Source organism: Nicotiana tomentosiformis, chromosome 2 (genome assembly GCF_000390325.3).
Source record: "Nicotiana tomentosiformis chromosome 2, ASM39032v3, whole genome shotgun sequence".
NCBI classification, from domain to species: domain Eukaryota; kingdom Viridiplantae; phylum Streptophyta; class Magnoliopsida; order Solanales; family Solanaceae; genus Nicotiana; species Nicotiana tomentosiformis.
Genome location: NC_090813.1, coordinates 140246339 through 140318427, shown reverse-complemented (window position 1 = coordinate 140318427; position 72089 = coordinate 140246339). Strand labels below are relative to the sequence as shown.

General features: G+C 38.0%; 3 protein-coding genes and 1 long non-coding RNA gene across 4 annotated transcripts in view; all 4 read right to left on the bottom strand.

The window, feature by feature from the left end:
• Positions 1-2101, bottom strand: part of LOC138905723 (uncharacterized) — a 3153-nt gene extending 1052 nt beyond the window's left edge. Inside the window, exon 1 of the mRNA XM_070194247.1 lies at positions 1930-2101. Coding sequence (XP_070050348.1) covers positions 1930-2101 — 172 coding nt within the window. The remainder of the gene's footprint in view (positions 1-1929) is intronic.
• A 25411-nt stretch (positions 2102-27512) lies between these two features.
• Positions 27513-28232, bottom strand: LOC138905722 (uncharacterized). Its single transcript, XM_070194246.1, has 2 exons — positions 28122-28232; positions 27513-27974 (listed from the first exon to the last, which is right to left on the bottom strand). The coding sequence occupies exons 1-2, from the start codon at positions 28230-28232 to the stop codon at positions 27513-27515; spliced, it is 573 nt and encodes a 190-aa protein (XP_070050347.1).
• A 4084-nt stretch (positions 28233-32316) lies between these two features.
• On the bottom strand, positions 32317-37220 carry LOC117280836 (uncharacterized). The gene is made up of 2 exons (XR_004511430.2): positions 34944-37220; positions 32317-34502 (listed from the first exon to the last, which is right to left on the bottom strand). It is a non-coding gene; the product is annotated as an uncharacterized lncRNA (long non-coding RNA).
• Positions 37221-39228: 2008 nt separating this feature from the next.
• LOC104113419 (small nuclear ribonucleoprotein SmD3b-like) lies at positions 39229-47471 on the bottom strand. The gene is made up of 5 exons (XM_009623574.4): positions 47083-47471; positions 40678-40730; positions 40537-40603; positions 40394-40450; positions 39229-39787 (listed from the first exon to the last, which is right to left on the bottom strand). Exons 1-5 carry the CDS (start codon positions 47239-47241, stop codon positions 39725-39727), a joined length of 399 nt encoding a protein of 132 aa, XP_009621869.1. The 5' UTR covers positions 47242-47471; the 3' UTR covers positions 39229-39724.
• Positions 47472-72089: the final 24618 nt, after the last annotated feature.

Genomic DNA, 72089 nt, shown 5'->3' with positions numbered 1-72089 from the left:
AGAAACTCTGAATCTCTATGCTAAAGTAGACTTAGGCCAGTTCTGAACTACCTCAATCTTCTTAGGATCCACTTGAATGCCCTTGGAAAATACAATATGGCCCAAAAAGGTAACTGAGTCTAACCAGAACTCACACTTTGAAAACTTGGCATATAATTGATGATCTCTCAGAGTCTGAAGTACAGTCCGAAGATACTGCTCATGCTCTTCTTGACTGTGGGAGTATACCAAATCGAGATAGGGCTTAGTCAAACCAAATCTAGGTAGACCTAGTGAAGCGGATTTGATGGATTTGGTTTGACTAATGCTCCTCTAGTCTGAAAACTTGAACACCTGTTTCATCAAATCTATAAAGGTTGTTGGGGTATTAGTAAAACCAAATAACATCACTAAGAACTCATAGTGACCGTACCGAGTCCGAAAAGCTATATTAGGGACATCCGATGCCCTAATCATAAACTGATGGTAGCCCGATCTCAAATCAATTTTCAAAAAATACCTTGGCACCATAAAGCTGATCAAATAAGTCATAAATCCTCTGCAATGGATACTTGTTATTGATAGTGACCTTGTTCAATTGCCGATAATCTACACATACCCTCATCGTTCCATCCTTCTTCTTAACAAACAACACTAATGCACGCCAAGGCGAGACACTAGGTCTAATGAATCCCTTATCGAGAAAATCCTATAACTTCTCCTTCAATTTCTTCAATTCAACTGGGACCATACAGTACGGTGCGGTAGAAATGGGCTGAGTGCCCAAAACCAAATCAATTCAGAAATCAATATCTTTCCCGGGTGGTATCCCTAGCAAATCTGTAGGAAATACCTCTGGGAACTCGCGCACAACTAGTACCGAATCCAAGGAACGAACCTCTATACTAGGATCTCGGATATAGACAAAATATGACAGACAACCATTCTGGACCATACGTCGAGCCTTCACATAAGAAATAACCCTGCTAGTAGAATGGCCAGGAGTCCCTCTCTACTCTAACCGAGGCAACTCCGGCATGTCTAATGTCACAGTCTTCGTGTGACACTCCAAAATAATGTGATAAGGCAACAGCTAATCCATGCCCAAGATAACATCAAAGTCCACCATATAAAGAAGTAGAAGGTCTACCTTAGTCTCATAGCTCCATATATAAACCACAGCCGAGCGATAAACATGATCTACCACAGTCGAATCTCCCACAGGCATCGACACATAAACAGGAGCACTCAAAGAATCACGAGGCATAACCAGATATGAAGCAAAATAAGATGACACATATGAATAAGTGGAGCCCGAATCAAATGAAACTGAGGCATCTCTATGGAAAACTGGAACAATACTTGTGATGACCGCATCAGATGACTCTGCCTCAGGTCTAGTTGGAAATGCATAGAAACGGGGTTGAGCTCCACCACTCTGACCCCCGCCTCTCGGATGGCCTCTCCATGGCTGACCTCTACCTATAATGGCCTGACCACCACCTCGGGCTGCCTAACTCCCGCCTCTAGCTGGCTGAGCGGACGGTGGGGCAACCAGTGATAGAATCATAGCACGAGAACTCTACTGTGGCATGCTACCCTTTGGCCTAGGGCAAAACCTCGCGACGTGACTCGGATCTCCACAAGTATAACAAGTCCTCGGCTGTTATGGCTGCTGACCCTGGAACCGTCCCTATCGACCTGAATAGCCACCTTGATAACTTTGAATCAGAGATACACTGACCCGAGCTGAAGGTGCGTTGTAGGCTAGCTACATAGGATAGGACGCATAAGAACAACAACTACCCAAAGCACCTTGGGATGCCTATTCTGACTGAATTGTCCTAGGAGGATGGCCTCTACCAAATGAACACCTACCTCCAAACGAGGCACCATTGAAACCACTAAAATGACAAGGCCTCTTTTCATATAGTGCCTTCCTACCCTAACCACGAATCATCTCGATCCGTCTAGCAATCTCAACTTCCCGCTGGAAAGAAAAATCATCCCCAGTCTCCTTGGACATCTGTAGCCTGATACCAAAATTAAGACCATCAATGAATCTCCTCACTCTCTCCCTCTCAATAGGAAGCAAGATAACTGCAAGGCGAGCAAAATCCATGAATCTGGTCTCATACTGGGTAACTGTCATGCTACCTTGCTGAAGGCACTCAAACTGCTTGTGGTACTCCTCTCTCAGAGTAAAAGGAAGGAACTTCTCCAAAAATAGCTATGAGAACTGATCCCAAGTGAGTGGAGGCGATCCTGCTAGTTTGGCTCGATCATAGTCTTGCCACCACCTCTTGGCGGAGCCATGCATCTGAAAAATCGTAAAGTCAGCTCCATTGGACTCCACTATACCCATGTTGAGCAACACTTCATGGCAACGGTCAATGAAATCATGTGGGTCCTCAGAAGGTGTACCACCAAAGCAAATAGGAAATAACTTTGTGAACTTGTCCAATCTTATCAACCCCTCAGAAGACATCACGAGCCTCTCCCCAGTCTGTGTAGCAACAATAGGCTGAACCACTACAACTGGCGGAACTATCGGAGTCTGATATCCATGAGCCATCTACTCTGGTGTATGAGTAGCGGGAGTCTAGGCTCCTCCCTCAGTCTGAGAGACAACTGGTGCCACAAAAAATTCAGCGGTCTGGGCCACGCTCTCCATAAGGCCCACTAAGCGGACTAGAGCGTCCTGAAGTGTCGGGTAGCAATAAACCCCTCCGAGACCTGAGTTGGTCCAACTGGTAAGGACTGAACAGGAACCTCCACCACCATCTGGATCTGAGGATCCTCAAAAGGTATTGTTGCACATGCTCTAGGCTGAGCTCTGCCTCTGCCTCTGGATCGACCTCGGCCCCGGCCTCTACCTGTAGTAGTGCAGAAACCTGGGGCTCCGGCTCCTGAACTGCCGTTGATGTTGTGTGTGTCCTCGCCATCTGCAAGAGAATAAAAATGGAATAATTCAAACTTCAGTGATTGAATAAAATCACACGATAGAGAAAGAAAGAATTGAAATTTCCCTAAAGTCCTATAGCATCTAGAAGATAAGTACAGACGTCTCCGTACCGATCCTCCAGACTCTACTAAGCTTTCTCATGACTCATGAGACCTAAAATATCTAGTGCTCTCATACCAACTTGTCATGACACGGATTCCTAACCTCGGGGTCGTGATGGTGCCTAACCTCTACTTGCTAACCAAGCCAATATTAGGTAAAAAATTACCTTGTTTAATAATTTAAAATTGAGTGATAACAATACTTATCGACTAATAAAGCGGTAATACATAAATAAAACCATAGCATAGCATGGTCTAATATAATCCCAGAAATCTGGAGTCACCAGTACACGAGCAACTAGAATACTACTAGTATGGTTAGAACGAAATACAGTTGTTTGGAATGAAATAAACAGTAAAGACATAAATAGAAGAGGACTACGAACGCCACCAGCTCTACCTCAAGTCTCTGTTGTATATATAATCCGAGCAGAAGAACCACTAGACTTCGCTGGGACTAACACCAGTATCTGCACAAGAAGTGCAGAAGTATAGCATGAGTACAACCAAACCAATGTACTCTGTATGTATCGAGCCAAACCTCGATGAGGTAGTGACGAGGCTATGACAAGGTACCTACTAAGATCCCATGCAGATATGTACATAAAGCAACAAAAATAACAAATAGTGCATTTATCATAATAATGGAGAGGGAACATGTAGAAAGGAAAGCACGGTAAAAATGGCAAGTACAATATCACCTAGAACACTCCTTCCAAAATAAACGACAATGCAACCGAATAAATCACAAAATTCGGAAATCAAATAAAGCAATAGAACCAATAATGGTACGACATCACCCTTCATGCTTTTACTCTTATCCTCATCATATATTAATAGTATGATAAATGAAATGGTACAACATCACTCTTCTTTCTTTTACTCTCTTTCTCAAATGGCATGATAAATTATAATAAGAAATCCAGTATACGGCATTACCCTTCGTGCTTTAATCCTCACAATGTCTCAAATCGATGATAGTTTATGAAAATGAGACACGGCAACAGCCTTCATGCTTTTCACTCTTCCTCACCGAGCAACAATAATAAACCAAGGTATTACTGCAAGGTGGAAAATAAATTCCACTTCAATCATAGCATTATGATGAACAAACTCAACTTTCAATATCCCATAACTTCAAAATAAACAATAAATACGAAGGAAGACAATTAGAGAAATAATATTCTAACTAAGGCATAGAAAGCATAGTCAATGCAAAAACATAATACAATAAAATAATTTCCACCTTCATGCTTTAACCCAATGACAATACATATATACTCGTCACCTAACATATATGACATCCCCACACATAATTCACGTAGCAAATAGACCAACAAGTCCTAATTTCCTCAAGTCAAAGTTAACCACGACACTTACCTCATTCCGCAACCAAATCAAGGCTCAACCACGGATTATACTTTGGAATTAGCCTCTAAACCAAGCAAATCTAGCCAAATATTATTCAGATAATTCACAATAAACTCTAGAAACTACTCACGAGTGAAAAAAATTCAATCTTTAATGAGTTTGGAAAAAGCTAACAAAAGTCAACCCCGTCTCGCTTGGTCAAAACTCGAGATTCGAACCAAAACCCGTTTACCCATTCACCCATGAGCCCGTTTATTTTGAAATTCGACCTCAATTTGAGGTCTAAATCTCAATTTTACAAAATCTCTAAATTCTACCCAAATTTCTAATTTCTACCATAAAAATCCTAGATTAAAGGTTAAAATTAATGGGTGATCATGAAAATATATCAAAACTAGTTAAACATTACTAACCAATGAAATTGGGATGAAACACCTCTTCAAAATCGCCTATAGGTCGAGCTCGAGCTTTCAAAAATGGTGAAAAGTGACCAAATCTTGATTTTCAACTTTTAAATAGTTGTGCGTCAGGTGTTGTTCGCGTTTGCGAAGCACATGACACGTTCGCGAAGGGTACTGGCACAAGGCCTACGCATTCGCGAGGCTACCACCGCATTCTCAAAGGCTTGTTCCCAGCCAAGCCTTCGCGACCCAAGGTTCGCATTCGCAATGAGGAGACACCTAACATCCCCCCCGAATTCCACAAAGCATCACGTTTGCGAGATGCCTGTCACATTGGAGAAGGTTAAGACCCCCAACACTTTGTGTTCGCGACCGTCCCTCGCGTTCGCGAAGAACATCCAGCTAAGGTTGTTCAAAACCGAACCTTAATCGTTAACCGAAGCGATCCGATGGCTTATTGGCTTATTGGTATCGTATTATCAGGGTGATGGTTGGTGAACGGATTGAGATTTTATAATTAACGGCTTAACGGTTTGGGGGAGGATTACTCAATTTTCTTATCGGATAAATCGTTAACCCGTTAAGAATTTTTATATTTATACTTTTTTCCCTATATTAGTGAAATCATTGAAATTCCTTTTTTTTCATTTTCTCCTTTGTCGAGTAGATTGATTTTTAAAAAGAAAAAAAAACTAAAATCATGTAACCTGGTATTATGCGATGTTATGTAAACATGAAAGCATGGTGCATTCTTGTCATATTTTAAAGTACCTAAATAATTCAAAATAATTTAGAGATAAAGTTCGAGTCTTTTCTAGTTATTTAGGAGCTTTGTTATGTATCATAATAGCCTTAAATTATAGGTGGAAATACTTCTTTTTTGACTCATTCGACAATCGAGTACAAATTACAAAGTATTAACATAGTCTATCATGTAGCAACACACTAGGATTGTTCAAAATTATTTTATTTTATTTTTTCGATAAACCGCCCGATAACCGCCCAATAATTATTAATCTGATACCAATCTGCCCATTGTCTTATTGGATGGCTAGCGGATTATTACATTTATAATCCGATAACCGAAAAGCCGAACCATTAAGCGTAAGTATCCGCTCGATCAGCCAGATAAGCACCCCTACATCCAGCCCTCAACCCAAACTTCCCCTTCGCGATCGCGAGAGAAGCTTCGCGATCATGAAGCACAAGGCACCAGTCACCAGAAACAACAATCTCCCAAGTTCAAAAATGGTCTGAAGCCTATCCGAAAATCATCCGAGCCCTCGGGACTCCAAACCAAACATCCACATAAGTCTAAAAATATCATACGAACACGCACGCGTGATCAAAACTCCAAAATAACATCTAAACCATGAATCAGACATCAAAACGTATGAAATTCAAAAGAAAACTCAAGAACCTCTAGAATCACAACCAAGCGTCTAAATCCTATCTAATCAACTTCGAATTACATAAAAATTTTCATACAAGTTTCAAATAGCAAAACAGACCTAATCCAAGTCCTAAAACTAAAATCTGAACCCGATAACCAAAAAGTCAACATATGGTCAAACCTAAGGAATTTCCTAAAATTTAAATTGTTAGCTTCGGCAAAATAAGTTAAATCAATCTAGGGACCTTTGAATTCAATTTCGGGCATACTCCCATGTCCAAAATCTTAATACGAACCTACCGGAATCATTGAAATACCAATCCGGAGTCGTTTACCCAAAATATTGATCGTGGTCAACTTTAGCATTATTTTTAAGCAAAATTTCACATAAAAGCTTTTTGAAATAAGACACGGACCATGCACGCAAATTAAGAAACATCAAATGAAGCTACGGGAGGTCTCGGATCATTAAAATTAGGGCTAGTACTCAAAACGACCTATCGGATCGTCACAACTTAAGACTTATAACTGGCTATTTCATATAGAGATAAAATATTTACATGAAAATTGTCACCACTCAAAATCTCAACAATGGTCGTGATGTCACCTAACCCTAACCCGTTAGGTAAGAAAACAATCAAAACCAACCAAAATAAAATAAATAAAGGATAATCCGTTATCAAGATATAGATAAAACATAGATAAGTCTCAAATTCAATAATGCCACATGCGAAAGTACATCAACCAACTCCCAAAATCCCGTAGTATGAAATCATAAACTACTAAGATAAAATACCATTAAGTCTCACAAAATTCAAGAATATTGTCTGAAATAAGATAAACATTATGATAATGAGAAGAAGGTAACTTCTAGGGTCTGTAGTCGATCAAGCAGCACTACCTCGAATCTCCTGAATCAGCTACTGGGAACTCTCATATGATCCACTAGTGCCAATGTCAGAATCAGCGCAAAATATGCAAAAGTATAGTATAAGTACAAAAACAACATGTACTTAGTAAGCATCAAACCTAATTCGAAGAAGTAGTGGCCAAATTTGACAAAATATGATACTCTCCTTCTCAATCTCAACAATCCATAATAGCATGAAATTATAGAAAATAACCAAGGACAACAAGTTTAATAATGAGGTGCAAAATCAGAAATAGGATAAGCATGGTTCTCAAACAAAATAACCAGAACACAATTTATTTGCTAAGTCTGCATATAAAGAGGATATGCACCAAGTAACACCTATATGAGTACTTTTACATGAGTCTCGGATGTTCATGCATGTTCAAGACTCAATCATAGCCAATATACATCACATCACATATTCTCTAATATGATCCAGCACATCCCACATGCTCAACACTATACGCGTATGACATGCTCTCACAGGGCCTAATATAATATGGGTAATTACCTAAATCCGGAGGGACGGATCTATATCCAAGCGCCTCATGGAAATTCATCGTGCCATAATATATTAATATCACACTAACCACGTGGTATAAATAATCATGCCATAATAATATCAATCCGCTCAAATGTCTAAATAAGCCATAATCATATCAATATGTACCAACTCTTCATCTTTAAGGATGTGTGCATATGTTCAAGAAATAACCAGTAAAATGCACAAGGACATAATAAATAAAGATGTAGATGTGTTCTCAAGATATAAAGTATGACTACAGCTAAGTCAAGTATATCAACAAATCTCAAGTATAGACTATCATGCCCAAATAATATGTCATAAATTAAAATATAATTTCTAGCATGAATAAATAAGCTCACGTAGTTATACAATCAAATAGAGCATAAGTCAAGAAGAACAAACAACCAAACAAGGCATAAAGAAGCCTAAAACTATCTCAAATATGGTATAGCCTTAGTTTATGTATATACGCTCGTCACCTCGATATATGTCACATTCAAATCATGTAGCATGTAACACATGAGTCCAATTTGTAGAAAATTTTCTCTTAACAAGGTTAGACAAAATATTTACCTCTCCTAAAATCGCTTTAACCCTCAAATGCCGTTTTTCCTCTTAAATTCTCCTCCTAATAACCCAAATCTAACCAAATAATATTTAATTGGGTCAAATAAAATCATAGAAATTAATTCCAAATAATAAAGCTTCAATCTTTAATCAAATCTCAAAAGTCAACATACGCCCACATGGTCAAAATTCGAGTCCAAAGTCAAATTTTGTTGACCCATAACCCCACGAGTCTAAATATATAATTATTTTATAAATGAGTCCACATCGATGTTCAAAATCTCAAAATACACTCTCTTAAGTTTTATATTTTAGGTGTAGAAATTCATGAGAAATCAAGATACGTAATTAAAACCAAGTAAAAATTACTTACCCTCAAGATTGGAGTGAAACCCCTCTTCAAAATCTCCTCTTCTCGTTCTTCAAAACTCAAAAATGGTGAAAATAAGCTACATCCTGAAACCTAGACATTAAATACCCTTGGGCCGAAATCCTTAATCGCGATTGTGACATGCCCCGCGCGACCGTGAAGGCCACTTGCTTATCTCTCTATGCGATCGCAAACTCTCTCACGCAACCGTGATGCACTATTTGTCCAATCTACGCGATCGCAAACCCCATCACGCGATCGCGCGGCAAAAAACCTCTATTGCCCAATCTACTCCTACGTGATCGTAACTGACCTCACACGATTGCAATGCATTGCCTGCCATCCCTGCGCAATCGAGAAACCCTCCACGCCATCGTGAAGCACAAACTCCCAGGCTGTTAATGCCTTATACACAATTATGAGACATCTAAAATGCTCCGAAATCATCTCAAAATTTACTAGAGCCCCCCGGAATCCCGTCCAATTATCCTAACAAGTTCGTATACCCTATAAAAACTTATCCAAAGACTCAAAATATCAAAAACAACATCAAAATCAAGAATAAAGCATCAAACCAAATATCTCAAACTTTCTTAAGTTTAAAATTTCAACTTTCGACTAGATAAGCTGAACAATCTTGGGCCACCGCAGAACCAAACTAAACATACATACATACAAGTCCAAAATCATGATACAAATATATTGGAACCTTCAAACGTAGATACATGGTCGTTTACTCATAATGTTGACTTTGATCAACTCCTCCAACCTTAAGCCTCAACTTAAGAACTAAGTATTTTAAATCACTCCTGAACCTCTTGAAAACCAAAACCACCTGTCCCACAGGTCATAAATAATTAAACCAACCTACGGAAGTCTCAAATAAGGGAATGAGGTTCTAGAACTCAAAAAACTTGGTTGGGTCGTTACATTCTCCACTTCTTAAAAAAATATCCATCCTAGAACGGGTTTAGAAATGTACTTGAATTGCTAAAAATGTGTGGATATCTACGCAAGGTTTCTGACTTAGTCTCCCAAGTAGCTTTCTCACTTAGTTGTCCTTTCTAAAGCACCTTCATCAAAGCATTCTCCTTTGACCTCAATTTCTAAACATGCATGTCCAAAATAGTTACCGGTTATTCTTCATAGGTTAAATTCTCATTGTGATGTATTGTTGTCATGACCCAAAATCCCAATCACGAGGTCGTGATGACTCCTAACATCTACTTTCTAGGAAAGCCAATATTAGACACACAATTATTTATTTTAACAATTTTAAAAGCAGATTAATGAGAAGATAGAGTTGTAGAGCTTTAAAATACATAACGAAATCGATACACAGTGTCTATTCTAAACCCAGCATTTGGTGTCACGAGTACATGAGCTACTAAAAGTACTAATAAAATCTGAAATGAAAATATAACTGTCTGAATGAAATAAACAGTATGAAAGATAAGATGGGGACTTCAGGGTCTACGAACGTCGAGCAGCTCTACCTCAAGTCCCCGGATATAGACAGTCCAAGCAAGCCTCTACTGAACGCCACTTAGACCAATACCAGAATCTGCACAAAAAGTGCAAAAGTGTAGTACGAGTACAACCGACCTCATGTACTCCATAAGTGTCGAGCCTAACCTCGATGAAGTAGTGACGAGGCTATAACAAGACACTTACTATAAATATGTAAAAGTATAAGTAAAAACAACAGCATAATAGAGGAACAAGGATTAGCATGTAAACCGGAACAGAAGGTATATAACAAAGGTTCCCAGAATATCATCTACGCTTAAATTCACAATACAACATGAATACGGGACCAACAGTCAAGAACATTCATAATATATCTTCTCTGTTGTGGCGCGCAACCAGATCCACACACACACACACACACACACACACACACACATATATATATATATATATATATATATATATATATATATATATATATATATCAACACCGTTACAGTGTGCAACCCGATCCCAAATAACATACCAGTATTTGTTGTGACGTGCAATTCGATCCCAAATACAACATCAATAGCGTTGCAGCGTGCAACCCGATTCCAAACAACATATCAATATCTACTGCGGCGTGCAACCCGATCCCAAATACAACATCAATATCGTTGCGGCGAGCAACCCGATCCCAAATATATAACATGAATGTACAAATCTACAACCAATTATGGCGTATCTCACAATGAAATGCAATATGGATATTAAACAAATAAAGATATAAGATGGATAAAAATGACTATTTAGCAACATACAAAAACATAAGGCAAGTAAAGGCAATCAATAAAGAAAGAAGTGGATACATAGAGACATATAGAAAATTAAGGCATGTAACGAATGAAAGCATGAATTTTACAAGTAAATGCAAGTAACAATTAAAGCATATAACATGTAGTAACATGGAATAAATGAAGGCATGAAGTAATTAAAGACAAACTACTAAATATCCTGCCCCAAATGCTTAATCCATGACAATCGTATATAGCATATACACCATCACCACACATAAGTCCAGTAGCAAATAGACCAATCAGGTCCTAATTCCCTCAAATCAAGGTTAACCATGGCACTTACCTCTTTTCACAACCAACTCAATAATCAACCACGGCTTTCTTTCGAAATAGCCTCCAAACCAATAGAATCTAGCCAATTATCGTTCGAACAATTCAAAAAAAGCATTAGAAACTACCCACGAATGAAAAATGTTCAATTTTGATCATTTCTGAAAAAGTCAACTCAAGGCTCGCTTTGTCGAAATCTAACATTCTAACTAAATTCCGATTACCCATTCACCCCTGAGACCATTTATTTTATTTTATTTGAAATCCGACCTCAATTTGAGGTCTAAATCTCAATTTTACAAAATTCTTATATTTTTTACCTAAAATCCCTAATTTCTACCTTGGAATTCATGGATCTCATGATAAAATTGATGGAAAAATAATTGAAATTGATTAAAAATTAGTTAAAGTTGCTTACCAATAAATTTGGGAAGAAAATCATCTTTAAAAATCACTTCTAGAGTTATTAAAGTTGAAAAATATTGTAAAATAAGCTAAGTCCCGACCTTCCCATCTTTTACCTAGTTGCAGACATCACAATAGCGAACTCGTGTTCGCAATTGTGAGTGACTGGTTGCAAATATGATTAGTGCCACACACATGCAAGAGGCGCAAATGCAACATAACCTTCGCATTTGTGAAGGACACCCCCTCGCAAATGCGAGCCAAACTTCGAAAATACGAAGGTGCTCCACCTAGCACAGTATCGCAAATGCGACATTAGATCCGCAAAAGCGATCCCAGACCAGATTGCAAAAGCACACCGTTGTTGGCAAATGCGAACCCTATCCCCCAGTTCTTACTTTGCATTTGCTAGCCTAACATAGAAAATGTGAGGCTCGCAATTGCGATTACTTTCTCGCAAATGCGAGACCTGCAACTCGACACCATTAATAGGTGATACACAGTTATTCCAAATCAGTCCGCCATGCATTCGAAACTCACCCGATCCCCTCGGGCTCCAAACCCAACATGCACACAAGTGTAATAATATTATAGAAATGCTCTCGCTACCTCCAGTAATCAAAATAATATCAACTAACAAGAATCGATCATCAAAACTCAAAATTTCAACTTAAAACTTAATTTCTATCAACTTTCACATAATGCGTTGAAATGACTTTGGGTCACTCGGGACCCAAACCAAACATGAGTACAAGTCCAAAAATATCATACGAACCTACCAGAATCATCAAAACACCGACCCAAAGTCGTTTACCAAAAATATTGACCGTAGTCAACTCTAGCCTTATTTTCAGTTAAAATCACTTTTTCTTTATTTCATATGAAAACATTTTGAAAGGTGATACGGACCACGCACACAAGTTAATAAATATCAAACAAACCTATGAGAGGTCTCGAAACACAGAAATAAAGGCTAGTGCTCAAAATGACCTATCGGGTCGTCACATTCTCTACCTCTAAAAGAAATATTCATCCTCGAACAGACATAGAAAAGTAATTAGACTGGTAAAAAGGTGGGGGTATATACTCTGCATATTAGACTCAGACTCCCACGTAGCCTCCTCAATCGGTTGACCTCTTCATTGCACTCTTACAGAAGGAAAACTCTTCAACCTCAACTTTCGAGCATGTCGGTGTATAATAGCCACCGGCTCTTCCTCATAGGTCAAGTTCTCATTAATTATTAATGTGCTGAAATCTAAAACATGTGACCTATCCTATGGTACTTCTGAAGCATGGAAACGAGAAATACCGGATGTTCCCCTACTAGGCTAAGAGGCAATACGATCCTATAAGCAACCTCTCCCAACTCTCTCCAAGATCACAAACGGGCCAATAAACCCCGGGCTCAATTTTCCCTTCTTCCTAAATCGCACAACGCCCTTCATAAGTGACACTCGAAGAAAAACCTTCTCACCCGCCATGTAAGACATATCTCGAACCTTCCTTTCTGCATAACTATTTTTCCTAGACTGAGTTATACGAAGTCGCTCCTGAATCACCTTAACATTATCCAAAGCATCACGGACCAAATCTATTCCCAACAATCTAGCCTCACCAGGCTCAAACCAACTAACCGACGAATGACATTGCCTCCCATATAAGGCCTCGTACGGAGCCATCTGGATACACGACTGATAGCTATTGTTGCAATAGAACTCCGGTAGAGGTAAAAACTGGTCCCACTGACCCTCGAAATCCATAGAGCATACCCGCAACATGTCCTCCAATATATAAATAGTACACTCGGACTGTCCATCCATTTGAGGATGAAACACGGTCAGCTTGACTCGCATGCCAACTCACACTGCATGGCTCTCCAAAACTTCGATATGAACTATGTACCCAGCTCAGAAATGATAGGAACGGGCACACCATGCAGGCGGATAATCTCCCGGATGTAAATCTGAGTCAACCGCTCTGAAGAATAGCAAGTCATTACTGGAATGAAGTGTGCGAGCTTAGTCAACCGGTCCATAATAACCCAAGCTGCATCATACTTCTTCAAGGTCTATGGTAAGCCTACCACAAAATCCATAATGATGTGCTCCCACTTCCACTCCAGTATATCCAATATCTGAGTCTACCCGCCCGGTTTCTGATGCTCATAGTTCGCCTATTGACAATTCAAACACTTAGAGACACGAATGACAATATCTTTCTTCATTCCCCGCCACTAATATTACTGGTTCAAATCTCGGTACATTTTTGTAACACCTAGGTGAATGGAATAGCGCAAACTTTAAGCCTCCCCAAGGATCAAATCTCTTAACCCATCAACATTCGGAACAAAAATCCATCCTTGAAGCCACATAACACCATCATCTCCAATCACAATCTCCTTGGCACCACCTCGTTGCATCGTGTCTTTCAATACCAACAAGTGAGGATCATCAAACTGGTGAGCCTTGATACGCTCAAACAATGATGATTGTGCCACAACACAAGCAAGAACCCAGCTAGGGTTCGAAACATCCAATCTCACTTACCAATTGGCCAAACCCTGAACATGTATGGCTAGTGGCCTCTCTACTGCCGGTAAATATGCTAAACTGCCCATGCTCTCAACCTTCCTACCCAAAGCATTGGCCATTATATTGGCCTTCCCTGGATGATTTAATATGGTGATATCATAGTCTTTCAGCAACTCTAACCATCTCTACTGTCACAAGTTAAGGTCCTTCTATTTGAACAGGTGCTGGAGACTTTGATGGTCTGTATAGACCTCACATGGAACACCGTATAGATAGTGCCTCCAAATTTGCAGCGCGTGAACAATGGCTGCCAACTCCAAATCATGCACGAGATAATTCTTCTCATTAACCTTCAACTGACGAGACGCGTAGGCAACCACCCGAACGTTATGCATCAATACCGCTCCAAGCCCAATACGTAATGCATCACAATACATAGTGTAAGATCACGAAGGAATCCAGATAAGGCAGTAACACCTTGTTCATCAAATCTATAAAGTTTGTTGGGGCATTAGTCAAGCCAAATGGCATCACCAAGAACTCGCAGTGACCATACCGATTTTGAAAAGCTATCTAAGGGACATTTGATGCCCCAATCTTTACCTGATGATAGCCAGATCTTAAATCAATCTTAGAAAACACCTTGGCACCCTGAAGCTGGTCAGATACGTCATTAATACTTGGAAATGAATATTTGTTCTTGATAGTGACCTTGATCAACTGCCGATAATCTATGCACATCCTCATCGATCCGTCCTTCTTTTTCACAAACAATATCGATGCACCCTAAGGAGAGACACTAGGTTTAATGAATCCCTTGTCAAACAAATCTTGCAACTGCTCTTTCAATTCCTTCAATCCAACTAGGGTCATACGGTATTGTAGAATATAAATGGGTTGAGTGCACGGAACCAAGTCAATGCAAAACTCGATATCTCTAATGTGTTGCATGCCCGGCAAGTCTATAGGAAATACTTTTGGGAACTCACATACAACCGGAGCTGAATCCATGGAAGGAACCTCCACACAAGAATCATGGAAATAAGCCAAATACGCACAAAAACCCCTTCTCGATTACACGCCAAGCCTTTACATATGAAATGACCCTGCTAGTGGAGTGACCAAGAGTCCCTCTCCACTCTAATCGAGGCAACCCCGACATAGCTAACATCACAGTTTTGGTGTGATAATCCAGGATAGTGTGATACAGTGACAACCAATCAATGCCCAAAATCATATCAACATCCACCATATCAAGTAGTAGAAGCTCAACCCTAGTCTCATAGCTCCCGATAGTTACCCAACAGGAATGGTAGACCCGATCCACCATAATAGAATCTCTAACGGGTGTAGACATATAAATAGAAGAACTCAAAGAATCATGAGACAGAACCAAATATGAAGCAAAATAGGATGACGCATATGAATAAGTGGAACCCGAATAAAAAAATTGATGCATCTATATTGCAAACCGGAACAATACCTGTGATGACCGAATCAGACAACTCCACCTCAGGTCTAGCTGGAAATGCGTAGAAACGAGGCTAAGCCCCACTAATTTGAATTCCACCTCTGGGACGACTTCTCCCTAGCTGACTTCCACCTTTAATGGCCTGACCACTTATTACGCCCTACACTTTTCCTCACACATAAAGAAAAATATGGGTATTTTTTGTTTCTAGCACAGCCAATAGACCGGCAACACATACATGGAAAAGGGGATTATGCATCTTCATTAGACTGATACCAGTTGTCCCACCGGGTGCTATAATCGGGGCAGGCCGACCCGTTTTGCATGTGGAGGCGCCGGAATTTCCTAGATTGGGTATAAAAAGTAGTGCAACTCTCTTCTTTTTCATTCTGGAATAAATCACCCACTTCAGTTCACCCAAAATACTCTCAAATCCCCTTGAGAATTCCTAAGCGGTCTAAGGCTAAATTAGAGGCAACCCTGGTAGGATTTAGCGTGATGAAGCTTGAGATCATCACTGTGATATATGTTATCTTGTTATATTGATCCTTGGAGATTCATTAGAGGCAGAGTTAATCACTACAAAAGTATAAGAACTCAAAATGGGTAGATAATTCTTCAAACAAGGTATGTAAGGCAATCTTCTTTCTTGACACGGATTGATTTAAACATATCGTTCTATTTGTCCCTTGTGATGTAAACCTAAATTGGTCCAAATACTTCTTGACACACTGTTCATATTCATGTATGTTCTTCCCCGGTGGCATGTCTTGCCCAGTTTAAGATGTCTTCGAATAATATCATAAGGCTGTGAAACGTCATTCATTCTGACTCTAACTTTGATGTCCTCTATAATTGAATTTGCATTATACTTTCATATATATGTATTTATTTAAGTTAATCAGGCCATGTGGGACCAGATACTGAATAATGTATTAAACGTTACAGTCGGGTCTCTAATAAGACCGGGTATGAAATGATGAGTTAGTTAAACATTACCGAGCCCGATGAGGTCGGGTATGAATAATGTTCTATGTGGTATCATTGAGCCAAATGAGGTCGGGTATGGAATAACGTGTTAATGTGATATCACTGAATTCACTTGAGACTGAGCACAACTGAAACCTCTGAGGCCGGGTACGAAGTGATGAAAGCATAAGACATTACGGAGTCCTCCTCGATGACGAGTATGATATGACATGATATGCCCAAAAGAGCAGCTGAATGATACTATAATGTATATTTAATGCATATTCCCAATGAGTGGCTTCACTTTGTAATTACAACACTTGCACGCACATACGATCCACACTTTTCGCAGGGTATGGCCCCGGTGTCTTGTATTCGGTATTCAGGTTGAAGTTGTGTACTCATACCTCTTATGTTATGTTTTCGGTTTACATGTACATTATCGACTTACATACTCGGTACACTTTTGTACTGATGCCATTTTCTTTTGGGCGTTGTATTCATACCCATAGGTACAGATAGGCCGGTGACGTCCCTCCCTAGTAGGGGGCTCATATCAGCAGTTGGTTGTGGCACTCCACTGCTTCGGAGTAGCTGTTCAGAAGTCGATAGGTACTGAAGTGTGTGTTCCAGCTATTTTGGGTATGGTGGGGCCCTATACCGACCCAGTTGTATGTATGTGTTATATTTTGACACTCTTAGGGCTCGTTTGGTACGAGGGATAACTAACCCGAAATTAAATTTGAGATGAGTTTATCCCATATTTGGTTGGGATAAAATCGTGGTATAACTAATCCCGATATTAGTTATTCCGAGATTGTAGTATTTTTATCCCCATAAAAGGGTGAAATAACTAATCCCGGAATAATTAATCTTGGGATAAGTTATTTTCCAACCTAATGACCCCTTAGAGGCTTGCAGACTAGTGTTCGGATGTATGTGAAAGTTGGTTATGGCATTGTTGGCAAGGATTGTATATATAAATATAATGTTAAGATTTCTTTCACATTCATTTTTTACCTTTTAAAGTCTTGACATCATCGTTGGAGGCCTTGTTGGCCTAAATTTCATGTTGAGGGGGCCTAAGTATAGACGTCGGTTTGCATGGACCTTCGGGCATCGTGTGCCGGTCGCACCTCCCGAGGTTGGGGTATGACAAACTTGGTATCAATACAAGTTTTTCCTAGGGAGATTACAAGTCGTATCTAGTAGAGTCTTTTTTATGGGTATGTTGTGTACCATATTTATAAATAAGAGGCTACAGGATATTTAGGATGGATGCCTTTTTTTATGATCTAGATCGTGCGATAGATCTGAGTCGTAAGTATTCACTTCTAATCATTATCTTGTTTATATTGATAGTGATTCCCACTACAAGACGTTAGGCGGTGGTTCAGAGATTAGGCGATGAGGCAGGGGAGGATACCAGTGGGGTGCCATCTTCCCACATGGATCAACAAGAAATTCACAATGAGGCTAATACTCAAGTTTCGGGGATATCACCACTACCCCCGAAACAACAAAGGGAAACCAATGTACCTCATATTTCTCCCATGGTAGCTCCTGAACAGGATTTAAATATGAAAAGTGTAGTATAGTTTTTAACTCGATTAGTAGCTTCTTAGGCCCAGCGTTAGGCCCCCAGCACTTCAAATAGAACGGTTAGTGCGAGAGTTCGGGATTTCATTAATCTGGAACCCCCGGTATTCATGGGAACAGATCCGAGTGTAGATCCCAACACTTTCTAGATCGGATGCAGTGATCCTTATGAGTTATGCATGCACATATACTGATTTTGTATAGCTTGATTCTTATAGATTGTGGGATGTCGCGGTAGTATGGTATGAAACTTGGGAACGGTCTAGGGGACCTCTTGCACCACCAACAGGATGGAAGAAGTTTTTTGAGGCATTTATGCAGCAATATTTGCATGTTGAGCTTCGTCGAGCCAGGCAAGATAGATTTCCATGGTTGGAGAAAGGTAATATGAGTATTCGTTAGTAGTGCATACAATTTCACTCCTTGGCTAGGTATGCTCCCTCGGTTGTGGCTGACATGAGTGATAGAGTACATCGATTTGTGGGAGGTTTGGGACCACATTTGATTAATGAATGTACTACTACTTCCATTAATCCAACTATAGATATTGCTTGTATTCAAGCCCACGCACATAACTTGGAAGATCGAAAGAGGCAGCAGTGAGCCGTTCAAGAGCATGTCAAGGGCCAATATAAGAGAGCCCGGTACACGGGTGACACAGAAGGACCGCAAGGTGGGTTTAGGTCTACGTTTTCTCAGCATCCATCTTATACGGTGGCTAATGTACCATCACAACCCCAGGACCAACATCGTACTCGGATCACTCATTCCGGTTAGGTCCAGGCCTCCCAGGAATAGTGCTCACAGTACAGTAGGGATTCTTGTAAGATGAAGTCCTTGATGTTGTATTGTACCGATGTGGTAAGAATAATTTTGCGCCATGTTGCCAAGGGTCGGATCTACTTTATTCGTGTGGGAAACCTAGCCACATCATGTGCTTTTGCTCGGTGAGAGGTGGGAGGAGCAGTATGATGGAGCCGACGGGATCTGTAGCAGTTTCTTCCTTATCCGTACGCCCTCATGAGAAAGTCCCGCAAACATCAATTGATAGAGCTAGAGGTAGAGGTGGAGCATCTAGTTCAAGCGGACCATAGAATCGCATTTATGCATTGTCAAGTCGACAGAACCTAGAGTCATCACCGGATGTTGTTACAAGTATATTATTTGTGTACTCCATTAACATGTATTCTTTGATAGATCCAAGTTCCACTTTGTCGTATATTTCTCCGCTTGTTGATAATAAATACGATCAGGATCCCAAATTATTACATCAGCCATTTGAAGTGTCTACACCCGTAGGTGAGCCCGTGATAGTTAGGCGAGTATATCAAAGTTGTGATGTGAAGATTTATGGTTATTATAGCTTAGCTGATTTAAATGAATTAGAAATGATAGAATTTGATGTTACTATGAGCATGGATTGTTTGGCTTCTTGTTATGCTTCTGTGAATTGTCGGGAGAAAGTTGCTTGTTTTAACTTTCTAGGGGAACCAGTTATTGAATTAAAGGGTAATGACGCAACACCAAAGGGAAAGTTCATTTCTTACTTTAAGGCTCGAAGAATGATCTCGAATGGGTGAATCTATTATTTGGTGTGAGTATAAGATACGGAGGCAAAGCCTCCAACCCTCCGATTGGTTCCGATTGTTAACACATTTCCCAATGTATTCACAGATGATCTCCCGGGCATTCCTCTCGAGAGAGAGATCGAGTCTTCCACTGATGTGATTCTCGATATGCAACTGATATCTATTCTCCCGTACAGGATGGCTCCTGCTGAGTTGAAGGAATTAAAAGCCTAGATGAAAGTTCTCTTAGATAAAGGCTTTATCTGACCTAGCACTTCTCCGTATGGGGGCCATTGTTAATTTGTTCATAAAAAAGATGGTTCGTTAAGGATGTGCATTGATTACCAGCAACTAAATAAGGTAACCATTTAAATTAAATATCCGCTTACAAGGATCAACGATTTGTTTGATCAATTGCAAGGCGCTAAGTGCTTTCCGAAGATCGGCCTCAAATCTAGGTATCACCAGTTGAGAATCAAGGAAGAGGATATTCTGAAGATAGCCTTTTGGACTAGATATGGCCATTATGAGTTCCTTGTTATGTCTTTTAGCCTAAGCAATACACCAGTGGCTTTTATGGATCTGATGAACCGGGTTTTCAAACTAATTCTGGATATCTTTGTGTTTGTATTTATAGATGATATCTTGGTATATTCTCGATCAAAAGCAGAGCATGCAAAGCATTTGCGAATGGTATTATGCATGCTTCAAGAACGTAAAATGTACACTAAGTTTTCCAAATGCTAATTTTGGCTAAACTTAGTGGCTTTTCTTGGGCATATAGTATTAGATGAGATCATCAAAGTTGATAATTAGAAGATCGAGGTTGTTAAGAATTGGCCAAGGCCCACAAAACCACGAAGGTGCACATTTTTTTGGATTTAGTTGGTTACTACCGGAGATTTGTAGAAAATTTCTCTTCCATTGCTACCCTATTAATGAAGTCAACGCACAAGGCGACTAGATTTCAGTGGAATAATGATTGTGAATGAAGTTTCTAAGAACTAAAGAATATATTATCCTCAGAACTAGTTTTAGCTCTCCTGAAAGATCCAAGGGTTATGTTATATATTGTGACGCTTTTAGAGTAGGATTGGGTACTGTGTTGATGCAACATGATAAGGTTGTTGCTTTTGCTACGAGACAACTAAGGAAACACGAATAGAACTACCCGACTCATGACTTGGAATTAACTGTTGTTATATTTATTTTGAAAATATGACATCACTATTTGTATGGAGTTTATATCGACATATATACAGATCAGAAGAGTTTGCAATATATATTCAAGTAAAAAGAGTTGAATTTGAAACAACGAAGATGGGTAAATTATTGAAGAATTATGATGTTGATATTCTATACCACCCTTGTTGCACCCTATTTTGCACTAGTCAAAATAAGATTCAACTTGTGGTTTCTCTGTTGTTGATAAAAGAGAGTCGCCACCTAATATTTAAAGGTATACTAGGGTACCTATTTAATTACTAAAATTATATTCTTTATTAGTCTGCTAACCGGTGAGATTATGGGTAAGGGTTCTTGTTCTTCTAAGGGGAAGGTGTCAGGCACCCCTTAAAATTTACCTGAGGTAGATCCATAGGACTTAAACTAGATTTAGAATCAATTATTTATACTATGCCTTAACCAGTACTCTAAGGGTATAGCTTACCATATATTAGGATATAATTTCTACAAAGGGAAGTATGGTTTAAAGGAGATGGACTTAAAGAAAGGTTTTTAGGAAATTAGTATTAATATAGGCTTAAAAAGAAATTTTTGAAAGATGAAAATGTTTGTATAAAATGTAAAAGACGGAAGTTCTTTGTTCCCTAAATCATGGAGGTTTATGTCATTCTATTGTGGTAAAAAGTGTTATACAAATGATTCTAAGATGTACCTTGGTTTTGAAGTAGAAAATCGTTTGAAAAATCTTTTATTTTAGTGTAGCAACACCGTAGTATTTTCGAAATAGCTGATTCCTCTTTTGGAAGATTAAATCGCGACAATTCTAATTTTTTGAAAAGAGAGACGGCTGCCTTTTTAAGTCTTTGGGCTTAAAAAATCCTTAAGAAAAAAGTTAGTAAAGCATGACAAATTAATAACAGTTTATGATTGGCGGATATAAAATTACTTGCTAATTAGACTTCTTTTTAATCTTAAGTTCTTTAGGCTTGCCTAAGTCATTTTATTAATTAAGAGATAATGATAAACACTAAATCCAATATATACTTGTCACATACATAATGAGAAATAACAAACAGGAACGAGCAATGACATATTGCAAGCTAAGGAATGGCGAAGCAATAAATAAAAAGATAAAGGAGAGGAGTGATTCTGGGAGATTTGGGCCTCAAAGGATAGGCCCAGCAGTAGCAAGTGACGAATGAAGGCAAACTTCGAATTTTCTGAATACAGCAATGCTGGATTTGGGCCTGAGTTCCTTAAAAGATCGGCAGACCCAAACAATTGTACATGTTCAAAGAAAAGAGAAAGTCATTAGAGAATAATACTCGATACATGTTCATATAAAAAAACGTGTTAGCAAAATAAGAAGAAACTTGCTAACAGTATCTAAACATTAGAAAGGTCACACTAATATGGTGATTATGTATAGCAAATGATCTACATTGAAACCCTTTTGTTCTCATTAAAGGTCAAAGCCCCTTTTGAATCCCCCGACACTTCAAAGTTCCAAGGGTCTCAAGGCCCAGGGCAATACTTGTGCCGGAGAGAGTATCCCACCCAAGAGTCAAACTCTACTCCCAAATACCCTTAACTACTAACGACTCATTCTTCTCTATAGGTTTAAGTGCCAATGAGTCACTTTCAATGTGAATCAATTACCTTAATACGATACCACAGAAGTATACCCTTCTCTTAATCAAAATAGCATAAGGAACACAAAAGAAAATAATTTTATCTACATAACTATATCTCCAACACTAAGTGAACATATTAAACAGGTCTAAAGGTCAAGGCTTCAAACACATATAGAGGCAATGGTATTAGCATACTACTGTTAAAAACCAAACACTTGAGATCAAGCGCCTTAATTAAGGATAAAATAGTTGCATGATTTAAATTTAAGAAATTCATGAGTATGGATACATTCCATTCATAACCCAACTCTTAAATTCTAGCATGTATATTGGCTAACAGTCCTTATTGAAAACCTATGAGGGTATTAGCAGAGAGATAAGTTAACCACTTTAATTGAGTTCCTTAAAAGGTGATGACAGAGATACCATTACCAATTATCACTTCTAAAGGATATTAACAGGATTATGGACTAACAATTATAATTAGAGCTCCAAAGATATTAGCAAAAGTCACAGACTTATGACCTCAGTTAGAACTTCTAAGAATGTCAACAGGTATGCCAATCCAGAATATCAATAGAGATACAAACTGCTAACCTGATCAGGACCTCTAAAGATTATTGACATGGTCACAAGTTAATGTTCCAGATTAAGGCCTCCAAAAGAGTGTTAAAAAAAATTAAGCTACCAACTTTATTTATTTCTAAAGCCCAAGACATGACTACTTCTTCCTAGGACTTTTTAACTTCATATTGACAAAGCATGATGTTAAACTCTATCAGTAACAATAGGAAGTTCATCTGAAATTCATAAGCTAGGTTTGTCTGGTTCATGGAGGCTTAGTAAACCTCTAAGTACAACAAGAACATGAACATGGTTGTGAAAAGCAAATCAAATGAGTGCAGGATCACCTATACAGGGAATATGAATTCATATTATTTCAAAAAAATAAAAATACCATCATCATTAAGCTAACAGTGTCAACATATAGACTTCAGAAAAAGGGATAGGGATGTTATCACTTTGAAAAAATTGTCAAACAAGTTAAGGGTAGGATTTCAGACATAATGGAGCTTAGTTTTAACAACTTAGGATACCAGAACTTGAATAAGGCCTTGTGACTTAGGTTAGACATGCGATGAACTTCAAAATGTACACAAAGATGGTACGGGAACTTAGTCTGCTCAAATCATGTTCATATAGTGTAGTCAAATAACTACAAGCTCATCAGAGGGTCAATGACCTCTGGAGAATCAAAGAAAAACATGCTAAAGGAGAGGATAAGTTCAAATATCATAAACTAGCATTCTCAAGACAAGACGACAGCCTCACAAACTCACATTTATTTAAGTCTAATTATCAAATAAACTACCGCAAACACAAATGATACTTAAGGCAAAATGACAATGCTTAACAAAAAATCAAGGAAGCCTGAAGACAGTAGATATGAGGATAGCTTAAGAATTATTATATTCGTAAAGTTTAACAACAGATACAGGCCACCAAATACTCATTAGGACTATCACGGTACTATCACTCCAATAACTCATGATTTTTAAAACACATTCAATAAATATATACTGTTAACAAAACATATAAACAATCAAGACATTGATGCATCGCTAACAACTATTCAATAATAGAATGAATCATACTTAACCAAACAAACGAACAAAGAGAGATAAGATTGAAATTTTACTAACCTTTTCTAGGGAATCGGATCAAACAGGAGTTCAATTTAATTGTGTAGGACCCAAAGCTTCAGGCTTGAGCGGTGAAAGAACTCAGAAATGAAAAGAGAACCAGAAATCAGTAAGGAGCCTAAGCTTTTATAAATAAAATCTTAGTGTTGCTTTCTTTTTCTCTTTTTTCCCATCTGTTAGGTGAGAAAATTGAAGGCTCTATTTATAGTGCATTCAATGCTTTAGGGTTTCACATATTCAAATTAAATAGTGGAGAGTGACGATTACCAAGTGATGCAAGCAAAATCGAGTGAAAAATCTAAGAAACATAGGGGAATCGGTGGTAGTTTTTACTTGAGTGGAAAGAGATTGGCCGTTGAAGGCAAATCCGTCGGACAAAGCTCAAAAACCCAGAGGTCACTGCGTTTGACCTCTGGGTACATACTCCTTATGATGAAGCTCTGAAGGGGCTTCATGCATGCTCTGATTTGATGGAGCATAGGCCAGATTGAATGATTTGAAGTTTCACTCTTTAACTAGGGCTTCATATTTGGGATTTTGAATTGTAACGATGGAATTGGAAATGTTCAGGCAGGATTCAGTGATTTTGAGTGATTTCGAGTGACCTTGTACAAATTTGTGCAAGGTTTTTGGAGATTGATGGGCTGACGACTTGAGAGAATATAGAGGAAAAGGGAAACTTAGGGCGGGCGATCAAAGAGGGAATGAATAGGGTTTGAGGTTTCTCAGAGTTTAAAATGGGAGATGGAACGGGAGCCGTTGGATTTGTTGATCAATGGATCTGATTGTTTCGATATTTAGGATTTTAGAAATAATTAAATATGCAAAATTGACGGTCGTTGGATTCTTGTGATCCAACGGTGGAGATAAAATATGACAGAGCTCTAAAAAAATTACTAATGCGGGTTAAAGCTGGTCCGTTGATGATATGATTCAACGGCCTGGATAGTGTGTGTTTGTTTTGTGAGTGAATGGGATTGGCGATGTGGCACGATCTGATTGTCTCAAATGGAGTTGCAAGGATTGCCAACTTGGAATGAAGGGGTTGTTTGGAGTGGATATTTTCGGATTGGGCTCTTGTGTTGGGCCAAAATTAATTGATATGGTAGTCATTATGTGTTTAATTGTGCAATTGCAATTGTAGCCATTTAGTCTTTAGCCTGGTTAAAATTAACTTAATTAAGCTTAATCATTTGCAATAAAATATAGTAAAAATTATAAATATCAAATATACCATTAATTATTTTTTGCGAAATACTTTGTTTTCTAAATTGTCACTAGTTTTGAATTATTAATGTAGTAATCTAATTAATTGAAATTTGAGAAGCAATTTGTTAGATTAATTATAAAACCTCTATGTAAAATTATTTTAACAGTATAATGAGTATATTTGTAATTGTGTAATACTAGGTTAATTTCAAAACTAATACTTAATTAATTTAGTAAAAATATGTAATTATCGCTAGAAAAAAATTTCAAAATATTTACTGTAAAGTATTAAGTATAAATAAACTAATTTTAAAAGGGAGGGTCTAAGGCGGTCTAAGGTTAAATTAGAGGCGAACCTAGTAGAATTTAGCGTGATGAAGCTTGAGATCATCACAGTGATATATGTTATCTTGTTATACTGATCCTTGGAGATTCATTGGAGGCGGAGTTAATCACCACAAAAGTATAAGAACTCAAAAAGGGTAGCTAATTCTTCAAACAATGTATGTAAGGCGATATTCTTTCTTTGGCATGGTTTGACACAAATGTATCCTCCTATTTTTCCCTTATGGTGTAAACCTAAATTGGTCCAAATCCTTCTTGAGATGCTACTTATATTCATATATGTTCTTCCCTGGTGGCATGTCTTGCCCATTTTAAGATGTTTTTGGATAATATCATAAGGCTGTGAAACGTCGTTCACTCTAACTCCAACTTTGATGTCCTTTATAATTGACTTTGCATCATACTTTCATATCTATGCATTTATTTTAGTTAACCAAGCCCCGATACCGATATGATCGGGTACGGAATGATGTATTAAACGTTATAATCCAGTCTTCGATGGACTGGGTATGAAATGATGAGTTAGTTAAATGTTACCGATACCGATGAGGTCGGGTATGAATAATGTGCTATGTGATATCCCCGAGCCCAACTAGGACGGGTATGGAATAACGTGTTAACGTGATATTGCCAAATTCCCTTGAGATAGGGCACAACCCAAACCCCTGAGGGCGGGTACAAAGTGATGAAAGCATGAGACTTTACCGAGTCCTCCTTGAGGCTGGGTATGATATGACATGCTATGCCCGAAAGAGTGGCTGAATAATACTATAATGTATATTTAATGCACTGCCTCAATGAGTGGCTTCACTTTATCTTTATAACACTTCCATACACATACGATCCATGGTTTTCGTATGGTACGCCCCCGGTGGCTTGTCTTCGGTATTCAGGTTGAAGTTTTATACTCATACCTCTTATGTTATGTTTTCGGTTTACATGTAAATTATCAACTTTACATACTCAGTACATATTTCGTACTGACGCCCTTTTTATTTGGGCATTATATTCATACTCGTAGGTACAGATAGTCTCAGTGATGTCCCTCCCTAGTAGGGTGCTCATTTCAGCGGTTGGTTGTTGCACTCCACTGTTCTGGAGTAGCTGTTCAGAAGTCAATAAGTATTGAAGTGTGTGTTCCAGTCATTTTGGATATGGTGGGGCCCTGTCCCAAGTTGTATGTATGCATTATATTTTTACACTCTTAGAGGCTTGAAGACCAGTGTTCGGATGTACGTGAAAGTTGGTTATGGCTTTGTTGGCAATGATCGTATATATAAATATAATGTTAAGATTTCTTCCACTGTCAATTTTTACCATTTTAAGTCTTGACATGATCGTTGGAGGCCATGTTGGCCCAAATTTCATGTCGAAGGGGCCTAAGTACAGACTTCAGTTGCATTAGCTTTCGGGCATCATGTGTTGGTCATACCTCCCGAGGTTGGGGTGTGACACCACCTCCCAGAGTTGCCTGACCCCTGCCTCTACCTGGTTGTGCGGGCAGTGGAGCAACTGGTGCCGCAATCATGGCACGAGTACCCTATTGTGGCATATTGCTCTGATGTCTGGGTCAATACCTCCGGATATGACCCATACCTTCACACTTAAAGCACTCTCTTTGTTGACGTGGATGTTGAATCTGGGACTGACCGTGACAGTATGAATAACCACTATGATAGCTCTGAATCGGTGGTGAAGTTATCGGAGCTGAAGGTGCACTGTAGGCTAGCTATTCAAGACCTCATAGGAACCACGACTGTCCGAAGCACCATGTGATACCTGAAGAGCTGACTGAACCAGCCTAATAGAATGGCCTCTACTAAATGAACACTTGTTTCCAGATGAGGCACCACTGAAACCACCAAAATGACGAGGCCACTTCTCAGATGCCACCTCTCTACCCTGACCACGAATCCTCTCGGTCCACCTAGCGATCTCCATAACTCGAGTGAAAGAAATATCATCCTCAGTCTTTCTGGCCATCTGTAGCCTGATGCCGTAAGTAAGGCCATCTATAAATCTCTCCACCCTCTCCCTCTCAGTAGGGATCAAAATAATTGCATGGCAGGATAAATACACGAATTTGGTCTGATACTTGGTAACGGTCATGTTACCCTGTTGTAGGCGATCAAACTGACTGCGGAGGTCTTCTCTTTGGGTGAAGGGGATGAACTTCTCCAAGAATAGCTGTGAGAATTGAGCCCAAGTAAGAGGAGGTGAACTTGTTGGTCTGCCCCGAACATACTTTTGTCACCTCCTCTTGGTGGAGCCATGCATTTGAAACACTATAAGGTCGACTCCATTGGACTCCACTATACCCTTGTTGTGCAATACCTCATGACAATGCTCCAAGAAATCCTGGGGATCCTCAGAAGGTGTACCACCAAAGTGAATGAGAAACAACATGGTGAACTTGTCCAACCTCTTCAACCGCTTGGACGACATTGTGGGTCTCTCCCCGGACTATGTAGCAATAACAGGCTGAACTGCACCAACTGGCGGAACTGGCGGAGTCTGATACCGGTGAGCCATCTGCTCTGGAGTGTGAGTAGCGGGAGTATGGACTCCTCCCCCATCCTGAGACACGGTTGGTGCCATAGAGAATACATCAGCCTGGGCCACACTCTCCATAAGGCCAACCAGGCAGACTGGGGCATCCTGAAGAATACACCAGCCTGGGCCACACTCTCCATAAGGCCAACCAGGCAGACTAGGGCGTCCTGAAGTACTGGGATAGTAATGAACCCCTCTGGAACCTGAGCTTGGTACAACAGGCTCGGCCGGAACAGGGATCTCCTCCTCCTGCTCGATCTGAGGCTCTGCAACATGTGTTGCGGTGCGTACTCTAGGCTGAGCTCTGCCTCTGGCTCGACCTAGACCCCAGCCTCTACCCCTGGTATTGGTTGTAGCCTGGGGCTCTGGCTCCTGATCAACTGTGGATGTGGTATGTGTCCTTACCATCTGCGAGAGATTAAGAGAAGGATGATTCAACTTCAGCGATAGAATAAAGCCGCACGATAGAGAAAGAAATAAGTGTTATTTCCTAAAGCTTTATAGCCTCTAGAAGATAAGTACAGACGCCTCCGTACCGATCCTCAAGACTCTACTAAGCTTGTTCATGACTCGTGAGACCTTGGTAACCTAATGCTCTGATACCAACTTATCACGACCCGAAATCCCAACCACGGGGTCATGATGGGCCTAGCATCCACTTGCTAGGCAAGCCAACATTAGTTACACAATTATTCATTTTAACAATTTTAAAAGCAGATTAATGAGAAGATAAAGTTGTAGAACTTTAAAATACATAATAAAATCCATACATGTTGTCAAGTCTAAACCCAGCATCTAGTGTCACGAGTACATGAACTGCTAAAAGTACTACAAACAAGGGCTGAAATGAAAATACAATTGTCCGAATGAAATAAACAGTATGAAAGATAAGATGGGGATTTCAGAGTGTGCGAACGCCGAGCAGATCTACCTCAAGTCACCGGATACAGTCCGAGAAAGCCTTTACTGAATGCCATTGGGACCAATACCAGAATCTGTACAAGAAATGCAGAAGTGTAGTACGAGTACAACCGACCCCCTATACTTCATAAGTGTCGAGCCTAACCTCGACGAAGTAGTGACGAGGCTATAACAAGGCGCTCATTATAAACATGTACGATTATAAGTTAAAAAAATAGCATAATAGAGAAACAAGGATTAACATGAAAACCGGAATAGAAGGTACATAACAGAGGGTCCCAGAATATCATCTATGCTCAAATTCACAATACAACACGGGTACAAGATCAACAATCAAGAACAATCATAATATATCTTCTCCATTGTGGCATGCAACCCGATCCACACATATATATATATATATACCAACACCATTGCAACGTGCACCCCAATCTCAAATAACGTATCAATATCATACAACATCAATATCATTGCGGCGTGAAACCCGATCCCAAACAACATATCAATATCCATTACGACGTGCAATCTGATCCCAAATGCAATAGTAATATTATTGCGGCGTGCAACTCGATCCTAAATATATAACATGAATGTACAAATCTACAATCAACTACAGTGTATCTCACAATGAAACACAATAATAGAATTAAACAAATAAAGACATAAGATAGATAAAAACGACTATATAGCAACATACAAAAACATAATGCAAGTAAAGGCAATCAATAAATGAAAACAAGGATACATGGAGACATATAGCAAACTAAGGCATGTAACGAACGAAAGCATGAATTTAACAAGTAAAGGCAAGTAACAACATTAAATAAATGAAGGCAAGAAGTAATTGAAGACAAACAACTAAATATCCCACCCCAAATGCTTAACTCATGACAACGTATATACACTCATCACCTTACATATACATCGTCCCCACACATAAGTCAAGTAGCAAATAGACAAATCAAGTCCTCATTCTCTCAAGTCAAGGTTAACTACGACACTTACCTCTTTCGACAACCAAGTCGATAATCAATCACGGCTTTTTCTTTCGAACAAGCCTCCAAACCAACCGAATTTATCCAATTATTATTCAAACAATTCAAAACAAGCTTTAGACACTACCCACGAATGAAAAAGGTTCAATTTTAATATTTTTTTAAAAAGTCAACAAAAGTCAACCCCAGGCCCGCTTGGTCGAAATTCGATATTCGGGCTAATCTTGATTAACCATTCACCCCCGAGACTGATTAGGTAATTTGTTTTAAAATCCAACCTCAATATGAAGTCTAAATCTCAATTTTACAAAATTCCTAAATTCTACCTACCTTGGAATTCATGGATTTGATGATAAAATTTATGAAAAAATAACTTAAATTTATTGAAAACTAGTTAAAGTTCCTTATCAATGAATTTGGGAAGAAAATCCTCTTAAAAAATTGCTTCTAGTGTATTTGGGGTTGAAAAATAGTGTAAAATGAGCTAAGTCCCGACCTTCCCATCTTTTACCTAGCTGCAGACTTGTTCGCAAGTGCGAGCGACTGATCAAAAATGCAATCAGTGCCACAAACATGCAAGAATCGTAAATGCGACATAACCTTCTCATTTTCGAAGGACACCCCCTCGCAAATGCGAGCTAAACTTCGCAAATGTGAAGCTGTTCCACCTAGCACAATATCGCAAATGCGACACCAAGACCACAAAAGTGATCCCAGACCCAGATCGCAAAAGTGAAAAGTTGTTCGCAAATACGAACCCCAGCCCCCAATTCCCAATTCCCCACTTTACATTTGTGATCCTAACTTGCGATTAGGTTCTCGCAAATGCGAGACCTGCAACTTGACACCAGTAACAACTGATACTAAACTATTCCAAAGCAGTCTGCCATGCTTCTGAAACTCACCAGAGCCCCTCGGGCTCCAAATCGAACATGCAAACAAGTGTATTAGCATCATATAAACTCTCTTGCTACCTCGAATCGTCAAAATAACATCAACTAACAAGAATCAATAATCAAAACTCAAAATTTCAACTTAAAACTCAATTTTTGCCAACTTTCATATAATGCGCCGAAACGTTCTCGGGCCACTCAGGACCCCAACCAAACGTGCGTACAAGTTCAAAAATATTACATGGACCTACCGAAATCTTCAAAACACCGATCCGAGGTCGTTTACCAAAAAGTTGACCATAGTCAACTCTAGCCTTATTTTAAGTAAAAAATCACTTTTTAAAAAAAAATCATATGAAAACTTTCTGAAAAGCGACACGGACCACGCACACAAGTCAATAAATATCAAATGAATCTATGAGAGGTCTCGGAACACAGAAATATCAGTTGTGTTGAAGTCTAAAATTAGTGACTTATCTTCAATATAACCCCGAATCATAAAAACATAAAAATACTAGATGTACCACCAATAGGCTAGGAGTTAAAGCAAGTCTATAAGCAACCTCATCAACTCTCACCAATAACTCAAATGGTCTAATAAATCTTGGACTCAACTTGCCCTTCTTCCAAATTTCATCATGCCTTTCATAGGTAAAATTTTCAAAAGTACCTTCTCACCCTCCATAAATACTACATCACGAAAATTACAACAACAATAACAAACCTAGTGTATCACATAAATAGGGGGTCTAGGGAGGGTATTATGTACGTTGCCTTACCCCTACCTTATGCAGGTAGAAAGGTTGTATCCAGTAGACCCCCGGCTCCAGGCAAGTATGAAAATCACAACCGTATAGAGTACAAATATAGTAATGTAAATGTCATGAAAGCGTTAACAATAGCTAGGAAGTAGAGCAACCAAAACACAGGCGATATCAGGTAGTAATAGAATTTTAACTCTTCTGTATGCTTTGAGCTATCTGAAGTCGTTCTTGAATCAACTTCACCTTCTCCAAAGCATTACATACCAAATTCGTACCCAACAACCTAGTCTCATCATGCTCAAACCAACCAATAGGAGAACGACATTGTCTACCATACAAAGCCTCATACAGAACTATCTGAATGCGGGACTGATAACTTTTATTGTAAGCAAACTCTAGGAAATGTAAGAACTGATCCAAATGGCCTCCAAAGTCAATCATACAAGCTCGCAACATATCCTCAAGAATCTAAATAGCCTGCTCAGACTGACAATTCGTTTGCGGGTGACATTTTATGTTAAGCTCCACCTGTGTACCCAACTCCCCTTGAAGAGCTCTCCAAAAGTGAGATGTGAACTGAGTTCTACGATCTGAAATGATAGAAAAAGCTACTCCATGCAAAAGAACTACCTCTGGATGTAAATCTGGGTCAACCTCTCCAGAGTATAAATAGTCAACACCGGTATGATGTGCACGAGCTTGGTTAACCTATTGATAGTAGCACAAATAGCATCAAAATCCATAGTGATACGCTCTCACTTCCATTATGATATAACCATCTTCTGAGTCAAACTACCTAGTGTTTTATGTTCATACTTAAATTGCTGGCAATTTAAACACTGTAAAACATCACTAACGATGTCTTTCTTCATCCTACGCCACCAATAGTGGTGTTTCAAGTCATTATACATCTTCGTAGTACCTGGATGAACAGAATACCGTGACGGTGAGCCTCCTAAAGTATCAACTCCCGCATCCCATCAACATTAGTTAATACCACTATTTTGTTATAAATTTGAACTGATATTAGTTAAATATGAAATAAATACAAGACCAAATTGTATTCTGAACTATAATCCTACTCTCGATAACCAAATGATCCCTCAAGTTCAGAGTCATTAGAGACATGCATTAGCCCATGGTTTCTTACTTTATATATAGCCTGACAGGGGTTCTGTTGGTTAAAATTTTGGGAAGATAGAAAAACGGGAAATTTAGGATGATGGATAAAAGCAAAAATAGGATCAAGATTCGAAGGCACGATGAGTGCCTAATTGTTTTATTTTATGTGACACGATGAATAACTAATCATTTCATCTTGTCCCTACACAAAATTTGTTATTCCGTCTATTTTATTTTATGTAGCACTATTTACTTATTAACAAATGATTAGGATGGAGTAATTGATTCCAAAAGAATAGCATGTATGTTTCATTTTATGTGGAACATTTCATTTTAAGATTATCACTTCCAAAAAACTTTATTTCTTTTTAAAATTTCGTGTCACTTCCACATAAATTGAAAATGAGGGACTAGTAGATTAAGGTAAGTGTGATATATTTAATTTATGAACTCTACAATTAGCAATATTGAGAATCTTTATAATTCACATACTCTGTATTTTGGAATCCATCATTTTTTTATTTTGAAGGAAACTACCGCAAACTCAATTCAATTGTATATTTGTAGAGCGTTACCTTCTAACAGTGCTTTCTTTTTATAAAAACAGTCAGGTTCTTTACAAGGGACACATTATATGGAAGGATATAGCATTTCGTTAAGACACGAGAATTGCCTAGATATATTTAACTAAACCTCACCAAAATTAATATATCTTGAAATTTCTAAACTACCACATACACTGCAGCTACAAGCCTACAGCACCGATTAATATAAGTCACTAGTAACTGTTATTAGTCTCTTTCTATGCAAGTGTGTGTGATCCTTTTATTCAATACCCGTATTGGTGAAAGATAGCAAGTACATGACAACCTAACCTAGAAATCACAATTATTAAAAAAACTAGTTAATTTGTCCGCGTTTCACGCGGTAATAGAACACGTTATTGCATTTTAAAATATATAATAAAATATTTCAAAAAATCTTACTTATTCTTTTTGATTCTTCAAATTCTAATAGATTAATTTAGGTGAAACTATTTTTAATTTTTCTTTAATAATCATGTAAAGTAAGAAAAGAATCAAGAATTTTGTTCTCTTTAATTTATAGAAATAAATGTTTGAATAGTTCGTTGAAGAAACTTCGTATTGAATGAGAAAGTTTCTAATATTTGAAGAGGGTTAATACATTATCGTTATTCTAAAAAGTCAGAGACGGAGTGTACTCTAATTTTAGAACAACGTCAAAATTTGTTTTGCTTAAGAAAGCAAAAATATTAACCGGAATATGAGATGTGAAATATGCTGCAAATAAACCTAAACTCTATCTAACGAAATATGAACTGGTTCCTTTTCTTTAAAGTAAGTACTTATCAATTTTTATACTATTATTTTATTAAGAAAGAATTAGCTTCTAAGCAACACCATTTAGCATTCGCATTCCAAATCGGGAAAGGGCCGAGAAATGTACCTAAAAATCAAAAAGAAAAGATAAGATAGAAAACGCAAGTACACAAGGATAATTTCTAAAATTATTTCAGGAAGATTAAAGGAAATTTGACAAACAAACGAAAATAAATTCTAGGACAAAAGTAAATGACACCTAATACATAACAATGATTGAAGACAAGGGTGAGAAAAGTGGGATTGATCTTGTAAATCGACAAAGTCATAGATAAGTTTTGAACTTTGTAATCATTCATATGAATTTAGCAACACATTTGACATATAGGCACTAACATGATTATTGATATCAGGTTTGTCTATGTATTTATTATTACCCACATTCATGAGGCAATTTTTTGATGATTAACTATATCATAGGCATATTAGTATTTTAAATCAGGAAAAACCTAAATATACATATAACTACAAAATAAAAAATGAAAGAAAGACAGAGCAAAAAAATTACCTTGAGAGCTTGGAACGTAATATCCATATCTGCTAGACTTCAAAACTAGCTAACCACAGAGTCATCAAAATAATAGATAAATAATGGTGTCGCAAACTAAAGTTATCATTATTTCGTAAATTTAAACAGAAACTCTTGGGAAAAAAAAAAAGTAGACACCTCTTATTAAACTTCATTTGCTCTTCGAGTTTGTTCATTATCAAATTATCATCCTTATGGATCTACATCTTCAGTTTATCATTCTTAACATATATTATCATTATCATATAGTAGTAATGGACCAAAATTGTGAAATAGGGAAGGTTGTAATGGTCTGTAACATTCATTGTTGGGACCGTCTCTTTCATTAATGGGTGGATATTATATTGTATAAAAAATAGCACACAAATATGGAAAAAGGGATAAAAGCCAAAAAAAAGAGAAAATAGATAAATAAGTTCATTGGCCAAAGAGTTGTGCCAACTCATCTCTTATTGTCCCAACTTTATATATATAGAGATTATTTTATTAAGAAAGAATTAGTTTCTAAGCAACACCATTTAGCATTCGCATTCCAAATCGGAAAAGGGCCGAGAAATGTACCTAAAAATCAAAAAGAAAAGATAAGATAGAAAACGCAAGTACACAAGGATAATTTCTAAATTATTTCAGGAAGATTAAAAGAAATTTGACAAACAAACGAAAATAAATTCTAGGACAAAAGTAAATGGCACCTAATACATAACAATGATTGAAGACAAGGGTGAGAAAAGTGGGATTGATCTTGTAAATCGTTAGAGTCGTATGTAAGTTTTGAACTTTGTAATCATTCATATGAATTTAGCAACTCATATGACATATAGGCACTAATATGATTATTGATACCAGGTTTGTCTATGCATTTATTATCATCCACATTCATGAGGCAATTTTTTGATGATTAACTATATCATAGGAGATTAGTATTTTAAATCGGGAAAAACCTTAATGTACATATAACTACAAAATAAAAAATGAAAGAAAGACAAAGAGCAAAAAGATTACCTTGAGAGCTTGGAACGTAATATCCATATCTGCTAGACTTCAAAGCTAGCTAACCACAGAGTCATCAAAGTAATAGATAAATAATGGTGTCACAAACTAAAGTTATCATTATTTCGTAAATTCAAACAGAAACTCTTGAAGAAAAAAAAAGTACACCTCTTGATCTTCATTTGCTCTTCGAGTTTGTTCATTATCAAAGTATCATCCTTATGGATTTACATTCTCAGTTTATCATTCTTAACATATATTATCATTATCATATAGTAGTAATGGACCAAAACTGTAGAATATGGAAGGTTGTAACGGTCCGTAACATTCATTGTTGGGACCGTTTCTTTCATTAATGGGTGGATATTATATTGTATAAAAAAATAGCACACAAATATGGAAAAAGGGATAAAAGCCAAAAAAATGAGAAAATAGATAAATAGGATCCTTGGCCAAAGAATGCCCAACTCATCTCTTATTGTCCCTACTATATATATATATATATATATATATATATATATATACACACACGTGTATGTGATCCTTTTGCTTCAAACTCGGGCAACCAACCGACGCATCTTTAAGTTGATTAGGTTGTAGGAATTTAAGGACACAGTGGGCACTGAATCACAAATTTTAAGGACTATTTTCCTGCCCATACGTGCATATGTTTTCCTCACCACGTTGCCTGCTTTTGCATGTATACCTCTCCATTTTTTCCACCACACAATCTGGCCTGACCAGCCTCTTACTATCTTTGCTACTTGTCCAGTTTAATTGTCTGTCTTTTAAACAAAACTATATACAAAATAATGTACGTATTAGTGTTATATTTATTCAATAGACAATGTTAGGTAACGTTCGCTGTCAATATCATAAGGGTGTATCTCAGATTATTCGAAGTTCAGAAACCCAAGTTGGTTTTACTGGATCTGTCTGTCTGAATTCGAGATCACGTATGTAACCAAAAATAACACGTGCTTATCACGGGCTTAACTGACCGTTTTCCGAAACAACTCCTTGTATATTCCATTGAACAACCTACTCCATGATCGGTTTCTATGCCCGGGAACTTCACCCACGATACTAATTCACTTAACAGCCTAATACTTTAATATGGCCCCCGTTACATGATCTTACGACTCAAATAAAGTATTTGTGATATCTACATTTTTCGCATTATGTTATCCTACAACTAACTGATTGAGAAGTTTGTATATATATCACCTTCAATTTCAATTTAAGAGTGTGAATACGTACAACCCCCTCCCCCTCCCCCCCCAACTCCCAACCCCTCCCAGCTCCCTCAGGTCCATGGCCTTAGGGATGGCAATGAGGCGATGCGGGTGTGGGGCGGTGCGGGTTTCAACCTATGCGTGGCGGTGCGGGTTTGGGCTTTGCGGGGCTGGGGCGGGTCTTTTTTTGAAAAATGTCACATTCCCGCCTAAGGGGCTGAAAACTAACCACGGTCACTAAGGGGCAATGTGGAGTGCGTGTTGTAGTGGGTTATACTATAATTTGGGAAAAGGTATGGATTCAAATTTTTATGGGGTAAATTATTCTAAGATGTGCCATGTATTCAAGGTAGATGCACATTCCTTTGTTTTAAAAACCATCTATATCATGGAAATTCTTCACAAATATAATTGTGTTGTTACTATCTCTTTTTAATAAATCATTTAAAACACTGATGTAGTGCAAATCCTACATAAAGAAATTTTTATCTAACTAAATAGATTTATAATATTAAAAGCGGAACAATAAAAAATATAACTAAATAAAAATGAATTTTTTGTATATGTTAAATCTTTTTTTAAGGGTACAGTACCTTAAGAGTTCAAAAGCAAGAAAGCTATTACTAGTATTAAATCACATGTCTTATTCAACAATTTATTGTCATTTCCTATTTAAAAGTTTTGAAAGATACATACTTAAAAAATACTTATTTTTTGTCTATTGAGAGTGTCATAATCAATAGACATTAATAATGCAAATACTTATAATAAGGGGATATTTGCGTTTTTTAAAATGAGCTGCAAGAACTTGCATTTTTTTAGTTGTCGAATTCAGTATATGAGCAACAAAAGAGCTTTCAATCTTTTGGTTGATTAAATCATAAATTCCAACCAAAAGCTCAAAAAAAATAAAATTGAAAATGCTATACGGGACGGGACGGGTTAAAATCTTTGCGGGTTTATGCGGGTTTGCCCCGTAACAACACCGCACTACACCGTTTGTCATCCCTACATGGCCCATACCCTATATTAAAGAGAGATCATCTTGTTTAAAATGTTCATTTGCACCACAATATATTAGTACAGTGTACTGGATCCTCGGCTTAAGCCTTAACCACACATCAAATTTCCCGCATACATAGATTGTCCAAACTGTGAGAAAAATGGGAAGAAAGGAGAGTAGCAGATATACATCGTGGAGTATTTAACAAAAGATATATTCCCATAATATTTTGGCCTACGCAATTGAACAGTTTTTGTTTTCTAATCACGACAAGATAGTCCATCTTTCAATTATTTTGCTATTCATTGACAAAGTTCCTATTCTTTTACAGTAGATTTGAGTTTTGACCCTCTAGTTACCAACCAAGAATAAATCTTTGGATCTGATTATTTCATTAATGGCTATGAGGCCTTCACTGTGTTGAAGACATTCTCTTCATGAGCACATGCTTGTAGGACCTCTATGAGCACATTTCAAAGATTTCCATCAATTCAATGATTTAGATTTAAGACAAGAATTATTATTTTTTCCATTTTCTGAATCTTACTTTTTTCTACTCCGAGACGAAGTAAAGACTAAGTTTGATTGACATGGGGACAAAGGTGCACATGTAAGTCAATGATTTCTCACATCATCTATTATCATAAAAAGTAAGTTTGGCTCTAAATTGTATATATGTAAACCGAATTAGGTACTCTCTTAGTTTCTTAGACTCTCAGGGAGACTTCGTTTAATAGTGTGCTCTTTTCTCTTGTACAGGTTTGAAATGGAATCTATCATTAGTTTTGTATTCAATTATGGCAAAACGCACTAAAAAACCCTAAACTATTAGTTATTCACACTTTTAACCAAATTAAAAGCATTGGAACTGCAATTTTTGATACAACAGGCTTATAAGTTGCTGTTTCTTTGTTTAACTAATCACAATTTACATTTACTAGCACACGTTTGAGGAAAATGGAAACCAAGATATAAGTTTTCCCTGCCGACACTGTATGTTGCTCAACTAGGAACACTTTACGAAATGGACTTCCAATCGAATCAGAAGCAGAAACTCTTGATGCAAAATGAGTTCTAGAAGTAATTCACCAATGGTTCAACCTTAATATCTGTTTCGTCCTAAAATATAATTGTCTGCAGGCTTCACTTCTAGACCTCACAAAGAAGAGCACTCATCAACATTCCCTCAAGGTTCATGAAAGGTACTGGAAGATATTACCATCTATCCAAAAGGGACTATTTGGTTTTAAAACACTACAAAAGATCATAATCCAGCACTAAACAGAGGCACAACAAAACACTCATGGATCACTGAACGATGAGAAACTGGACCGATCCATATTATACCGGCCATCTGAAAATCACTCAACTTTCCAGCTCTCTCTAGGATCTAGACCACAGAGTTAAAATTCCACATCGAATGTGTCTTACTTCTTAGATTACAACGGAGCAGGAGTGTAAGTCACTAATACTGCCAATACAATGAATTTAAGAACTCAAAACCTGATCAAATGAAATCCAACACGGGGCAATCATCTTCTTACAGGGGGCACAACACCCCGACCAGATGCTGCTCCACGACCTGCAGCCTGAGCCTGCAAACGAGATGTTTATAATCAGGTACATTTCTTCACTAGAAGAATTACAATTCTTGAGCCAGCTAAAACACAACAAATTCTTCATAACATCCTCCTCTCTTTTTTCATGTTAAAAAGCAAATCTTCATCACATCCTCTCCACTCCTCCCCTCCCACGCAAAAGAGAATCCCACAAAAATTCTTGAATAAAGGATCAAAATATACAACTCACAACCTAGAGCAGCCAGCAAGGGACACGTTATAGTTTCGTGAAATAAGGGTAGGAAGAAGCAAAAGTGACAGAGTTGACAGCTTTCTTAAATTGGATGAAGCTACAGATAGAAAAGTCAAACTTCCTGTAAGAAGCAAAACTAAGGAATACAGGATAAGTAAATCAATCAATCCCACATCCCTTCACCCCCCCCCCCCCCCCCATTTTTTTTTTCAAATCTCCTTCCTTTTCTTTGAACAAACTTGGTATTGGCCCCACCATTTTGCGAAGTCAATCAGAGTAACTGCATATGCCTAAATTATACATGAGATAGTATGTGGTAAAAGTTATGCTTAGTAGTTAGCATCAAACAAAAAAGGCAAGTAGACGGAAAAGATAGAAGTAACACTCACTTTAGCTCGCATTGCAATAGCACGTCCCCGTCCAACACCAAGTGATGTACCTTTGCCCTTCAAAAGTGAAATCAAACGTAAGCAAATCACTTAAAAGAAAACAAGGATAAACCGAACCAAAGACGAATGCAACAGCGAATTACCTTAATTCTAGCTTCTAGACGCTTGAACATGGGGGCATTTTTAAGCATATCAGGGATTATCATGAACCTGGTAGAAATTCAAGTTCAGTATATGCTCTTACCAGGAAATAGCATAAAATCATGCAAAAGGAATCTGTATACCTGACTTTACTGCCTCTAATAAAAACATGCTCCAGTTGTGACACCCGTCCATCCTGCATTGATCAAAATTAGAAACTAATGTCATATTTTAGAGGGAAAAAACCTAGTAGGTCTATAGAAAAATGTAACATTTCTTTTTCTCTGAGTAACTGGAAAAAGAACCAAATATTGCAGCTTATAAGGTGAATCGTTCATCCAACATCAAACACGCAGCAGTGGATGCAAAACAAGACTTCCTAGCATTTCATGAGATCAGTTTCTTTCTTATTTTTCTTTAGCAAACGTTCCCCACTACACCAAGGCATATCATTAACTACCCTAGGAGTGTCAATGCAAGGACTGAAAACATCACTTTATTTTAAAAGATTGACTAAGATTTGGATGCTTTATCTAATCATATTGATTCTTTTTTTCCCCATTGACAATACATAGATAGCCCCTTTAAGTTGTCACCAGCGATCAGTTAAACACTTTAACTTTCCAAGTGATAGATAAACACTTCTAATAGTTAGAACTGTTCCTTGTAAACATTTGAGTCCACAAGATAACCTGCATAAAACTCACACACTGTTTACCGTTAAATAAACCAACCGCATAGTGACACATGTAAACTAGAAAAACAAATTGACGCCTATAATTTAAAAAATAAATATTATAATAGCTAAACCCAAAAACCAAAATAAAAATTAATCCCACCACCTTTTCTTCTTTCCACCCCCACCCCCCTTTTTTTCTCCATTGCTCTGCAAAATGAAAAATTCTCGACCCCTCCCTTTTCTTCCCCCCCCCCCTTTTTCTCCATTGCTTCCTCACTAGAGACCCAAACTTCTCCCCCTCCTAATACAACCAGTGGCTAATAAAACGAGCATCAACAAGAGGAAACACTTCATAACCAAATAGATTATGAAATTCTGAAATTTAAAACAAAAGTATTTTAAGGATTTGTAACCAGTTTTCATGTCAGAGGATATGGATGGGGTTTTCGGGTGGAGTTGTGGCCTGAGGTTTATCCGGTAATGGGGGTGGGAATGTGAATTTTTATGGGTGGTCAATGAATTAGTATAGACTTATTTTGTGTCAAAATTGAAGAGAGGTGGTGGATTTATGGCAGACAGTGGCGGCAGATGAGTAGGAGCCACTCAGTGTTGTTAAAAGCGACAGCTTCCTCGCTTAAAGCGAGAAGCGATGCGAAGAGAGGCATCTGGCGCTGAAACGTATCAGGTACACAAAAGCGATCGCTTTCCCTAAAAAAGCGAGGAAGCGAACAAAGCGAGCACTTCTCTTTATAATTGGGCGGCCAACGTTTATTAATTAAAAAGGCTCTTTTTTTTTAACTTCAAGATCATCAAGTTTGGTCCCAGGTATGTGATTTCCTCCTCCTCCTCCTCCTCCTTTTTCTTTTTCTTTCACTGTTTCAGTGTCCAAATAGTAGCGAAATGCTGGCAAAAAAATTTTTCCCCTTCAGTTCTTCTTTTTCTCATTCTCCTCTTCTTCATTTTCTTTCACTGTTTCAGTGATAAATTGCAGCGAAATGCTGCCCATTTTTCGTTTCAGTTATACTGCCATTTTTTGGCATACTTTCTGCCATTTTTTTCATATCATTTATTCTTAGTTGTCTATGCAATAGTTGTTTTATTGTCATTCTCTTCTTCTTCTTCTTCTTCATTGTCTATGCAGTATTTATTTTAATTTTTTTTTTTTAAATTCCGCTTCACTTCAAAAAAGCGAGTGCTTCGCTTCTCGCTTTAAGCGAAAAGGGGTCTATCGCTTTTCCTCGCTTCACGCTCTTCACAACACTGGAGCCACTGGTGTTTGCGTGAGGAAGATTTGTTTGCGGAGATAAATTTTTTGGGAGAGAAGGTGGAAATATTTTGGAGAAAAAAGGAAAATGCGGTGTGACCCACACATAAAAAATAATTTAAACTAAAAAAAAAAAAAAAAAACATAATTAAAGTCCTCCCCCGTTCAATTATTAGTGACACAACTAATTTGCCATGTCAACACAAGGTGTTTAAAAAGGACACATTTGGTAAAAAGAGGTGTTTATCTGGCCACTCGCCTTAAAAATTATCAAGGACAAGGACAGCAGTGGCGGACCAACTTGGTTTTTTCCCTGTTCTGCTAATGCACTGCAGAGTAAGTTGCACCCACAACAAAAATGGAAGAGAAGAAACCAACGAAGGGAAAACTTGAGAAACAAAAACATGGGCAGCACTTCAACTACCAGAAATACACACTTGATCTAATAGAACATCAGAAAGCTAAAAAATTAGACAAACTTTGGAAGCAATGAGTTTGTTTGGTTTATCACTATATTGAAAAATTTTCTATTTACATTCTTCGTGAAAGTGGGGAGCCTTGGCGTAACTGGAAAAGTTGTTGCCATGTGACCATGAGGTCACGGATTCGAGCAGTGGAAACAGCCTCTTGCAGAAATGCAAGGTAAGACTGCGTACGATAGACCCTTGTGGTCCGGCCCTTCCCCGGACCCCGCGCATAGCGGGAGCTTAGTGCACCGGACTGCCCTTTTCATTCTTCACGGAAGGTGTGATCTTTCTATCCTTTTACATTATAGTTACTGGTAAAGGTGTTTGGTATACGAAAATAAAAATATGTCTCTTGCGAATCTCCAATCATCTTCCATTAGCTATCTCCAACCATCTTCCATTGCTAACCAGAACAGATTTCTCCAGTTCATAATTTGGTAACATGAAATAATCAACCTCTCTGATGAAAGTGATCGAAACCACCTAATATGCAAACAAAAGCAGAGCCGCAGAACCTTCGGCTAAATTTGTTTGATTTTCTAAATTAGTGACAATTTATTGTTGCAATGGAAAAATTATTAAAGAATAGTACCAAGAGTCCAATTAATAAGTAGTACAACCCCAACAATATGCATCTTAGTACACACAAGCTACATTTGAAACGAACTAAGGAAATTAACTATCCTATGCGTGTACATTTTCACTTTTAAACAAAAAGACTAAGAGAGCTAATTGACAATTTTTGAAGGCCAAGAGACGGGGCCCTACAGGTGGGACTTCCACATGGTAGTTAACCTTTTGCTGTCTCCTTTGACAAGGTAAATGTGGATACTAATCTGGTGCTACACCTTCCCTCAATTGAAAGTAAAATGATGAGCTTCTCCGCTCCGATGAAAGACATATGACGAGGAAAAAGGAGCATCGGGTCTTATTGGGATTTTTTTAAAGCAGCACATAGTTTCAGCTGGGAGACGGACGGAGATAAGTTTTTGGGATAATGCTTGGTTGGGTCATACCCCCTTAAGCTACATTTTACAGATCTTTACTGCTGGCCGGCAGCCAACCATGCAGCATATATTGCACATTATAGCTCTACTCAAGGCTGGAATATTCTTCTTAGAAGGAGTTGCAACGACGACCAGGAAGTGGATAGAAATGTTATTTTACTGTAATAACTTGTCTTCTGCACCAACTTTCCAAACAGGAAGGATTGCATCTGCTGGAAGGGCGAAAAGGATGGTATTTTCTCAGTAAAGACATGCTACTCATTATTTCTCAACTCATCAAATACAAAATCCTCTTTACCATGTAGACAGATTTGCAGAAGCTAAAATCCCTACAAAGTTAAATGATTTACTTGTTTGGTAGGTAAAAATGTATGTCTAACTCAATGCAACCTAATGCATAGAGCTATTTGCGGTAGATACCCTCTTTGTAAAGAAAAATTAGAGAAAGCCAACCATGTGTTTCTTCAATGTAAGATTTACAAAGAAATTGTGGGATCTATTCTTCGATCTCCTGAGACTCAAGTGGGCTACGCCAAGAGATGTCCTAACATTCTTTCAAGGATAGGTAAAAGGGGGCTGAGTCATATTGACTCAAGACTACGGAATGCCATCTCAACAAACGTCTGATGGACCATATGGAGAGAGAGGAACTCCAGAACTTTTGAAATTGAAGACAAAATGGAAAATGTAATTAATCTTAAGTTTTCTGTATTCCAATGCTTTGTTGTTGGAGCAACATGACAGCTATACATGATACACAGGATGTAGAAGTCATGCTTGATTTTATTAGGTCATGATACAGTCAGTGAGGACTAGCTTTTGGTTGTAACTGTTTCATACCACCAGCAATCACTTGATGATGGTTTCATATATAAAATTACCTTATCAAAAAAGATGTAACATAGAGTTATAGCTGCGATGTTTTTCATTATCTTCAGTGAGCATGCCCTAAAAGAATGTTTCAGGATGCAGAAAGATGGCCATGCTGCAGCCAAAAATAAAAAACAACCTCCATCCTTCTCTATACAGGCTTTCTATACAGGCTTTGTTTTCGAGGAATTGGGGAACTTGATCCCTTATTGACCAATGAACAGAATTTCTACAATTCCCTCTTTTCTCGGCAAAGGAAAACTGAGAAAGGAAAAGTCTAAAAAACACTACCAAATTTTCCTAGTTATCAAATGCTCCTTTGCAACTTACAAAAATTAACCAAGTACGACCACCTCTTTTAATGTACTTGAAATCCTACTGCCCATGGCTAAGCAGGTGTGTTAGACCAGGAGATGTTCTTCACTTTCTCAAAATAGAGTTGTTTGGTAGTTAAAATACTTTTATTTCCAGAAAACACAACATAATCTCTCATTTGAACACCATATAATTTCAAAGAGAGCTGAATATTAACTTCTAAAGGAAAAACAACAATAGGGTAAGAAAGACCAGGAGATTGAAATAACGCCAATAAATGAAAGATTTCAGACAAGTCAATAAAATTAATAACTGATGCATTTGGCCAGGAACCTAAATTCCCAGTGGCCCGAGATTTTCCCAGAAACAATAAGGAAGTAGGTTCAATGCTATACCCACTGGGTGCAAACAATTTCTGAGGGCCATCGGACTGGGTAAAACCTGAATTAACCGTAGTGCACTTGCGGGAAACTCCTTGCCGAGGGCCTGTGCACCCCCGGGATTAGTCGGGGCTCAAAGAGACTCGGACACCCGGTGCAAAATCAAAAAAAAGTAGGTTCAATGCTATAACTATCTCTCCAACAAAAAATGTAAACTCTGAAACAACCTAAAAGAAATTATGCTACTCAGAGGGCTGTCCAGAACTTCATATTGCAGCGCTACCTGAACTTCTTAAATCTAACTCCCACTGCATCTAAAACAAAGGTCTAGAGACTTAAACGGCAAAAAGACACCCTAGAGCTCGATTTCTTTGTGTTTTAGCAATAACAAGTGGAGCAAGTAAATCAGAGACCAGACTATTTGCAGCTTACTGAAAAAAAAATAAAGCTATAAGCATTTCCTAGGTTTTACATGATACTTGAGTGTCTACTTCCTGAATGGCTAAACTTCAGAAATATAAAAGTTATCTTGGGTAAAGGTTACACAGGTGCCATTAATCTCACTTTTAGCTTCCGTACCGATATTCAGCTAGGTTCTTCTATAACGGTGGACGGTGGTGCCCGGTCAGCTCACCTCGACTATTATATCGATAACTTGCTATCTCTCACCAACACATACTGGTAACTTTGCCTAAGGTTAGACAATGGGAAGAGATCACCTAATTTTTTTTGTCTCTGCTTGGATTTGAATGCCGGCCTCTAAGGTTTGCACCCACTTCATTGACCAATCACACACTTTGGGTGCTCAATTAGTTTCTTATGTTAACTACTCCGACTATCCAGAAAAGAATGACGGTTAAGACTACCGGGGTTAAGCATCTAAACTTTTGTGTGAATTCAAATCCCATTCATTTATACTTCCCTTAAAATAAAGTTTACATAATTAGCAACTGCATAAAACATAAAAGATCTAAATATTAATTTCAACAACAGAAAACAAAGCATTTTCCTCGGCATCTCCATTACTGTCTTTTCTTCTAAATTATACTGTGACTATGCTTTTCCTGAGCCGAGATCTATCAGAAACATGCTTTCTACCTCCACGAGGTAGGAGTAAGGTCTGCGCACACACTAACCTCCCCAAACTCCACTTTGAGGGATTACACAAGGCTTCTCAAAGGTTTGTAAAACACAACATTTGATAAGAAAGCTAAACTAAGACGGTGAATGACAACGAAACAGGAAAATGTATGTTAAAAAGCCGTACTTTAGCACTATAATTGGTGTTCTCGAGCTGTGTATTCCATTAGTCCTCGCACTCAGCTACTTCACTACCCAAAAGTAGTGATAAACATTTAAGTTTTCCATGTGAATTTGGTGTCATTTTTTAATTCTTATAAAATTAAATTTACCTAATCAGAAACTACATAGAACATAGTGTTAATCACGTGAGATTGTAAAAAGTAGGGTTTTAGATTATAAGAAACATCAAAAATGCATTGACGAAAAGTTAAACTAAAACAAGATCAAAACGAATTAGGAACTATGTATGTATGAAAGACGTACTTTAGCAGTGTAAGTGATGCTTTCGAGCTGGCAATTCCAGTTGTCCTCGCACTCCACCATACTTCCTCTGTAAACCTCACCGCTCTTCATCTCTACAGTCACTATATGACCCGTCGCCTCGTGTAGAAGCTTGACCGGTATGCCTAAGCTTCGACTCATCTTTCTCTCTCACTCTTTCTCCTTAGTCTGCCGAAAACGTAATGCTGTTGGCTAGCTTGTAGTTTGTATAGAACCCACGACGACTGTGACGCAAACTGAGGAAATCAAACAAACATAAGTACCGCGAACCTGATAAAACTTTAGGGCAAATTCTTTCGGGTCCTCTGCCGATATCAAGTTTGATCTAAACGGGTCGTGTTTGCCTGCGTAGGCTTTCTTTTCTCTTTCTTTTTTGGGGAAGGGATATATTTGGGATCTATTTAGAAAAATTAATCCAAATAGTTCTCCACTCAATTAATTAATTCAAAATAATTGATGATATATATATATATATATATATATATATATATATATATATATATATATATATATATATATAACGAATATTTTATACTAAATGTTGAATGACAAAAATATCCTTAAAATGTTTGATCGACTTTTATACCCTTATATTTTGTCAAAAAGATAGTTCCATATTGGATAAAATAGTAATATCTAATACGAATTTGTTTAATATTTGGGAATCTGACACCAACTAATGATAGAACTTTTTAAAATTATAATTGAATGAAAAGTTCTAATACTATACTAATTGTACCATGACAATTACACGAAACAATAGTGGAATCCCATATGCTTCGAGTTTCAAACCCATAACAATACCCCCACGCATGAAACACATATGGCCTCTATATAAATAATTTTATTGTATTCACGTTATTGCAACACAAAATATCTATACGCGGATCTTTTAAAGGTAATTTTCGTCTCTTTTAGTATCATATTTTATAGATTAGATTTTGGCTCTCTAACATAACCAAAAGAAAGCTACTGACAATTACGAAGTTGAATGTTTAATTTTGTGCATGTTGGCTGATAATTCATCCACATCTTTATTGGTTGTTAAGAACGATTTTTATTTGTTTGTTGGGAGGGATATTGATGTAAAGATTAAATTAAGTTACACTCGGAATAGTGGGAATACAGTCTCTACATCCCATCCAAAGGAACTATATTGTAATAGGAGGATACTTAAAGAGGAAGATGAGAATATATTAATTAATAGAGAAGGTTTAATTTGCGGCATCAACCGATGAGAATGGATGAGGAAGTTAGAAGGAATACTGAATGGTATGTTTTTAAATAACAAACTAATCCATTTGTATCGTACTTTAAATAATTTTGTTGTCTTAGATGAGAGTCATATAATTTAGATTTCTTCTTTACGTGAATATTCAAACGTATGCTTAACTCCGGCCTTCAGCTACATCTCCTATACAAAAATTTAGGTAAAATAAATATACCAGCAATCTACTTGATTATTCTTTTATTAAATAATTAAATATTAAAATTTTGATTTGGACAATATCAATCAAACCATGTTTTATTGATTATTTCATAACGTTCTCAATAGATGACAAGTACAGACATACTTACAAAGAATTCACATAGTATTATGTTTAGAATCCTTAACCGATAATATGAAATAGAAAAAAGATTTGTATTCGGTCTAATCGCTACATATCACATTTTTTCCTACATCATTTGCATGAAAAATAATTTTTTCTTTTTGTAATATTTTCCAAAAATTTAATTTGGAATTCTTTCATAAATTATTGACTTAAGAATCTTGTGCAATGCACGAACGTAGAAACTTGTATATTATAAAAGTATGAATACAATGTTGGTTGACCAAAATAACTCTAAAATACATAAATTTAAAGGTTACTCTAGTAAAACATAATAAAAATAGAGTTCTAATTAAGTACTACATTTGGATTTTGATACCAAAGATCGGCTACTATTTATCTACTTGGATTAAAAAGCACATTAACAAAACTTATATAATCAAGTCAAATAGCACAACTTTCACCAAAATTTGTCCTACTAAAAAAGCTTTACTCACTCGAAATAAAAAAAGTTTTCCTCAAACTATCCCCATAATTAATATTAAGACCCTCCTTATAAACTGCTTCAATATCAAATTGTCCATTTGGAACTCAATTAAAAAAATTCGAAATTTCTTCGTAGAAGTTCTCAGCTAAAAACCCTACTCCCTGGCCACCATATATATTGTTATTGTTTTTTGTTGCCTCGCGATGAGAAAAGTATCTATTAACAACATTAATATCGTTGAATCTAGCGTTTACAACATGGACGTGTGATAGTGCATTGTGTTTGATGAACTTTTTGATGTTGCGTTAAAAACTTTATCCTAACCGCAACATTGATAGTTCCTCAAATGTGGAGAAAAATATTGAAAATAGGAGCGATGATTCTAAGTTTGAAGATTATGTTGGATATTAACTTAAACATCCTCACTTAATATTTGAGCGGGCCCAAATGAACAAACTTTTTCCTACGCAAAATAGGACAATTCCGGGATTGGACGTGCGCGGCCACGTACCTGGAGGTGTGCTCGCGCATATGGCCGCGCACTTTGGATAGTGTTCTACCTGACTTGCGCGCCCAGTGTGCGCTCGCGCACCTAGGTGGCGTCCTGCTCAATTCTTCGTTTCTCTCGTTAAGTGCACTATTGTCTGTTGATTCCCGAACACGATCCCAACTTAATCCTTGGGTTTTTACTCAGACTTCAAAGCTCCAGAATAGCTTGAATTCATTCCAAAACATCTACATAGCTAGGAATCACTCCTACAAGGCATAAAACACACAATTAGTGCAAAACACTAGTGATTAAAGCTTAACTCAATCAAAGTGCAGTAAATTAGAGTGCAATAAACGACTAAAATACGAGATTATAGCCTACCATCAACACCCCACACTTACCATCTCTCGTCCTCGAGCAATCAAAGTGCGCTTTATAAAGACACGACCTTTTAAAACAACTCTCCTAACTCATCATACCAAGAATATTTAAAATAGACTAAGCACAATAGTGTAACATCCTAACCTCAAGATCTGACTCACAAGCACCATGCATTATTTATAACCTCTCACTTACTCCAACATAGAGGTCAACGATATTACCTTTCCTTCATGAATCAAGTGCCCTTACACAACAATAGAGAGTAGTTCCATAAACAATTGACATTAAGAACAACTAGGAACTCAAGATAGAAAGAATTCACTCTCTCATAAATAACACTCATATGCCACAAAAGATGAACCATAGGCTTGCCCATAGTGTAAGACTCTACTAATTGAGCTCATTCAGTCGAGGATCAAGTAGGACTTTAATTGGTTATAATGTAAGCTGCGGAACGGGTATGATACAACTTGGATATAAGAGTGACTACACCTACCTAAGCACTTTAATACATATAATTTACCTTTCAAAATCCCACACTTATGTCAAACCATAAATTTCACCTTCACATCAATATATATTAACTCCCTACTTCTTTAAGCACAATTACATCAACAGTTACCACTGTCAAAGAATATTTGCACAACAATACAACATTTTTTTTCTTTTTTTTTCAATTCAAGTGGCTCTCACTTTCTTTTTAAAAACAGTGCACCTTTCTCCTTATTTCAATAGTTCCACTCAAAAGCCAAACCAATTATTCTACATCCTACGTTTACACAGTTCATAACAATTTCAAGTGCTCATGAGAGGTACAAGGTTCAAATAGATGGTCAATTCAAACAAATGGGTAAGGCTTGTAATATGGTTGCCAAAGAAACAGGATCTCAGGCTCAAAAGGGTTAACTAAGATACATAACAATTAGGTGGGTAAACACATATATCTGGCTTAATAAAGAAATGTCTATATCACTTCTAAAATTGCATAAAACTACTATTTCGCTTTGCAAACACACGGGGCAAGTTCTAGACATCAAATGCAATGCACAGAATGACACAAACCTCACACACACTTGGCACATAACTCACTCAAGATTGGATCATCAAGACACTCTAGTCAAGTAGTAAATCAAAGTTAGTATCATACACTTTAAGGTACTTATACAAGAGTCAAAAATTGAGCCTAAGCGTCACAACTAAAGCACTCGCTATTCTCAAGGCATAATAAGGTTAAGAGACATTGTCTTCAGTTCAAATCACAGCACAAAGTTTTCTACTACTAACAAAAATTAAAAACTAACTACAATCGGTTCAAATAAAACCCTTGGAAAAGAATCGCAACCCAAAGAAAAAACATAAGGAGTTCATCATTCAATCCTCACTCAAGACAAGAGTTTGGATCGTTTTATGTTTTCCTTTACTTTAAACATACTTATGATGAATTGCTTTATATCTATGGAGTAGTTATCTTTAGAGTTTGATGGATTTGGTGTATTGATATTTGTTTGTGGATTATAACTCTAGTTTTTATGTATTGAATCGTTTTGGTTGATTAAATTGTTACATCTATATTCACATGTTCATGTAATCAAGAGAGGCATAACTTGTGATATCGTTGCATTATCTTGTTGGTTGAGTTCATTAATTCTTCTTAGTAATCGAAAAAGGCTAGTTGAATTATTGTTTAACCCTAGTTAGGAGGATAATCGAGAGAGGTTCTCCTAAAGACCAATCCACTACGAATTCTTGTATATCTTTACTGAGCTTAAATTGGTTCATATTGTGAGGTTGAGACTTAATCGAGAGAGGAGTTTCTACTAAACGTTTGAACTAATAATTGAGTGAATTCGAGAGACTCACTTGAATATTAGAAGTGAATTAACTAGAGTTAAATCCCAAATATTTATCTTACACCTATTCAATCAATCCCTATTTTCTCCTATTTATATCTTTCCTATTTACTTTTGTTCGAGTGTCATTCGTCAATAAGTTAGACTCTTAGTTAATTGTAGTTTTAAATAACATAATTTTCAATTGTTGATCATCTTGGATAGCAACCAAGCTATAAACTACGAAAATATTGTTTAACTCAAATCCCTATGGATACGATATTATATTATACTATATTCGACTAGTGAGCATATTTAAGTGTATTTTTGCGCTCGTCATCTATCTAGTAGTACAAGTTTCAAACTCATATGACTTCTTGTTGGGTTCAAAATAAAAATGGGATAGAGAGATTAAGGTTTCAATTTTGAAGTTGGCAGAAATGTTCTGGACCCCCCTCCCCCAATCTTGGCAATTTTTGTTTACTTCCCCCTTAAAATTCACGTGGTCTTTAATACCCACCCGAACTTGATAATTTGATAGTCTTGATCCCCCAGATGTTGATGTGGCAAAGAGCATGAATACACTTTCTTTTAAGAGCGTGGGAGGGAAGAAAAATAAAAAAATCATCTTCCAAGTGAGGGTATTTTACAAATATTAATTTCCACATAATCAAATATAATAATTTATTTATTTCAATTGTATTTCTAATTGTTTCTTCTTAATATACATTACATATTTTATCCCAAATGTATTTTTTAGATATAATAAATATAGCAATTATGTATTTCTTATCTTTTTTCCGGCTCAAAACTATAAAAGTTGGTTGAAACTCCATTTATTTTAGCCAAATAAAAAGAAGATCTAGCCAAATTAATGAAGTTCAAATGGTGTATTTTCTACAACAAAAAAAATATTATGTTGTCACGACCCAAAATCCACTAGTCGTGATGGCACCTTACCCAACCCACTAGGTATGCCAATTAACAATAATCCAATTCAAATGAGATTTATTGAGAAAATAAATGATGAAATAGCTTAACTTTTATACAACAACCCAAGGACTGGTAGTACAAAACATGAGCTTCCAAGATTTAGAGTTTACAAAGCTGGTATGAAATAAATGCATCATCTGTTCGAGATATACATAAACAAATTTATAAGTCTAAAGCTACCAAGAACAAAAGGTAGCTATAATCGGAACGCAGGTACATCTTCAACAACTCCAAAATCTGCACGCAAGGTGCAGAAGTGTAGTATGCGTACAACTGACCCCGTGTACTCAATAAGTAACAAACCTAACCTTAGGTTGAAAGCAGTAACGAGCTCAGAAAAACGGTCAGAGTCCAACACCAATAGCCGAAAATAACTCATAACAATACAATGAAAACAATACATGTAATAACTTAAAAGATTTCATGCTCAGCTCGTTCACAGTTACAGAAGAATAGACATGCTTTTCAGGTATGACAGAAAAACTCAAATCTTTCATCGGAATTACCAAAATATGAGTATATCAGAAAAATATGATTTTTTTCAAACTTTCAACAACAAATAAGATATTTCATTATCATATAGCGTGAGGTAAGTACATCTCTATGCCTACATGTCAATATGCATGTCAAGTCATCACTTATCATATACCGTCTAGCATGAGGAATATACATCTAAATGCCTACATATCAATGTACATGTCAAATTATGAATGTCACAACAATGTGTAGCATGAGGAAAAATGCAACTCTATGCCTACATGCCAAGTGCGCATATCAAATGCATGATTTCACGGTGATAATCCTAGATACTCACACTTCCAGGGTACTCAATCTGCCTGTCTCAAACTCCCACTCATCACACACAATCTCTCAGCATTGTACGGTACATACGCTCACTGCTGGTATGTCAGAATCCAGAGGGGCGGATCCTGCCCAAGCGCTAATATAAAGCCAATATGGCCTGCTGCGGCGTGTAGCCCGATCCTATAATAATAAATAAGCCGATAAGACCTGCTGCGGAGGGCAACTCGATCCCATAAATAGCCAATAAGGCTTGTGTGGCGTGCAACCCGATCCTATAAATAGACAATAAGGCATGTTGCAGCGTGCATCCCAATTCCATAAATATCACTCACAATTTGGCTCTCAAGCCCCAACTCAGTCATCAATCTCTTGGGTCTTAAGGGCTCATAATCTCGTACCACCCATCCCGGACAATGATAACATATGATGTAACAATAAATGATAAATAGAGATTGAGATATGATATGCAAATGAAGAATCATAATTGAGTATATAATTACAGTTAGAGTAGATAACTCAAAACAACAGAGATAGTCTCATTAGGTCTCAACCGAATAAGCGCATAGCCTAAACATGATTTCTAACATGATTCACAACTCATATAATCAAACAACTAGGGAGAACATGGATATAACTAGATATAACAGTAAAACAAGTCCGGTCATAGTCTAATAGTCAACTAGAATCATGATTTCCCGGTACATGCCCACACGCTTGTCACCTAGCATGTGCGTCACGTCAATACATCTCTTATAACATAGTCCCCAGGGTTAAATACCCTCTAATACAAGTTTAGATATGTTACTTACCTCAAACAAGCCAAATCTAATACCGAGCAAACCAAACAATACTCTAGAAATTCCATCCCGCGCGTAACAACCTCCGAACGGCTCGAAACTAGCCAAGCAACTCAAAAATATCAAATAATGCCAAAGGAAACAAATCCAACCGATAAAGGTTGAATCTTTAACCAAAAGTTCAATGTCAACCAAAAAGTCAAACACGGTCCCGCACGTCGAAACCTGACAAAACTCACAAAATCCAACAACTCATTCAATTACGAGTCCAACCATACTAATTTTACTGAAATCCAACTCCGAATCGATGTTCAAAACTCAAAACTTCACTTTAGGAAACTTTAGACCCCCCCCCCCCCCCAATTTCTTCTCTTTAAATCCTTAATTTAGGTGTAACAATCCATAGAAAAATAAAATATATAATCAAAACAAAGATAAAATTACTTACCCTCCAGATTTGGGTGTTTATCTCCTCCAAAATCGCCTTACTTGTGCTCCAAGAACTCAAAAAGTGAAGAAAATGAACTCAAAATCCCGAAATTCGATGTTTTAATGCACTGCTAAGGGTCCTTCTTCGCGATCATGGTCCCCAACATTGCGATTGCAATTCAAAAAAAAATTCAGCTTAGTTTTTATGCTTCACGATCACGGCCCTTCCCCCGCGATCGTGATAAACAAATTCCAACAAGCTTGCCTAACTCTTCCAGATAGCCTATAGTATAATGGCCATAACCTTTTGTACAAAACTCCAAATGACAAACGGTTTGATTTTCTATAAACTATACACCAAGGGCTACAACCTGCATTTTCGAATCATCTCCAAATTCCTTATAGATTGCAAGATATAAGCTTCTAAAGTCGGCTTAGTGACAACATAATTTATTCTTTGCGAACGCGAAGCTTCCTCAGCGAACGCGACTCACGGGTCCTTTTTTCCCATTTTGCTCTTTGCTAACGCGACCCAATGTCTGCAAGCGCGATGCACACCCCTGTAGCAAAATATGGGCAACTAATGGCCTAGAAATGGTCTGAAACTCACCAGAGCCCCTCGGGACCTTGTCCATAGATACCAAGAAGGCTCAAAACATATTACGGACCTACTCGAGGCCTCAAATCACGCATATTAACATCAAAACCACGAATCATCGATCATGATCAAGCCTAACCAATCCAGAATGAATCCAAAAATTGCATACAAGTTTCAAATGACATATAGAACCTATTCCAACTCCCGGAACAATAATTTGAACCCAATAACATCGAAGTCAACTCCCGGTCAAGTCTATGAACTTTCCAAAGCTTCAAATTGCCAATTTTCGCCAAATAGGGCTGACACCTTCTAGGAACATCCAAATGCAAATCCATCCATATGCCCAAGTCCAAGATCACCATCCAGACCTAAGTGAACCCTCAGAACTCTGATCCGGGGTCAACTCTTCCAACTTATAACTTCTAAAATGAGAATCATTCTTCCAAATCAATTCTGAATCACCCGAAAACCAAAACCAACGATACACGCAAGTCATAATACATCATACAAAGATACTCATGCCCTCAAACCATCGAACGGAATGCAAGTGCTCAAAAAGACCGGTCGGGTCTTTACATTGTCCCCCACTTAAACATACGTTCGTCCTCGAATGTGCCAAGAGTCGTTCCAAAGCCATCAAATCACTGTGTAACCTTACCATGCATATACCTGGGAGTTCTCCCATGTCACCCCAACCCATATAAATCGGTCAACTCAACATAACTGAAGATTCTTCCTTTAACCTTAGCCCATAAACCTTGGAACCTAATTTCCAACATCCGAAATTCCTTACAAGAACCGAATCGTGCATCTACACACTGTATAAGTCTAAACAAGCTATATCAAGCCATAACCATAACTCACGATGTAATCACATGATATACCACATAACTCGCATACTCGTAGCAATAGTTTTCGATCACAGTAGCTGCTAAAAAACAAACCCGATACCGGTAATGATTCTCATATCAAATAAAACTTCGTTCAAACATGATGAAAGAAACACGCAAAAAATCATAAGCACTCATCAAATCAACAAGTCATGGAGCTCTCTCTCGTCCGACAAGAACTAAAGCCAAATTCTAATCCGACTTCTAAAATTATTCTTATAAACATACCGTAATCAAACCCGATAGTACCCATTCTAGGTCCAATGACCTCATCTCATCAAACACAACCATTCTATTGACATGTCACATCAATACAACCTAAAGCCACAAAATGTGCAATCCGTGCACCAAATAAGCAACAATTCAAATGTACTCAACATGGAAAATGACTTAAATGAGAGAATCATCCTGCAAGCTCAATAAGTACCACCACAAACACAATGCTATGAACCCATCACACATGGTAGAACCAATACACACGAATCTATCACAGAGGATCATATCTCAACATAACCCCGCTGCAAATCATGACCCCATCCAAACACTAGTCCGTATGAAATACCTTGAGCCATAATGCTTAAAATCAGCAACTACACGTAATTTGACATCAAGTACACTAAGTGCATGACCATAACTATGGAGGAGCAAATACCACAATATAGCACATCCCGAAAAGACAATATCCAAGGAGCAATCAATAATTAAACACCCCGATAACAATCTCGCTCGAATTCCGCTACAAGGCCCATACAGAAATGCATCTAGTGTATAATTAGCCAATTGATCACCACCCATCGTAGCATAGAAGAGTAACGTATAGAACATATCAGAACATAAACAAGCTCAACTCTAACCGAATGAATCACCCCTCAATACTAATCGTGCCGAGTCAACAAATCTGACCTGGTATAGAATACACATCCTCATTGGGCCTACCAATGGGCCCCCAAATCAACTCTAGTCATCCCTAGATAGATAAATAACCCTCCAAAAGTCCACAATGATCTAACCATAACACATATTATTAGCTATTTAACTTTGGCCATACCTTCATAGTCCACAACCAAGGGATAGTCCACCACTGAGTCGAAGCATCAAATCACATCAAAGAATGTCAAAACTATGAATCTCACCCCAATTCAAGCTTAATGAAATTAATAAACTTCCAACTTCTAAAACTCATGCCGAACCATATCAAATCAACTCTTAATGATCTCAAATTTTGCACACTAGTACAAAATGACACAACAAATCTATTCCAACTTCTGGAACCAAAATTTGAACCCGGTATCAACAAAGTCAACTCTCACTCAAACCTCTCAATCCTCCAAACCTTCAACTTTCCAATGTACATACCTCCAAAAAGTATCAAATCAACGTACGGACCTCCAAATCCACATCCAGACATATCCCAAAGTCCAAATTCACCATATGAATCTATTGGAACCATCAAAACACTATTCCGGAGTCGTCTATATAAAAGTCAAACTCTGATCAACCCTTTCAACTTAAGCTTTCAACCTTGAGACTAAGTGTCCCAATTCATTTCTAAACTTCCCTGAAACTAGTTCAACCACCCTGGTAAGTCACATAACCAAAAATGAACTTAAAAGAGGCAATAGATAGATGAACATGGCTACAATATACAAAACGACCAACTGGACCGTTACAAAGAGATTGCCTAAGCAATTAACCACTAAAATATATTAATTAACTAATTAGGTGCCTAATTATGCAATTTAAAGTCCTAACTACAACATGAAAGATAAAGACATTTTTTTGTAATTTTTATGATTTAAAATAAATGCAAAATAAAATAAATAAAATTCCTAAAAATCATATAAAATCAAAGACAACTAAACTACTAATTAAAGTTCTTTCAAGGAGCAACTTTAAATAAGGCAAAAATTATATGCTTAAAGTGACGATTATGGGTATTGTAGGCGTGTTAAGGCATTGGAGGTTTGGGGGTCTATACGTAAGATGCGAAGGGAAAGAGTGACCGGGCCTAACAAGATCCTGATGGAATCTTGAAAGAGCGCGGGTAGGACAGGTTTGGAGTGGGTTATGGGGTTGTTTAATGTCATTTTTAGGATGGCAAAAATGCCTGAGGAGTGGAGATGGAGTACAATGATCCTGTTGTATAATAACAAGGGTTATATTCAAAATTACAATAACTTTAAGGGTATCAAGATACTAAGACACACTATGAAAATTTGGAAGAGGGCCGATGAGATAAGGGTGAGGAGGGGTGTGTCTATTTCTAACAACCAATTCGGGTTCATGTTGGGACGATTGACTTCATCCTGTGAGGAGATTGATGGAGCAGTATAGGGATACAAAAAGGACCTACATAAGGTGTTCATCGACCTAGAAAAAGCATACGATAAAGTCCAAAAGAAGTTTTTATGGAGATGTTTGGAGGCTAGAGGTGCACCTTTAACTTATAATGGGCCAATTAGGGTCATGTACGATGGGTCCAAGATGCGGGTGAGGACAGTGGGAGAAGACTCGAAACAGTTTTCAGTCGTGATTGGGTTTATCAGGGATCAACTCTCAGCTCGTTCCTATTTGCATTGGTGATCGATGAGTTGGAGCAAACACATTTAAGGGGAGGTGCCGTGATAAATGTAATTTGAAGATGATATAGTGTTGATTGATGAGACGCGATGCAGTGTGACTGCTAGGCTGGAGGTTTGGAGGCAAATCTTGGAGTCTAAAGGTTTCAGGTTGAGTAGGTTTAAATAGAATATTTGGAGTGCAAATTCAGTGACATGACTCAGGAGACAGACATGGAAGTAAGGCTGGATACATAAGTCTTCCCCAAGAGATAAAGTTTTAAGTATCTCAGATCTATTATCCAAGGTAATAGGGAGATCGACAAGGATATCACACATCGTATTGGAGCGGGATGGATAAAATGAAGGCTCACATCTAGCGTCTTATGTGATAAGAATGTACCACCAAGACTTGAAGGTAAGTTCTGCAAAGTGTCTGTTAAACCAACTATGTTGTATATGATAGAGTTTTGGTCGGTCAAGACGTTTCATGTTCAGAAGATAAAAGTAGCAAAACTGAGGATGCTGAGAAGGATGTGTGAGCATACTGAGAGAGATATGATTACGAATAAAGATATTTGAAACAAGGTGGGAGTGGCTTTTGTGGTGGACAAGATGTGGGAAGTGAGGCTGAGGAGATGTGTGGGTTGTCTATGGTATGTCCAAGGAGACGTGAGGTAATCAGGCAGAATATGGCACATCTTCAGCTTACCGAGGACATGACCCTCGATAGGAGGGTGTGGAGGTCGAGAATTAAGGTAGTGGGTTAGTTCGTAGTCGAGCGTTTTTATTTTCCATATCAGTATCTCTTTCCCTCACTTATTGTACTAGTATTATTCTCGTATTTTCCATTCTTAGATGTTATTATTACCTGTTGTTTACTTTTCTTGGTTATCTTATTCTGCTAGCTGTTGTTATTGCTTCTCTTTCTATAGCTTTTCCACTTCTGTATTTCTTTGCTATATCTGTTATGCGACCATGCTTTCTTTGAGCTGAGGGTCTATCGAAAATAACCTCTCTACCTTCATAAGGTAGGGGTAAGCTTGACGTATATACTATCCTCTCTAAGCCCCTGCTTGTGAGATTATATTAGGTACGTTATTATTGATAATAGATTTAAAATAATATTTTTATATTTATTTGTAATGACCCGACCATTCGTTTTGAGAATTTCCATTCAGTTCGATGGTTTGAGGTCATGAGTAGTTTCTTATGGTGTATTATGACTTGCGTGTATGGTCGGTTTTGGTCTTCGAGTTGTTCGAAATTGATTTGGAAGAATGATTCTTAAATAAGAAGCTTTAAGTTTAAAGAGTTGACCAAATTTGACTTCTATGTATTTGACCTCGGATCTGAGTTTTTATGGTTTCGTTAGGTTTGTTTGGTGATTTTGGATTTGGGCGTATGCCCAAATTTGCATTTGGATGTTTTTAGAAGGTTCCGATACTATTTGGCGAAAGTTGGCAATTTGAAGGTTTGGAATATTCATAAGTTTGAACGGGAGTTGACTTTGATGATATCAGGTTTGGATTATTGTTACGGTGGTTGGAATATGTTTCTATCATTTAGAAAATGTGTGCAAAATTTGAGGTCTTTCCGAGTTGATTTGATATGGCCCGACACAAGTTTTGGAAGTTAAAATTCATTAAGTTTGATTTGAGTTGTGATTCGTGGTTTAGATATTATTATGTGTGATTTGAGGCCTCGAGTAAGTCCGTGTAATATTTTGGGATTTATTGGTATGTTAGGACAGGGTTCCGAAAGGTTCGGGGGTGTTTCGGATCATTTTGGGCTATGTTGGTTTTGCTGAAGGTTCTGGTTCTGGTGTGTCCGCTTCTGCAGAGGGTTGGTCATAGATGCGAGCCCCTAGATGCAAATTTGTTGTCGTAGAGGCGAAGTTGGCTGAGTAGGAAGGAAGCGCAGGAGCGGGAGCGTATCTGCGAAAGTGGGTCAGCAGATACGTTAGGTCGACTGTGGGGCATGTATCGTAGATGCAAGAACTAAACTGCAGAAGCGGCTGTCGCAGATGCAACTTAGTGACCGCAAAAGCAAATTCACTGGAATATTGTATTTATTTCGAGGGTTTGTACATTATATTACATTTTGAGTTGGGGAGCTCGGACTTGGGCGATTTTGGAGAGATTTTCATCACATGGATTGGGGTAAATATTTTTGACTCGGATTTAATTATTTTACAAGATTCCATCTTCGATTTTGGTATTTAATTGATGAATTTTAAAGAGAAATTGGGCGGTTTTTGTCTAAATTTTTCTAAAGAGAATAATTGAGTTTTGAACAACGATTCGGAGTCGGAATTGGATGAAATTAGAATGGTTGGACTCGTATTCGAATGAGTAGTCAGAATTTGTGAGTTTTGATAGGTTTCAAGGTGCGGGCTTGGGTTAACATTTTGGTTGACTTTGAGCATTTGATTAAAGATTCGACCTTTATCGTTTGAGTTTGTTTCCTATGGTATTATTTGATGTTTTGAGTTGCTTTTGGCTAGTTTCGAGCCGTTCAAAGGTCGATTCGTGCGGGATGGCATTTCTAGAGTAATGTTTGGCTTTCTCGATATCTGATTTTGCTTGTTCGATTTAAGTAACATATATAAACTTGGATTTGAGGGTAATTAACCCTAGAAACTATGTTATATAAGATGTATTGGGGTAACACACGCGCTAGGTGACGGGCGTGTGTGCGTTCACCGAAGTATTCATTATTGGAGGTGGCTTTTAGACTATTATGGGATTTGTTTTTCTATCATGCCTCGTTATAGCCGTGTTTTCTAAACCTGTATGATTATTTGAGTTCTGATTTATGTTAGAAATCATGTCTAGGCTATTTGATATCTATTTGAGATATGATAGGGATATTCTTGTTGTTTCTGAGTTATTTTCCTTAATTGTACACATACTCTCTGTTATAATGCTATATCTGTGTATGATATCTCTGTCTCAGTACTTTCTTATTTAATTCCTCACATATTGTTGATGTCTCATATGTGTAACACTATTTAATTGAGTACTAAGAGATGTGGTTAACTGAGACTTGAGCAGTTGATGACTATGTTTGGGCCATAGAGCCGATTTGGTATTGGTTTTGAGGTGACGCGCACGCCAAGCTCATATTGGGCTAAGTGGCATTGATTTTGAGGCTACGCGCAGTTGGGCTATGTGATGTTGATTAGCGCTTGGGCCAGGATCCGCCCCTTCAGAGTCTAGCATGCCAACAATGAGTGAAGACACAATGATATATATACGTGTTTTGGTGAGGGTCATTTATGCCAGACACCTGCACACTGTTGAGTGTAGTTGTGTGTGATGATTAGGGGCCTTGTGCCAAGCACCGTGAGCGTGCTATGTGTGGTTATCCTTGATGGTTTCACTGTGATAATATTGAGTTGACATGTATATTTGACATGTAGGCATAACGATGTATTTTCCTCATGCTAGACGGTAATATGACATTTGATGACTTGACATGTATATTTTACATATAGGAATAAAGATGTATTTTCCTCATGCTAGACGGTGACATTTGATGACTTGACATGTATATTGACACGTAAGCATAGAGATGTTCATTCCTCATGCTAACTGGTAAACGAAAAGTCTTAACTGATGTTGTGAATGGGAAAAACACAGTTCTTTTGATAAACTCATGTTCAATTGATTTTCAGTGGTAAGATTTGGACTTTGACTGTTATACTTTAATAGCATTTCTACTTTCCCGTAATAGTGAACGAGTTGAGCATAATATATTTTAAGTTATTACTTTTATAGTCTTCATTATACTATTATGAATTGTTATTGGCTATTGGTGTTGGATTCTGACCGTCTTTCGAGCTCGTCACTGCTTTCAACCTGAGGTTAGGTTTGTTACTTATTGAGTACATGGGGTGAGTTATGCTCATACTACAGTTATGCACCTTGCATGCAGATCTTGGAGTTGATGCTGCTGTGTATGGCGGAAGCTGGCTTTGAAGGTGTATCTGTTTTCCCTATATCGCTACCTCTTGTCCTTGGTAGCTTTAGATTTATAAGCCGTTTATGTATATTTCAAACAAATGTTATATTTATTTTCATACCAACTTTGTAAATCTAAGTCTTAATGGCTCATGGATTGTTTTACCAACCCTTGGGGTTAATGTATAGAAGTTCAGTTATTTCACTTAATGAGTTCTTATTTATCTTCATTGGATTTATGTAACTGTTGTTTGGCTCATCTAGCGGGTTGGGTTAGGTGCCATCATGACTAGTAGATTTAGGGTCGTGACAAGTTGGTATTAGAGTTCTAGGTCCACATGTTCTATGAATAATGAGCAAGTATTTAGTAGAGTCTTACGGATCGGTATGATGATGTACATACCTATATTCGAGAGGCTACAAGGCATGTAAGTAAAATTCCCATCTTTTTTTCCTTATCGTGCGACATTGATTCAGCTTGGAGCGTATCTCTTTGCATTCCTTCCACTCACTTGTATGTTATGTGAGCGCTCGGTATCAGCTGTGCATTGACGGCTTGTGTTTCCATGGATGAGGTGCAAGATGTGTTTTCAATGTCTTGGTGATGGGCCAGTCTGGAGGACTTTAGGCTAAGGTTAGACTGTAGCTTGGGCCCGATAGTTTCAGTTGTGTGAGTATGTGCATTTGGACGTATATGTCCGGTGACGTTCCTAGGAGTGGGATTGATGGCCTAGAGAGTGATTGGATAGCTATATGATGAGTATTATGTGACTGCGAAAAGCACTTAAATGGCTTGGATGTGACGAGAAGAGTTTGCTTGGGATGTGAAAGGACTGTGGATGCTCGATTTCTGTGTTGATATGTTGTACAGTCTTGAGTTTTATATGTTTTGAGGGATCTTTCATGTTGTTCATTTGTAGAATGAGGTAGATTCTTATGTCTTGTTGACGAGTTCAGACTCGGGGGGATTTAGCAATTGCATAGTAGTTGTGACCATGATGGGGTCATAGAGGGATGCCAATTTGAGGCTAAGCAGTTGGGCTATCTCATGCGGGATGTACTGTGGTTGTGTGGTCCCTATGATGTTTCTGTGAATAGTTTCCTTTCTACTAGCAGGGCGTGTATGTGCTGCAATTTGAGTTTGGACCGCTTGAAGGAGTTTGCACGACTGTCACGAGGATGGATATGCATTTAGCGAGTTATTTGAGGTATTTTATGATGTGTGCTACATGTGTTTGTGAAAGGTTCAGTTGAATTATAGTATGAGATCATGACAGTCATAGAGTAAGGGTATTGTGGGTTGTTGGATATTATGTTTCGTGGCTTCGAGCCAAGTGGAGGAGTTTGCTATCGACGGTCAGATTGCATGGTTGTGTGTTGTATTGGTTTCGGTATGAGGCATATTTGAGGATCAATTATGACTTACAGAGGTTAGTTTTGATGATGACTCGGGTAAGGAAATTTATGGATACATGATGTATTACACTTTAAGGATATATGGAAATATTGGAATGATTTGGGTTTATTATTCGTGATGGATGTAATGTGCTAAGAAGAGGGAGTCACTCGATTGCGTTAAGGTGGGGTTACTTATTTAGGTGTTGGTGTGCTAATGGGGCACAAGTCGTTCGGTTCGTTTGGGTGGTGCATTTGAGATTAGGATAGGGTGGATAACTCTCGAGAAGGTTCTAATGAGTTCAAAGTTCGTATGTGGTATTTGAGGATTTTCTGGATTTGTGTATGGCTAAAATCTGAGATTTGTATTGGATGGTGCCCAGACTTGTAGTATTTCTGTATCATTATTTTACATTTTTACATTTGAGAGGTTAAAGAAACAATTTCAGATTCACATAAGGTCTCTTCAGAGTGGGCATTTTGGTTGCGGTACTGTTGGATGCTTAAGAGGGAACACAATGGTTTCTGGGCTTTAGGACGACATAGTTTCATGCTAGGATCTCTTATGATGAGCTTTGGGTAAGGATTATTGGGTACTAGCAAGGAGAAGTATTAACTTAAAGGCAACTCATAAGGAACTCAAAGAAATAGGTCAATTTGATAGTGGTTTGGATCAGCATGGTAATAGAAATGATCGGTTCTTTTGGTTCTTTTGGTGTGGCGAGGCTTTGTAAGTGTGTTGTGACAATGCTTTTGGGTTTGGCGACTGACGTCAGTTGATTGAGATAGAATATTCAGTTCTGATGTCTTGGTTTATGCTAATGGGTCTTGGAGAGAGTTCTCAATAATTTTGACCACGGCAAGAGACATGTTTTCTACAGGTATGAAGAGTGTGCTGCTTGTTATGATTTTCTCGTAGATGGGGTCAAGTAGAATGTTTCAGGATGATGGCATGATAGATGCGGTACGACGTATGTGATTTATGTTGCATGTACGAGATCACGATTCAGTTTTGAAGGGAAGGTCATGAGTTCTAGAAGGCATAGACATTTTAGACGTATAAAAGTATGCTGGCACTTTCTGGTATCACCTAAGAAGGGTGCACATTTCAGAAGGCGCACTATGTTTTGACTTGCGGATGCTTGACTGGTATTACGGTAATCGCCTGGTTTGTCGATTTGCGGATGTTAAGATTTTGCTATATGGCACGGAAGAATTAAGGAAGTATTTCTCGTGAACTGATTGTGCATAAGAGATGTGTTAGTTATTTGGGTGGTCGAGTCAGGATCGGATATGGAGATTTTGTATTCTTGCAATTTGGAGACTGAGAGTCTTAGTGGTAGACTATTCCTTGATTGTGCGCAATAAAGATATGGCCAGAGTTAGATAGTTGATGGTATGTTTTATGGATAGGTTTAATGGATCTTTAGGATGGTTATCTACTCATTTAGGGGGGGATCGAAATCGATTTGGAGGCCACTGGCCTAACGAGAATGTGTATTCTATATCGGGTCAAACTTGTTTACTCAGGACAACTATTGTTATGATCATGCACATCGTGTATTTGTTTTTTATATGCATATGGTTGTTGATTATGAGCATCATGGCTCGAGGTATTTTATGTGGACCGGTGTTTGGATTGGGTTACACATTGCAGCGGAGTTATGCTAGGATATGATCCTTTGTGTTTATCTCATGTGTTTTGGTTCTCCTTTGTGTGATGGGTTCATAGCAGTGCACTTGTGGTGGTATCTGTTGAACTTGCGGGACGATTCTCTCGTTTGATTCTCTTTCCATCATTGGGTATATTCGAGTTGTTGCTTGTTTGGTGCACAGTTGTACAGTATGAGGCTATAGATGGTATTGGTGTGGCATGTCGTTGAGCAACTTGTACTGGGTGAGGTGAGGTTATTGGACTTGAAATAAGTATTAGATTGATTAAGGTAGGTTTGGAATAATAACGTCACTAGTCAACTTAGAATTTGGCAATGGTTCCTATCGGGCGAGAAAGCCCAACGACTTGTTGATCTGATGGGTGATTATGAGTTTCTGCATTTTCTTTCATCATTGGCAGTGTACGAAGGTTTAAAACAAGGTTTTATTTGACATGATATTTGTTACTAGTACCGAGTTTATTATCGAGTAGTTATTGTGGTTGAAAGTTATTGCTATGGGTATCTGAGTTATGCGGTATCTCATGTAATTATGTTATAGGTTATGGTTATGGCTTGATACAACTTGTTCAGACTTGCACAATGTATAGATGCAAGAATCAGGTCTTATAATGATTTTCTGATGATTGGGGAGTTGTGTTCTAAGGTTTATGTACTAAGGTTGAGGTAAGTATCTTCGGTTAGGTTATGTGTCAGGCTTATATGGATTAGGGTGACGTGGTATCACCCATGGTTTATACATCGATTTGATGGCTTGGGACGACTCTTGACACGTTTGAGGACGAACGCATGTTTAAGTGGGGGAGAATGTAACGACCTGATTTGTCGTTTTGCACATTTGCATTTAGTTCGGTGGTTTGAGGTCATGATGAGCTTCATATGGTATATTATGACTTGCATGTATGGTCGGTTTTGGTCTTCGAGTTGTTCAAAATTGAGTTGGAAGAATGATTCTTAAATAGGAAGTTTAAGTTGGAAGAGTTGACCAAGTTTGACTTCTATGTATTTGACCTCGAATTGGAGTTTTTATGGTGCTGTTAGGTTCATATGGTAATTTTGGACTTGGGCGTATGCTCGGATTTATATTTGGATGTTTTTCGAAGGTTTCGACACTATTTGGCGAAAGTTGGCAATTTGAAAGTTTGGAATGTTCATAAATTTGACTGGAAGTTGAGTTTGATGATATCGGGTTCGGATTGTTGTTTTGGGAGTTGGAATATGTTCGTTATGTCATTTGGAACCTTTGTACAAAATTTGAGTTCATTCCGAGTTGATTTGATATAGTTCAACACGGGTTTTGGAAGTTGAAAGTTCAAACTTTATTAAGTTTGATTTGACGTGCGATTCATGGTTTAGAAGTTATTATGTGTGATTTGAGGCCTCGAGTAGGTCCGTGCTATATTTTGGGACTTGTTGGTATGTTCGTACGGGGTTCCGAGGGTCTCGGGTGTTGTTCGGATTTGTTTCGGATCATTTTTGGCTATGTTGTCTTTGTTGAAGGTTCTGATTCTGGTGTGTCCGCATCTACGGAGGGTTGGTCGCAGATATGAGCCCGCATATGCGGATTTGTTGTTGCCGAGGCGAAGTTGGCTGGGATGGAAGGAACCACAGATGCGGTTGAGTGATGCACAGGAGCGGGAGCGCATCTGCGGAATAGGTCGCAGATTCGGATGCGCAGGTGCGCTTCTGGGACTGCGGATGTGGTAGGTTGGATGTGGGGTTGGTATCGCAGATGTGAGAATTGAACCGCAGAAGCAGTTGTCGCAGATGCGACTTAGTGACCGCAAAAGCGGATTCACTAGCAGATTGTATTTAGTTCGAGGGTTTGTTTATTTTATCATATTTTGAGTTGGGGAGCTCGGACTTGGATGATATTGGACATGATTTTCATCACATGGATTGGGGTAGGTATTTTTGACTCGGATTTGATTATTTTACATGATTCCATCTTCATTATTGACATTTGATTGATGAATTTAAAAGAGAAATTGGGGGTTTTGTCTAAATTTTTCTAAAGTGAATAATTGATTTTTGAACATCGATTCGGAGTAGGAATTGGATAATATTGGTATGGTTGGACTCGTATTCGAATGGGTTGTCAAAATTTATGTGTTTTGACGGAATTTGAGGTGCGGGCTCGGGTAGAGTTTTTGGTTGACTTTGAGTATTTGATTAAAGATTCGACCTTTATCGTTTAGGTTTGTTTCCTATAGCATTATTTGTGTCACGACCCAAAATTCAAACCGTCATGATGGCACCTAACCCAACCCGCTAGGTAAGCCAATTAACAAAATAACATAATATAGTAGCACTGATGTGAATCAAAGATGAGATAACTGAATTTTTATATAACTCCCCAAGGACTGGTAGTACAAATCATGAGCTTCTAAGATTTAGAATTTACAAAGCTGGTATAAAATAAAGTACATCATCTGTTTGAACTATACATGAACAAATTAAAATTCTAAAGCTGCCAAGATCAAGAGGCAGCTATGACCGGAATGCAGGTATATCTTGAAATCCAGCTCCCGCCGTACACAACAACATCAACATCCAACATCTGCACGCAAGGTGCAAAAGTGTAGTATGAGTACAATCTACCCCATGTACTCAATAAGTAACAAACCTAACCTTAGGTTGAAAGTAGTGACGAGCTAGAACAAGGGTCAGAGTTCAACTCCAATAACCAACAACAGTTCATAACAATATAATAAAGATGGTACAAGAAATAGCTCAGCTCGTTCACAATTACAGAAAATAGGCATGCTTTCAAGTATAACAGTAAATCTCAAATCTTTCATCGAAAACACCAAAAATATGAGTAAGTTTGAAAACTGTGATTTTTCCCAAAAACTTTCAACAACAGTTAAGAAGTTTCCTTATCAGATGGCATGAGGAAAGTACATCTCTATGCCTACATGTCAATGTGCATGTGAATGTCATAAATGTCACAAAATCGTGTAACATGAGGGAATGCATCTATATGCATGTGTGCCAAGTATACATGTCAATGCAATGCACCACATCGATGAACTCATGTACCCACACTCTCAGAGTACTCAATCTCACTGTCTCACACTCCCACTTATCACGCTCAATCACTCAACACACTCGGTCACTCAGCACTGTACGATACCTGGTGCGACGTACAACCCGATCCTACATGAATCAATAGAACCTGTGCTCATTGTGGGTGTGCAGACTCTGGAGGGGCGGATCCTTCCCAAGCGCTAATATAACCTGTTGCGGCATGCAGCCTGATCCACACATAACCCTAAGGCCTATTGCGGTGAGAAACCCGATCTACATATAGCTATAAGGCTTGTTGCGGCGTGCATCCCGATTTACACATACGCAGACACATATATAATACTTGCTGCGGCGTGCAGCCCGATCCTATCAATATCACCCACAATCCGGCCTTCAGGCCCCAACTCAGTCATTAATCTCTCCAGTCTCTCGGGCTCACAAATCTCATGCCAATCAACCCAAATAATGACAACAATGTGATGTGACAACGTATGATAACAAATACTGAGATACGATATGTAAATGAATGAACATGACTGAGTATGTAGATGAAATTTAACCAAATAACTCAATAATAGAGATGACCTCAGTAGGTAGCAACAAAATAAGCATATAACCTAAACATGATTTCTAATATGATTCACAGCTCAATTTCTCTAACACGTGGAAGTTTCATGGATATAAACAAGATTAAGTAACTACACAGTATCACAGAATCAATCGAGTCATAATTCACGCGGTTCCTGCCCACACGCCCGTCACCTAGTATGTGCGTCATCTTAACACTAAGCACATAACATGTATATTCAGGGGTTCGTACCCTCAGCACCAAGTTTAGAAGTGTTACTTACCTAGAACAAGCCAAATCCAATACCGAGCAAGCTAAGTGATGCTCCAAATATGCCATCCCGTGCGTACCGACCTACGAATGGCTCGAAACTAACCAAAAGCAACTCAAATATATCAAATAATGCCAAAGGAAACAAACCCAATAGATAAAGGTCGAATCTTTAATCAAAAGCCCAAAATCAACCCAAAAGTCTAACCCGGGTCCGCACCTCAGAACTCGACAAAACTTATAAAATCCGACAACCCATTCAATTACGAGTGTAACCATACTAGTTTCACCAAATTCCGACTCCGAATCGATGTTCAAAACTCAAAAACTCACTCTATGAAACTTTAGGCTAAAACCCCCAATTTCTCTTTAAAATTCATAATCCAATTGCAAAAAATGAAGATAGATTCGCGAAATATAATCCAAATCGAGTGTAGAACAATTACCCCAAGTCACATGGTGAATTTCCTCTCCAAATTTGCCCAAACAGAGCTCCAAAATCCCAAAATGTGAAATAAGAACCAAGACTTCGAAAATATAGTTCTGCCCAGCATTTCCGCATATGCAGTCACAATGTTGCATCTACGACCACCACTTATGTGGTATCAATATAGCTTATGCGAGAACCCCAGAACCTAGTTGGCACCGCATCTGCGGAATAACACTTCGCATCTGCGCGACCGCAGATGCAGCACTGCCATCGCACCTGCGAACTTCCTCGCCCTTGCGACTCACCGCACCGCTTCTGCACTTCCGTAGGTGCGTCCCAACTCTCGCATCTGCGGAGCCCTACTCCAGCTCCACATCCACTCTTGCAACTCCTTTGTCGCTTCTGCGACCATCACACCTGTGCAAATTCAACTGCAGGTGCACAACACCAGTACCGGCAGCTACCGGCAACCAAATGAGAATGAGAAATGCCCTGAGCCTCGCCCGGAACTCACTCGGGCCCCTCAGGACCCCGTCCGAATATACTAACAAGTCCCATAACATAATACGGACCTAATTGAGACCTCAAATCACATATAACAACAAACGATGAATCGCACCTTAATTCAAACTTGAATGAACTTTAAACTTTCAACTTGCAAAACTCGCACCGAAACCTATCAAATCAACCTGGAATGAACTCAAATTTTGCACACAAGTCCCAAATTACATAACGAAACTATTCAAATTTCTGGAGCCACAATCCGAATCTAATACCGTCAAAGTCAACTCCCGGTCAAACGTGTGAACTTTTCAAACCTTCAAATTCCCTACTTTTGCCAATTAGTGTCGAATCCTTCTAGAAATATCCAAATGCAAATCCGGGCATATGCCCGAATCCAAAATAACCATTCGGACCTAACAGAACCATCAAAACTTCATTCCGGGGTCAAATTCACAAAAGGCAAACTTAATCACCTCTTTCAACTTAAAGCTTCAATCATGAAATTCATTCTTCCAAATCGATTTAGAATAACCTGAAACCAAAACTGATAATTTACACAAGTTATAATACGTCATACGGAGCCACTCATGACCTCAAACTACTGAGCGAAGTGCAAATGCTCGAAATGACTGGTCAGGTCGTTATAATATGATGTTTTGAGTTGCTTTTGGCTAGTTTCGAGCCGTTTGGAGGTTGATTCGCGCGGGATGGCTTTTCTAGAGTAATGTTTGGCTTTCTAGGTATTTGATTTGGATTGTTTGAGGTAAGTAACATATCCAAACTTGGGTTTGAGGGTAATTAACCCTGGGAACTATATTAGATGATATGTATTGGGGTGACGCACACGCTAGGTGAAGGGCGTGCGTGCGTGTACCGGAGTATTTATGATTTGAGGTAGCTTTTAGACTATTATGGGATTTGTTTTTCTATCATGCCTCGTTATATCCTTGTTTTCTAAACATGTATGATTATTTGAATTCTGATCCATATTAGAAATCATGTCTAGGCTATGTGCTATTTGTTGGAGACATGATAGGGCCATTCGTGATGTTTCTGGCTATTAACCTTAATGTACACATACTCTCAGTCATGATACTATATTCGTGTATGAAATATCTATCTCATTACTTTCTTATTTGATTCCTCATATATTGTTGATGACTCATATATGTAACACTATGGATTGAGTAATGTGAGATGTGGTTAACTGAGATTTGAGCAGTTGATGATTGAGCTTGGGCCATAGAGCTGATTTGGTATTGATTTTTAGGTAACGCGTACGCCAGGATCATATTGGGATAAGTGGCGCTGATGTTAGGCTACGCGTGCATCATGACCCATGATT

What these genes read in the sequence shown, in the direction of transcription:
- LOC104113419 (XM_009623574.4), bottom strand. Translation starts at nt 47,241, where the DNA reads ATGAGTCGAAGCTTAGGCATACCGGTCAAGCTTCTACACGAGGCGACG. An exon ending in GCATCACTTACACTGCTAAA is followed by an intron (nt 40,731 to 47,082) that starts GTACGTCTTTCA and finishes TGATCAATGCAG; the next exon opens with GATGGACGGGTGTCACAACT. An exon ending in ATTAGAGGCAGTAAAGTCAG is followed by an intron (nt 40,604 to 40,677) that starts GTATACAGATTC and finishes AATTTCTACCAG; the next exon opens with GTTCATGATAATCCCTGATA.
- LOC138905722 (XM_070194246.1), bottom strand. Translation starts at nt 28,232, where the DNA reads ATGTCGTCCAAGCGGTTGAAGAGGTTGGACAAGTTCACCATGTTGTTT. An exon ending in TCTTGGAGCATTGTCATGAG is followed by an intron (nt 27,975 to 28,121) that starts GTATTGCACAAC and finishes CAATTCTCACAG; the next exon opens with CTATTCTTGGAGAAGTTCAT.